This window comes from Pholis gunnellus (genome assembly GCF_910591455.1).
Source record: "Pholis gunnellus genome assembly, chromosome: 23".
Lineage (NCBI taxonomy): Eukaryota > Metazoa > Chordata > Actinopteri > Perciformes > Pholidae > Pholis > Pholis gunnellus.
The window spans coordinates 8,091,083-8,163,171 of record NC_136550.1 but is presented as its reverse complement, the minus strand read 5'-3'; positions in this window follow the sequence as shown (position 1 = coordinate 8,163,171).

The window sequence follows — 72,089 nt, the reverse complement described above, 5'->3', positions numbered from 1 at the left end:
TCCTGCCTGGAAAAAAATGATATATTTTTTGCAACACAGCCCAAAATCATAATTCTATATTTTACATCAACCTGTAGTTAATTAATTATGATAACATGAAGCATGAAAAAAACAAATATGTCTCCTGTTTAACAATTTCCAAAAGCTTCCACTCCTCTAAATGAAGGGCTACGCAGTAAACTAACTCACTTGGGTGAGAGAACGCAGCAATACATATTCTAGATGATTAGTTTGATTAATAGGAAGATGCCAGACAAGCGAGCGTCATCAGAGCGACATATGCCACAGAGGTTGGCCACCACAGCAAGAGGCTCTCTTATTAATCGCCTGTCAGATGTGGTTCTTAGGTGTGCCCACGGCAGATGGCCTACAAGGCGTCCTGATGTGGCTCTTTGCCTCACTGTGTGGCACCTTTCAGTAACATGGAGATAATTGTGCATTTAAGTAGTGCATCTGGATGCACTACTATGACTTCCTTTTATACACAGTATTTCCTGGCAATGTGTTGATGGGGAATGACATAAAATCCTGTGAAAGACTTGCGCAATGTGCTGATGAGGCCTGTTGGAGGGAACAGATCAATTCAAAGGAAAGACAGTGAAACACAATACATAATTGAATCTGTAAATCAATAAAAATGTGCAGTTTTAAGACTAAATAATTCAAGAGCTCTTCCACAAATATGTTAAAAAATATAGTATGGATTCCAGGAATCTTTCCAGTGTCTTTCTAATCGTTGATTTGAGGTGTAAACATGAGAAGTTGGGGTTGCAGTCAATCAGTGATGACTGATTGATTTAGATTTTTATCAAAATGCAGCATCAAAAAAGCACGTGAGCATTTGCAAGTTTGTCCTCCTTTCCTTCATTTTCATATGTACAGAGTTAACTGCATAGATATAGAATGTTATGATTCCAAAAATACATACATAATACACACATATGCACATACACCAGATTGTGCATGTGTATATATATATATATTCATATTCACCCACCGTACAGTTGTCTGAACTGGGATATAAGCTTTAGAGACCAAGACTGTTTTATGTACCAGGCTGTAAACATGTTGATTACTGCTGTAAAGGTGGTCATTTTAACATGGGGGTCTATGGGGATTGACTCGCTTTTAGAGCCTTTCGTGGCCGTTCGAGGGTCTGCAGTTCTTGGCACTTCATTTTTCAGCACTGGAGGTTGCTGCTTGAGTGCCAAGCGAGTGAGTGTGTGTGTGTGTAAGCTCTGCCCTCAGTTATCAGAGAGGAAAGAATGAGGAGAGAAACAAGGGGGACAGACGGTAAATGACAGCAGAATGCCTCTGACTGAAATGAAAGTAAACTCCTGATTCATATTATTATTCAAATGATGAAGATTACCTGAAAAATGAAAAGATGAGCTCATCACAAACTGGTGCAAGTATCAAAATTAAGATGTAAGGTGTTCAACATTTGCATTGATTAGATAAGTGAAATCAATTTCACGGTAGTGTCGTCATTTCAAAAATGGATTTTGGCCATCAACGGGGAATGCTCCTGTATTAGGTCATTTAATTGTTCGACGTAGATTCACACCGGTTAGTCTCTCGCTCAAAGGCAGTGTGAGGGTTTACTTTAATAATACAAGCTCATTTTATTTTTCATAGAAGTCATGATAGAGAACCCAGGGTTTGTTTTGGATAAACTGCCCGCAAGCAAGGGTAACCAACGGCTTGTGAAGATGGCTGAAATCCAGTCTGTGAAGGGATCTGGTCTTCTGTTTTTGGTTTGATGTGTTGACGGTTCAAATGTATTGAAATCACATTGTCATTTCTGAAAGCCAACCATGCAGTATGTACTTGTCACGAAACAGGTCGTCTGGTGATTCTGGGCAAATGGACCAACCCAAGGACAATTTAAAGGCCATTTTAAGGGCCATTTAGTCATTTATGTTTAGTTGACAACCAAGAAATTGTAGCAACATGAACATTAATTTGAGAAATCTCACGATGGCGGTGATCATACTGAGGATGGCATGAGAAAGGTAGGGAATTTCAAATTGATATTTGAGGTGAAAAAGTCCTAGATTGTTAAGTAAAATGCAAAAATTGCTTTTCCATTTGCATGTTTGCTTGAAGACAAAATATCTCGTCATGTTGGTTTCTCATTCTTAGCACCATCCACCGTTACTGAGATATGCACAGTAAAAACATTTAGGACGACTAATTTCCTTGATTTTAGTGGATTTAAATTACCTTACATTGGTTTTATAGTGTATAATTAAAAACAAGAAAGCATTTGTCATTTGGTATTTTAGTTCCTGATTTATAGGAACGCTTCACCCCCAGCGCATCTCTCTGTGTTCCCTCCTTTGTCTTGAATCAGAGCATGACGGGAGAAAAAATCCATCTGTCTCACGCATGACGAGAGTGAAAAAGATCCTCTCATGCTCCCCGTCAAAATAACCAGAGACGTTTGAAATGATACGAGACAGATATTACCAGGATGAAGGGTATTACTCAGTGATATTCCAGGACTGTTGCATCATCTGTAGGCAAAGCCATGTAATGAATTGAATACGAACCTTGTTCATGACAGAAGTATTGCATTGGGTCACACTGTCAATGCAGGGGTGAGTCAGTCCTTTGGAAACCAATCTCTACAAGTTTACACATGTCTGTCCTTGATTTCTCAAAATTGACTACTCAAGAATATCGTTTATAATCTGACATTTGCCATGAAAACGTAACCTCTATTTACTTGTGTCAGGCAATGAAGCACCTGCTAGTGTACTAAACCCTACAAAAGCACAACACAACCCTGCTGTAAGGAATGAAAAGGGAGAGTGTTTGTGTGAATCTGGTTAATATGCCTCGCGCCCCGAGCCATTTTGATATATTTTCTTTTTTCTGTCAACATCCGAGGTAATAGATCTTGTGTTTTCCTGCCTTTGTTCATTCTCCCTCTACCGCTCTTCAAAGGGAGTGATTTTTCCCCATGTTTAATATCTGATGATATTGGTCTGAGTGTTGGTGAAAAACTCTTGAGCAATATCTTTTCCAGCCCGCCCTCCACCCCCGCCAAAAATCCAATAACATCCCACTAAGTTGGATCTTTGAAGTGACTATATCAACTGACAGAGGCTTGAGGAAGAAAGTTGGATGATGTGTAAGCGCTCATACGGTTTCCTCTATAAGCAATTATATTAGAGAAATGTGTCAAAAATCATGTCAGAAGATCAAGCCTTGAACTCTCATCTAGGCTCCGTGACATCACAAACTGTTGATGTTAAGAGTTTTCTCTTGCTTGTTAAGAGTTTTGTTTTGTTTTTATTTTCAACCAACTTGCCTTTTTTTTTATTTGAATCGCAAAATGAATATATCGTTACGCATATATACTTCATTATTCAAGGTTGTGTTTTGTTCCGGAGACTTTACTGTGCCAAGAGCAGTGTGATCGGCTGAGGCATAGGAAATTAAATCTCCCTTTTTTTTTGTCCTCTCCACTCTCTCCCTTACTTGTTCTCTCCGCCTGTGTGTGTGTGTGTGTGTGTGTATGTGTGTGTGTGTGTGTTTCTCTTTCTCTCGCCAAACATTTACTCTGCTGGGCACACTTTCTGAAGTGTGAACTAAATTATAGATTTGTAATTTCATCTAAACTTGGGGCCAGTAGGCCTTTGGTGAATAGCATGGATATTTTATCACAAATGGAAAAAGTAAATAAAACTACAATAACCTGAGGGCCAAATGGAAAAAACATACTTTTTGAGAGAATAAATTAAGGGAATTTTGACCGTAACAAAGTTTCAGTCATTTCCACTGGGTTCAGTCCAAAATAATAACAAGCAGGAAGCTGGCACACTTGGCTTTATTGTACAAACATCAGGTCGTAACTTAGGCCTGTTCCCAAAGCCCCATTTCTTGCCAAACTACAAACTTAAACCACAGCGCAAAAGGGAAATGTTGCTTAATTTGTTGCCCAACCAGAGACCAAGTCTGGCCAGGGAGGTGCTGATGCATGACTGAATAACTTACCTGTTATCCCATTCGGTGGTCATCTTACGGTCATTCAGTGGCAGCCAATCAGACAGGTCTTTGTTTTTTTACAAGCTTGTGTTCTAAAGGGAAAAGGTAAGAACATTTCCACTCTGAACAGTGTTTATGGATTATTTTACAAATGTCTTTGCCTACTGAGGAAACTCTATGGGTTGTTCGCTAGCCGATGTCACACTACCAGCCTTAATTAGAGCAGAATACGAAAGCAGGCATTAGCATAAAAAATATTTGTAGATGATATGGTTGAGTGTGCATAATGATGATTCCAAGGGGCTTTGGAAAGATGCAGATAAATAGCAGAGAGAAGGGCGGGCGGGGGGTAAAGAGAGAAGAAAAAGATGAGGAAGTGACAAATAGGGGTAAAGTTAGAGTGAGAAAGCATCCAGTAAGGGATGCAGGTGTGTGTTCAACCTAATAATAGAGCAATCTGCAATCAAGTTCTGATCATCTGTTAACATTTGAATCTATTAATAGTTGTGATTAAAGCATTGTTGACAAATTGAAATTGTAAAGGAGCTGCATGAAATATTCTGAACATTAATATAGCAGCAAATAACTTTTTTTTCAATGTAAAGATATAGTGTGATGTCTACCTGAGCAGAGAATAAAGTTGCTCTCCCTCCGTTAGTGTTATCTGAACTTCTCCTTGCTTTATTGACATCTGTGGGCTGGCCGTGTGTGCTTTCACTGCATGCGAGTGTGCCCCGTGGCTAGCTCGTGGCCGCTGCTCTGCACCGCTCTCATTTGGCGCTTACAGCTGAATACACCGTCCCGACCGACACCATCGTGGTGGAAGACGTGATTAGTTCACTATTAAATATGATCAGTTTGTATTGTTTGAGTGCATAGCAGGAGTTACTTTGTAATAACATTGTAATTAACATCTTGGTAGAGCCACTCTTTCTGAAACCATTCCAAGTTGTGATCCAAGCATCTTCGATCTTTACACGCTTGCATGTAAATCCTGTGGTCCAGATTTGTCCAATATGGATACTGTGGCTGTATACACGTGGAGAATGCAATTGTATTTCCAGTGAAGAATGATGGGGGGGATGTGCTTTTCTGTGCCCAGTTGATCTAAGTACAAAGAGGCACATCACAGAAGGCAATAAATTCCATGTGCTACAAACGGTTAAAGACACAGGCTGCGACTGAATTGCTTTACAACAGTCATTATCAGTGAAAAAAAAATGTAACTCTGCCTTTTGTTTATTAGGTAGGATTGTTGGATGGTGATGCAAACTGATGAATCTCTCTTTGATTCTGAAACGCTAACACAAAACTTGACTATTTTTAGATGTTTTTAAATTTGTGGTTGTGATATCAGAAATATAGAGTTTAGAAATTCTCCTAAATTTAAAGATGCTGAATTCCAAAATCAGAGAATATCTGTGATTGATGAAGTATTTATTAGGAGTCCAAATGTAAGTTGTTTATTTCAAACAAATATTGAAAGTTTAATTTCAGATATACTGGCTGTACTTCACTAAAGTCCATGGCAGTATTAGTCATTTCATTACATTAGTTATAAAAGATCCACGTTGATATAATAGAAATGTAAATAGGCACATCTCCTGGTCACACTTCATAGACAAGATATTCACAAGGAGCTATAAATCTCAGACCATTTACAGACGGTTTGTACAAGTCTATTTAACAGCATCCTTACATGCTTTTATTGCCCTGTATACACAATACAATCTGTATCAATCCTGCTCTCACCTACCCCCTCGTAATGTTTTATTCCTCCGTTTTCATCCAAGCTCCGTTTTGAACAACTCCCAGATCGAGGCCCTTTTGTCCACTTGCCAATGAAATCTAATTGCACAGCAAAATATGAGCCCTAGCCCGAGTACTTTCTTGCGTTAGACATCATTTTATCATCCGTATCGCTTTCTTTTTAAGTCAAGCTGCTGTTTAACATCCCTTTTGGGTTTTCGGGGACTGGATCATCTTGCACAGGAACGAGGTCAGCAGAATAGGTGCAGTTAGATGTTAGCCTTGGTGAAGAGAGTTCAGTGGTGCAGTAATGCAGCAAAGTTGCATTATAATTAGCGGAGTTCCTCTTTCACTCCCTGTAGAATTAAAGAATAGTATCATTTGCGTGACAAGAAAAAAAAATGACTCCAGAGTCATTGTGCCCTCAGAGGCCATACAGTCAGACGGAAATAACAGCAGATGAGAACTGCAACAATAACGGGTTCTTTCAAAAATCTTTAACGTCTTTCTAGCATTTTTTTAGAGGTGAACAGGAATTTGAGTGATGCATTAAATGCTTGTTTTTAGAGGTGACTTGCGCAAATACCTGAGCTCAGTGTGCAACAATTACCCTGAAAAATGTGTCCACCCACCATTTGCCGTGATCAATACCTCAGGGAATCGTGCAAGCCAGACGGCTCCCCGCCCCTGTTCTATATCAACCTATGAATGCATCTATTTTAATGCTTCCCCATATTATTGATTAACTAATCCACTCGGAAGCTTGGCTCTCCTTTTCCCTGGCTCACTGAGTACCATAACTTAATAGATCCCTTTGGGAATAGTATCCACTGAACTGTGAGACAAAATGTCAGGCTGCGATTGGCCCTGTGAAGGCCTGCGTAAATGAGAGGAGCCTCGGCACTTGGGTGTATATCCCTGTGTGTTTGAGAAAGTGGGAGGTAGAAAGGCAGCGGAGACAGGAGAGAAGAGAGAGGACGATTAGGAAGGGGAGAGTAAGAGACAAAGTAAGTGAGCGAGGAATAGATTCTAGAGGTTGAAGGGAGATTTTGTCTCTTTTTTTTTCACTGACTGTCCACTGCGACCATCTGAAGGTCTTTTGAAGGGTCATGACCACATGTTGCAATAGAGGGTGTAATTAAAAAGTCCAACCAATACAGTAATCACGGATGTTTCAACAATCCCACCTTTCTGTCCATACTGTCCAATACTCCCAAATCCTCTCCAAAACTCTTCTCCCAATGGTTGATTGATTCCTCTCTGTCCTATTTGGTGCCCCAACTACCTGTTTCAACAGGAATTACATCACATAAAGGCAGTATTGATTGTAGGGGACCAGTACACAAACAGGGGCAGATATTTTTGTCTTCTCCGAGTCAGCGTGGCTGTGGCTACAGGGCGAACAGAGCAGCCCATATGTCCTTTCGACTTGCAACCTTCTCCAGCTGTCGTAGGTCTACAACAGGGTGACCTTCCATAGAGTCACATCTGGATCACCTACAAACAGGAAAGGGGACAAGAAGGAATCCTTACTCGGTGGCAGAAGGCTCTCAATAAGCTCTTCTTAATGTACAGAAAGATGGCAAAACCCATGATGTGTTACTTTAACACATAAGGTGAGACCAGCTCACCTATTGAGAAACCTCACCTTGTATACGTGATCTCAATATTTTGGTCAGTACTCAAGCTTCTCACCTTAGGTGAGAAGTTTGACGGCTCAATCAAGAGCTTTACTTTATAGTGCAGCTGTTCCCACTACAATCTGATACAAAGTGTGCAGTGATGCAAGGCAAGCCCCTACGCGTCTGCCAGGCTTACGATCGCTTTTACCTTTACTTGTGAATAAGCTCCCTAGATACCCAAACTCATCCACTTTGAGATATTCACTTTTCATCTGGATTGGGAAATAAGCTCCAATTTACATCTTGATTCACAGATGCAAACTGCTCTGTTGCACATGAGGTCAAAGTCCAATGAAGTTTGCCAATCCAAGAGCACTGTTCTTGAACACAATGCAGCTTTAACAGAGACTTGTCAACCATGAAAGCTCAACAGTATCCAAAGCCTGCAGTAGTTTCGGAAGAATCTCCTTCAATTCTGCTGCCTTTACCCAGCGAAGCTTACTTATTACCCCAGTGACCTGAACCATTGGGATGGACTGAAAAGCCTCAATCTTCAATTTCTGCTTCTTTTTTAGTAGGAGCGTCTGTTGGAGATGCTTAAAGGCCACATTCTACAGTTGTTGTTTTCACCATTGATGACACCAATTGTGAGCTCTTACTGAAAAGCATGTGTGTGTGATGTGTCCCCTCCACAAGCCTCTAAATGGTTCAACAGAACCTCTTTGAGGCCACACAAGAGTCCTCTTCTGCAGCATTTCCAAATCACACCAAAGAATGAAAGCCACCACAAATGATGAATACTAAAAGCTCTATACCATCAGAATCTACAGGCATTTTTCATAATATACATTTTGACGTGAAAGCACAGGCATTACTTATAACACTAACATGACACTGTTCTATTCAAGCTGTGGCAGTTACATGGAATTCAGCCATCAATGTTATTAATTAACATCCATTCTTTTCCTACAGTGACATATCAAAGAGGCCTTTTGTTTTGGGCTCTTGTTTTTATGAATAAATCTTCTGATTATTGTTGTTTGGTCCATAAAATGCCAGACAATGTTCTTAAACCTAAGATAATGTCTTCGAATAGCTTTTTTTTTAGTCCAAGGATACTTAGTTTATAGACATGTATAACGGAGACAAACAGCAAATCCTCACATTTGAGAAACAGCAATCAGCAAATGATTTTTCCAAGACACAAGGCCTGAGATTATTGATTACCAAAAGGATTGGCAAATCATTTTCTGTTGATCCACTTGAATTATTTGTTCCTACTATTGTTTGCCAAAGGCTATGGACCAGACAGAACTAAAACCACAAATGCAGATCAATCATCAAAGCACAACTGTTCAAAATCAGCAAAGTACTACATTTAGACTGTTTAGTGAACTAAGTACTGGGAACTTACGATTTCCCAGTATTTCTTTTCTGTTTATCAGTAGGAACTGAATACAAATACATTCAAATTCTCAAATGCAGGGATATGTTCACTGCATGTGTTCCACTTTTAAGATCGCTCGACCTTAAACCTTTAATAATTTCCTTTAAAAATAAGGTCTGAAAGTGCCTCGCGGCTCCAGTTGACTTGGCAACAAAATGGTCCTTAACTGCGACTCCACTCAGTAAATGTGTCTCGACTCTAGAGGTGAAAGACAGAGAGTCATGGATCTTTCAGACTGCTGTGCTAATTAAAGGTATCAGTCATGAGAGACGCATGTCAGTTTATAAGGCGAAGATGCAGACAGGGGCCCTCATTTGTCACTGCTCAGATTTATATCCAATAAGAATTCAATTGCTTTGGCATAAATGCACAGTTTGATGTATGGTTTTTGTGTGTGTGCGTGCTTGCGTGTGTGTGTATATGTATATATATATATATGTGTGTGTGTGTGTGTAAGTGAAGGGGGAGCAGAGGAGTCTCTAAAAGAGAGAAAAGCACAGCAGAGTGGTAATACATGGCTATGGGTGTTTTTCAAAGTCAAGGATGCTTCTTTGGCAAGACAGGTCCTTTTAAGTCTGGTCCTGCAGAGGCTGGGCAAGAGTCCTTCCTGGCATTCAGAGAGCACACATTGGAACAGCCTCGCAAGTGTGACAGTGTGCAGAACAAATCAATGTGTAGTTATATTAAACTTCATTTAGAATAATTCAGTACATTAGCATTTTTTCATAGGAATGTTAATTGCATTCCTCTTTTTTTTTTTTTTTATTATGATTTCTAAACGTACAGAAAATACAATTAATATACTCTTCTCAAAGCCACCGGACTCCATTTTAAAAAACAGTTTTAGCTCGTTGATTGTAAGACCCACTTCATTCAAACTCGACAGAAAATAAAACTCATCAAAACTGTCTTGGTAAGCTCTTTCCACTGTTCCACCAACTCTGGTTTGGTTGAAATAAAGCCCTAATTTACGTAGGAATGTGAAAATATTCTGTCTTTACTCAGCTGTCTCTCTCTGCCGTTGATGGCTGTAACTCACTGAACGAGTACTCAGTGCGTACGAAGGTCAGAACACTTGAAAATAGGCCTTGTAGTTCTAATATGAGGGAACACTCAGCAACTGGATTGAACATTTCTTGCTTCAAATTTCTTCAGAAACACATTTTGGTGGATAATTTGGCAATAACTGAAGCCTTCTTTGGCCTGCTACGTTACTCAAACAATACCAACTTCCCCTCAGGTTGTTATGCCTCACCTATTTCCCCCTGGGTCCTAAGTCCCTAAAGATAAGGCTTCTTATTGTCGTCAATCAAGCATACTATGAGCATCAACATACATTTATAACAAATACCACATTTATTAGCATGTTTCCAAACCGAGGGTCAGGGTATGCATCATGCGCGTAGGATTTTTGAGGGATTGTGTTTTAGGAGCGTGGAGCACATAGGATACACACATGCATCCTTGAAAATCTGAAGGAGGAACTCAGTCCTCAATAGAATTCGAGGAATCCTCGACGTTGGAAAAGTGATTTGGCAGCATTCGATGATGTGGCATCCTTGATGTTCAGCTGTTGAAGGATCCTTCCTTGACTTTGAGAAACAGCCAGCATCTCCTTACCCACCTCTCTCCCATTCTCACACACACACCAGGTGCGTCATACTGTGTACATAGTTCCAGCACACTTTGAGAAGACCACTTGACCTCAATATCAGGTTACATGAGGAAGAGTTGGAGAAGACTGGACCATGGAAACCGGTGACCATTACTGGATTCATAAGTAAAGCAGAAGGATCAGTGTCTCTTTCCACTGCTGATGTGCAGACGGCAGAGATTACACATAGCACTATACAGTATGTATGCAGATTGTAGTTGTACCTTAACCAGTGAGAATTGGTTGTGCTAGTAAGCCAATTGTTCAGATACTACTTCTTGGGTTGTCCATACTTGTTGTTACCCTGGACACAAAACCAAACAAAGTTTTGTGTCTGTATCAATGCAATCTTTTCAAGTGGAGCAGTGAAAGAATCATTTTTGCCCTCTTCTGTGTCATCGGGATGAAGTACCTGACAGCTTAGGAAAACAGTTATTTTCTGTGTCTGAGAGCATCACATGGGTATCTCTGCTTAATAGCCATCTGTAGAGGCGATGCCAGTGTATACTGTGTGGGTTGTGTTGCTGGGTTAATGTTGCTCACCATGTCTCAGTCAAGGCTTTTGGTGGTTGTTTCAGGGTTTGACATTAAAGCTTGCCCACTTGCCTTGGGCAAGCAAACTCTGTGTGCGGGCAAGTAGAATGCCTCGCGCTGTTGTATTATTGGGCAAGTGAAAAATAAATGTGATCTTTATTACGGGCCGATGTTCAGTAATATGCAATTGGGAGATCAGCATTAATGCTCGCTTGGTCCTTGTGCAATTGATGCAATCATGAGTAAATTGTGGGGAAATCCTACCCAATGGTTATGGCTTTCAGCAGCTGATTCAAATGATAACGACAGTAGGTGCTGCTTTCCCCATGGCTTTGGCAGTTTGGTTGAAGTATAGGTTCCATTTGTCAAGTCTATTTTAAATCAATATTCAAATATATTACTGGTTGATATCTTTCCTGCTGCTTTGCGTGTGAAAAGATCCTCTCCTAGCTGGACACACTAGGACTAGAAATTGCTCCATGCAAAAAATGCACTCCAAAGTCCATGTTACGCCTTGGCTGCTCTTTTCCACGTTCTCAGTTTGTGGTAAACGGGGCTATCTGTTGTAAGACACTGTTGTGACAGTTGTTGGTGCTCACTAAACTGAGGTCAGACTTTGACACGTCGGAATGTGTTTCGGAGGTTGAGAAAATGTCTTACAAGTGCCCCAAGGACAAAACTATCTCTTGCATGATTGGGTGTCATCATTATAACTGGGAGAGAAGTCAAATAAATCCCAGACACATTGTCGGACTAATTTGACTCAAACTTCTTGCAGTAGCATGGCGATTTCTGCTTTTAATCTTAAACTGGCAGATTGGCACCTCAAATTGGTGGTTCTCCCCCTCGCTTTGCTGCCCTAACGACTTGGTCTTTTCCTCTCATCCAATTGTCTCTATAGCACAAATGCAAAAGTACTCTCATGTGCATAGAAGCTAACAACCATGCCACCCCGGGTAGAGATGGACTGTTTCTGGGATTCCCCTCTCTTTCTTCTTTTTGGTTTTCATTCTGTGTGACAGTTTCAGACATTAAGTGCATCAAAGTGAGGAGAATGATCTTGCTATTTCATGACAAATCATAATTTAATAACTTGCATGCTTGCAGCATAAAGATTTCCTCAGAAATCTTTGCCAAACTGAGCAGCACTAACCTCAGAATGCAGCCAGACACAGCAGGTGCACTACACAAAGCCAAACACATACAGCTACACTGCACCACCACCAGTGCAGGTTGATCTGTCTTTACAGAGGTACTGTATGTTGTTCCGTGGTGCATGCCGTGGTGTGGTTTTGGTGTGAAGTAGGTAGGAGGAAACTTATGTGTTCAGCTTGCAGCTATTTTTAACAGCAGCTCCCTGCCAGCATAAAGTTAAATAGAAACATGCACACTCCCTCTACCCTAGCTTCTAGAATATCTTGCAGGCACTTGTATTATATACAAGTGAAGAGTGTGAGGGGGAATGACATGCAACAAAGGTCCCGGATTGCTGCAAACCAGGAAGTTGTTTCTTTTGACCCTTAACCCCTAGGCCACGAGGGTCCCTGAAAATCTTGGCTTTTAATGCCTTCAGAAAAGGGAAGCGCCTTAAACTTGCATTCTTGCAAATGGACTCCTCAGGGTTTTCGATCGTAAAGAAGTATATGAGTAAATGGCCCTACTTCTCACTTGATTCTTTTTTTTAACCTCAGGCAACATTATAAACATGAGTTTAAGGTCTCAATTGCTAGTTACAAGTCTTTTTGAAGACATCATGATGTTCATTTAGTAAACGATGGTCCCATTTAGAGTAAAATAGAACAGAAAGCAGGGTACGCTTCAGGGCGCTGACACCTTGTGATTGACAGGCCGCAACTACAGCATTGTCCATTCTGAGAGTTGTCTGTTTTTCTCCTGTCAACCTTTATGCTTTCAAGTGTTTTCGGTTCATAAAAGTTAATTGCTTTTTTGGTCGCCTAAAAATTTCTGTTTTAAAAAAAATTGAGGCTTCAAAAAGGTAGTCCAGAAACCAATGGGTGATGTCAGGATGAATACATCCATCTTCATTTCTACAGCCTATGTTGAAGACCACATTTTTCATTTAACTCGTGCAGACTATAGTGTTAAAGCAGCAATAAGATAATTGTATATATTCATGATGTTGTAATGTGCTTGGCCCAGATATATTTCCATCCAAACATCTATATTTATCCACTTATCCGGGGCTGGTTCGCGGGTGCGGCAGAATAAGGAAGGTATACCAGAGGTCCCTCTCCCCAGCAACTTTCCCCAGCTGTCTCTTGGGAACCCTGAGGCTTTCACAGGCCAGATGAGAATCATCCCAGTGCATGCTGAAGGTCACGGTCGGATTAAGCCAACAGAACCACATCATCTGCAAAGAGCAGAGATAAAATTTGGAGTTTCCCAAACCGGACATCCTTCTCCTCCCTTGCTCTACCTTAAGATCCTGTCCATGAAAATCCCAAACAAAATCGGTGACATGGGTTCTTAGGTTGCCGCCACAAGAGGCACCAAATGACCTTCTGACCATAACTCTTAACAGCTGCCAGATCTGTTTCTGTCCCATGCAATACACGTGACCCAAAAGTGGGAGAATAGGTACAGCCCAGTGGTGCATGAGATGCGTAGTACAGGGTGAAGTATTTTCCATTTTTTTTAAAGTCCTGCACGATGTCTTTTGACCCACAACTACAACATTTTATTGAAGTCTATGATCTATTGAGCACTTACTATTTTCATATGACTGCTGTTGCCACCACAGAGTTAAGCATTGACAGTTCTGAAGGTTTTGTGATGAAGAAATTTGTGTCATGAAATACAGTTGATTTGAGTGAGTTGGAAGGTATTGATGCTGTGTGATAAATCTTTTATCACACAGCATCTGATCCCTGGGTGAACATTCAAGCTCTCTAGCTGTCTATGGATGTGAAATTGAGTTGCAATGTGACCTCTTTTCCTGGCTCCTCTTGACCTTAAGCTCCCAACAGTTAGCGCTGTACATCTTACAGGCAACCTACACTGCAAGATATATGCTGTCGGTATATCGGTGTCAGGAAAATGGATTATGGCATGTATTAAATTATTGTTTTTACGAACACTTCATTGGGTGTCATATTCACGATCACTTCGGAGGCTGTGCTTTCTGTTGCTGTTGAATCGTATTGTGTTCTACTGAGAGATGTTTCTGATATGTTGTCCATCCCAGTATAGCAATGATCCCTTCCTTAATATAAGGTTCCTGCACATCTGTGTAGAATTGTGCAGAAAACATTTAAAAACTCATATGCGTGCACCTCTCCAGCTCCTCTGTGCTGCTGCATATTTAACGCCCTCTGAGTCAAACACACTCCAGAAAAAAAAAGAATAAAAAATGTTTTTGCTTCCCTCTGAAGTAAGCAATAACTAAATATTTATCATATTTGCTTAGCAATACACAAAGCGTGGACATGCTTTTAAGTGAAGATCTTCAAATGACATGCATAATGAAAGGGAGATTTTTTTTTAATGAAAAATTACAAAAACATGATACAGGTTCAATATATGGCAGTAGAATAGAATAGAACAAACTAGAAGAGCAAATGGAAGACTTGGAAAAATGCTTTTTATTATTCTCGCTAAAAAACATTTTTCAAGAATGTAGAAGGGCATAAAATGTATTTGTGAGGGGTGAGATGGTGGTGATGAGTGAATAATTGATCATGGATCATGTAACAGAGGCACAAAACCAAACCTCTTTGAACTTCAGTCAATCAACGCAGCAATCAGCAGCAGTGAGATTGAGAGCTTTAAGAATAGGAATGTAGCTGATTCCCACTCAAAGTCTACAGATTTGCTCCAATTTCTTTTGAAATGAAGTCACTAATGGGTCTATAAAAGTGACCATCTAATGACAGTCATTAAGTCGTCAGCAGAAAGACTGGTTGAAGTGCACAAACTATTATTGGTCCCTCCAATTTCAAGTCCTTCGTAAATCCTTTTGATTTCTTGTTTTCTTGACCGTTGTGAAAAAAAAAATCACTAATAATACCAAAGTGGAACTAAATACATCTTCATAAAAAAAGAAAAAGTAAATGACTTGTTTGTTCTTTGCTGAATCGGGTTTGTCTCAAAGCACAGTACAACGGGATAGTGAAGAGGGGTCCGTCCCTTCATTCTTTCATACTTCCTCCTCCTGGGGTTTGGAGAGGTATTATGAAAACAAGGCCTAACGACCTCAGCCTGGTAAGCTTGTGAATTATTCACAGGTCTATGGGCATGTAATATTGTGTTCTCCCATAGTGTGTCTCACACACACACACACACACACACACACACCTACACACATACACACATACACACAATTAACAACTTGGATTTTACTTTTTGTTTTGTTTTAAAGCATCACTGTTGTGACTTGGCTTGTTATGACATCACACTTTCAGCCCTCTCCCAAATGCATTTCCTTTGCGTAACAGAATTTTAGGTTGGGTGATTTTAAAGATTCATCAGTGTGTGTCTGCAGCCTCACCCTTTCTCCTCATTTAGTTTAGTTAGTGTCTTCTATCTATATCAGGATAGGGATGATATAGAAGTGTTGATAAAGGATGAATTAGTATCCAGGGGTTCCCGGTAAATTCAACACAATCTTTATATTTTCTTCCCCCAGAAAACATATCCTTTACTTTTCACGATGGCTATTAGCGTGAGATATTCTAGGTTTCCAATTACCATATACATCAGGTCTTAATCAGCACATGTTTACCCTCCACTGTGTCCAGGCATTGCAAGGACAAACCATGATTTAAATGGATTCCAGATTGGAAACTGCTATTACTCGCAAATTGGTTGAACAGTCCTGTATGATGTAATGCACCGATCAACCAACTATATACTAATGATTTCTTCAGGCTGTCTCGTTTTTTTGTATACCAGCAATGTTTTGTCAGCAAAGTATAATTTGTGTTATGGTTAGTTTTGGACACACAACATAACAATTTTCCTTCTGTACCACAAACTCATGAATTATGGATTTAAATAAATATGCATGAAACCCACTGAGGCCCATTACAGGTTGAATCCTGGATGAAATGGAATAATTGTTACACAAAGTTAGCTGTGTTGCAGCTTTTTGGTGTTTTGAGGAGAAATTGCATATGCAGTAATTTAGTGGTCCATGCCTGGCCTTTCTATGGATTTTTGAGTCAAAAATCAATTTGTTGCGTTATGCCCCATTCAGTTGATTTGGGAATCATCTGAAATGGCTTTGGAGCCCTCACTGCACTAGGGTTGAACACAGTTTGGTCATTTCTTGACTTTGGTAAATTTGGGATTATGGGGGGAAATGTTTTAGCAGTAATGAAAGTTGCACACATAACCTGTGACAACTGATTTACACAGATTATCAAAGCAGATATAATCTATATATTCAGTAGCATATCAAAGTCATATGTCGCTTGAATTCAACGCCTATAAAAGTATTGTCCTGATACCACCTTCTGTGGTTAAATTGTTAAATACAGCAAACTGTATCATCTATAAGTGACAACACTTTCCAGTATGAGCATGTTTAAGTGCACTAACAACAGTTAGATGTCTGATTTATAATCAGATGGATACATATTCTAAGAAAATCAAGCAACAAAACACTTAAATGCAATATTACATATTTTCTTGTGTCATTATGGATGCAGTGCAACCTTTTTTTACAAGTTTGTTTTGCTTCATCTTGAACAGCATCGCCTTCTGTCTGCTCATTTGTAACGCTGACCTCAGTTGACGGCAGGTTTAGCGTTTTCCACGAGGCGTCAGCACGGTGGCTTTGCTGAAATAAAGATAGGGCGTCTCGCTGGAAGTCGAACACAATCATTTCACTGAGGTGCTGGTGTAGCATTATGAAAAGCTACACATCCTGAAGGGGAATATGTCCCACAGATAGTCTGGTTACCTTGCAAAAGTGGTTGTCACGACACTCACCCGTGAAAACGCCCTCTTCCCTCCATGTGTCAATACACCCGGCGGTGACAGGTGAAATGAGTTGCGATAGCTGCACCTTGTCAAGTCTGCTGTGATAACTGGGACGTCTGACTTAAATTCAAACGGTTAGCAGAAGACGACTCCTTTCCCTGGATGAATGATTTTTTTTTCTTCAATAGCCACTATGCCTTCCATCAAAAGGCCTATTATTTGCAGGAGCATCTTGGGTAAAACTGACAATTGATCGCCTTAAGGGAACATGCAGAAGAGGAGCAGTGATAGTGTGGAAAGGGGGACAGCAATTATGCATGTGTTTCCATTAATGCCCATGTTGAAAAGGGAAAGACTCTAGAGAATGTGAGTGGGGAGAAAGAGTGCGGTGTATTCTATTTCAAAATCAGCATAATGTTGTTTCAGAACAAATAGATTTTCACCAGCTGGAATATAATCACGTTTGTATGATTTTAAATTGATTGTTTGTGCTTATGCTTTGTCTATCTAGAAAGATCCCAGGTCCATTGATGTAGGGATGAATGTTACTTCCCTAGACAGAACTTTATTTCATTATAAGTCAGACTCTTGAATCAAGTTTTAGGACGGAATTAGAGAAGGCAACTTCAACAGTAGTGTAGATATCTCATCAAGGGCAAACGATCTGTGCTTCAATGTGAATCAACACTAACTTTGCAAAGAACAAAACGGCAGTGCAGCTGGCTGAGGTTAGAGTCCTAATCCTGCCAAAACAAGCAGTCATCCAATAATCAAACGGTGGCTGGATCGAAGGAGGCGGAGATCAACGTGTCAACAACAAGCCTGTCCGACACCAACCAATAGTTTTAACATCGAAATTGACCAATGCTGCCCTTAGGTTGTCATGATCGAGTGGTGAAAGTGGGCGCGAGATAAACAAGCAGCTGTTTGAGGACTGATGTAACCTAAAACAATGCCACGTAAGCACTATCAGAAAGTGTAAACACCGCTATGGAAGAACACCAATTTGTCCTCACTTTTGCTCTTCAGGGCGATGCCGTTTGCCTGCTTTCCACAAACTAGAGGCCATAAGCATTTATTCGGACCTTTCTCTTATAGCTGTTCCAGATGACATCAAAAACAGTATAATTCGTGGCTCTCGTTATACTAAATGTTCACGAGTGAGCGGCAACTTCTCAACGGAGCATCTTCCTCCTCTTGTGATCCTCTTTTATTGATTTAACCACCTTGCGGCAGCTTCAGGTGTGACACGGTAGTTGTGAGACAGCCCGCGTTCTCATAAACAGATATCACAGCCCGGCAGTGTTTTTTCAGAAGCATGCTATTTTTGTCCCATCGGGCTGAAGTGATCGCCAGACAGTCCAGGACCAAATAATCACTTTCAGCATGCAGCTCAGAAAACCGGCCCCTTCCTATGTCACCGATCCAAAGATGTGTGGGAGCGCTCGGGGTCATTATATCCCACTGGAAAGTTAATCTCGCATCAATTAGTTCCAGCCCAGGAGGTACCACCGGGCGCTGTGCTACGAAATAGTGGTATCCTTTGGGACCCCCCCACACACACACACACACACACTCTCCCACCTTTTTTCTTTCCACAGATCGACTTCTACACAATGAAGCGCAGCCTTGCTTTCACACACACACTATCTCTCCCTCTAAGGTTTACTGTATTGATCCAGCCATCATTCTATTTTAGCTCTGCAATTACGTCTGGTGATATTACCGGGGGTGTTACATGACTCTTCTAATTGCCGTGTCAATACGATGTCCGAGTTTTAGCTTCTCTGTGGTTTGAGCTACGAGTTAAGTGCATCTGATGTAGGTTTTACATTTTTCAAACAATAATTTCTTCCTGGTCTTGTCGGTGAAGTATGCCGTCATCCTTTTACAAAATGACCATCATACGTAGCTTAATATGGATAACTGCGTTCTTTGACGCCGTTTTTTCAGAGTACTCCACATCCTTGAGTGCATTTTATTTCATTTATTGTCCTGTGGGGACAAGTTCCAACAAACTGTGGATTAGGGGATGTCTACCGAATTGGAATATGGCGCTGTCTGCTTTGAAACATTGTTGTCGTGATGTTGGACTCAGTGTTCGATGACCACTGTTGGCCCAACCTTATTCCGAATTAGAAATGATTTGTGCATGATAAATAACTGACAATCTGGAAATTGTTAAAGTACACGTCAAAAAAATGAAAATAATTCCTCTATATTGCACTCTAAATTACCAGTTGCAGTATGCTTTAAATTGGAAATCCTCTTGCACAGCTATCAAGGCTCCTTGTCAAGTGATTTTCTTTCCCTGCTTCTCATTTTGTCTCCACCCTGCTTTCACTTTTCTCCTTTATTTTGCACCCTAGTTTATCCCACTTCCTGTCATTTCTTCATTGCTTGATTTCTCACTCCGAGCCCCTGTTACCTCCCTCTCCCACTCCACTTTAAGCTCAACAACTGCTTTTCACAAGTCTGTGTGCCATGGCCGGGGGGCCTGTAAACAGAGAAGATGACATTCAGATGAATGTGTGACATGGAGTTGTTAAGTATAGACTGCTATCTTACACATACATGCATGCTGAGCATTGATCTCATTGTGGAAGTGAGTTCTTTACTTGAGGATGAAATACTTTAGTATTGAATGTTTCCATATAAAAATCGTTAATAAAGTTTTCTCGTTAAACGGTCTTGCCAATTTCTGTGTTGATTTAAATAAATATGAGTAACGGGAAAGGTGAGCCACAATATCCATTCTAGAGTTGCCTCTTGTAATGTACGTCTGTTTTTATGTGAATGAATCTCCATTAGTAGGGCTTGATCATACCAGACTATGTTATTGTCTGAAAGTGTCCTGAACATGTGATCTTGCCCTCAATGTATCACCTGACAGTTTATCAGAAGCCAGGTCAGCAGTGTGTCTCCAGGGATTGCAATGTTAGTCATTTGGTAAGTCAAACTGTTGGATGGATCGACATGAAATTTTGAACAGACATTCATAATCCTCAGAGGATGGCTATCCCCATACCAACACCAACAGGTTGGTGTTTTTGGTTCAATTTTTCAATGACAATGAGGATGAATCCTAATGCTTTGTTGAGCCCCTGACTTTCACTGTCCATCATCAGGTCGACATGTGACATTCATGTCCCCCTCTGAATTGTAACTGAAGCGATTTTGACTTTTTATCTAGCACCCTTATCGGTTTTGGTAAATTATGAAATACCTGGAAAACGAATGATTTTAGCATGGCTTTAGATTCTTGGTCTTTTTTTTTTATTTTAAACCCATTCATATCAGTTGTATAGTGACCCCCACATTGAGCCAAATTGCTTTTTTAATGAGCAGAAAGTCTTTAAATGCAAATAGCCTCTATAATACCATGCTGTTTCATTGCGTTCACAATTACCAAATACGTGTGAGCTACCAATGATGCTTATATTAGAAATGTGCAGGCAAAGCACTTGAAAATACAGCACAATTATAATCACTAGCCAATTACCATTCTTACTATGTTTATATCTTACAATAGCCTTGGTAATACTATTGACCACTGAACCATTAAAAAACTGAATTCATCATTTTTAACTTAATTTTCTCTGTGGAGGCTAAATAACTACTACAAATGCAACAGTAAGTCCCTACAGTAGTAGTGCTAAAATATATGGACATAGAAGTAAAGACTGCATTTATTTTCCAGCCCAACTCTTTGCAAGATTTTTTCTCAGTCTTCTCCATTTCTATCTGATCCTTCAGCCTAATTTTTGGGCCATGGCTGCTGGCTGCTTTAGCTGTGAGGATATTGGACTTCAGTTTGGGCCCCCTCCAGACACAGAGATGTGCTTATGTTGAGAATTGCTCATGCTCCACTGGAGAATTTGGCTGTCTTTGCCAGCCAAGCCTCCTCATGGCAGATTTGTCTCCTCACTTATTGTGTCTAATTGCTTTTGCTAGCAAAGGAACTGCCTGACCCCCATTGAGACCCCCTAAAGAGCCAGACTTAGCAGGTTTTCCCCCAAGACTTGGATGATGGTATTGTCATGTAAGGAGGATACTGAGAGGGAGAGAGGCACTTTCAGCAGTGACCCTCTTGGTTGTTTTTTTTATCGTGTTATATCATTGCCAGATAGAAGTGAGGTAACATGTCTGACGCAAACAAGATACTTCAAATTTCACTGTCAAAAGCTGTCTTGTGCTACATCACCAATGGCATCATACATTCATAAATATGCCATTAGCAGCCGTTCCATTTTGTAGCAACTGCAGGGACTGTTAAGAGTGTAGCCCTAATATACTGCAGTGTAGGACAAACCAGGCGAGTAGCGGTATACTGCTACTACTTTTTAAATATTCAGCTTCTTGTCATACAGGACAGCTCTAATGCTGGCAGACTGGTACAAGCAAATAGGGATGAGTCAGACATTTAAAAATAACAGCTTCTCACTAATGATTCCCTCCTCCTGCTAACTCTCACACATTATCAGTCACAATTTGTTCTTTTGCATCGCAATAACACTTAAAAATCATATATGGAGATTTTTTTCATTAAGTTAACTCTGAAAGAACTCGCTATCTAAAAGCAAACGGGTGCTATTTCTATTATAAATTGAATCGAATAAAAGGTTTTGGAAAATGTAGTTGATAAATTAGACCAATTACCAATCACGACACTTGAAGCGGGAACTATACTATAGAAGTGATTTTGGTTTTTATTTCTGTCTGTCTGTGGACAGACTTTGTCTACACAATAGTGTCACAACTGTGAAAGATTCAGTCACGAGACTTAACAGGTGTGTAGTTGAGATCAAAATGAAGGGGAAGCGAGGTCCGAGTAAGGGCGCCGGAAGTATTGGGGTCGGAAGTGGGGAAGGGGCCATTGGCCTCCAAACTATACCAACCTGGCTCAAAATGGCTTTGTGGCTGGTGTGGTCCCATCGCAAGATGGTCTCTAGTTACTTTTTCTTTTACAATAAACATTGGCAATAAAATGAATAGAAGTATGTTAAATATGCAAGTTGGGATGTAGTGATTGTAACCCATCCAACACAAACACCACCCATAACAAATTAATCGATTAAAATCTGTTTTCCGTCATTTCTAAGACGTGTTATTTTGTAATGTAAGTGAAGGCTGTGTATCTCTGGATGTGACCTCTATCTCAACCTCATCCTTGGAGAGTTCTCTTGTAATCGAAATGGGGACAGTGTCCCTGAGACCGGCACCATCACCTCATCCTCTATATACAAATGCATTGTTAAATGGACAGCCAGCAAATGTTTGAGTTGATTTTTGCCACCCGCAATCTGTCTCAGTGAGCATTCGTCAGTGCACGTATTGATTTTGCAATATGGCTGAGATTGGCTGGGAGTTAGGAAGCTGAACATCAAACCACAAATCAAGAGTTCAGAGAACACTCAGGGTACAGGTAGTGCTGGACTAAATCATCTGTACCCAAACTGCAGGTGCATTGGGCAAAAGATGCTGTGTGAATTAAAATGTCAGGGCAAACAGTCAGCAAAATTGTAGTAAGTTGACATTTCTACTAATGCCATGTTAGTGAGAGCACGGCTGCATTTGTGGTGTCAAGGCAAACTAAAAGACTTGGTTTGCACAAGCTAAACATAGAGAATCGATTCATGACAAGTTTTTTTTTATTCGGTTTACAAATGCGTTTGGTAGTTTTGAGCACAGACCAACTACGGATGACGGACCATACGATCGATTCAGATCCGTTGGCGAACCAGTCGACTTGTCGACGACGCACAGCCTGTATAGTAGAATTGTACAAGTCGTCTTGTTGTTTGTCAGTCGAGCAGTTCAAGAGCAATATGCCTTTGTATTATGATTCAGCGACTGCATCTACTTGTACTCATGGGTTCTAAATGAGAATACCACTTTCTGATCCTAATTGGGTCGAATCGCCTTTGAACCTGTCACTGTGCTGCAGGCAGCATCTTCTTTGGATATATTCAAATTAAAGTGCACCTACAAAAAGAGCAGGCGTACACACCTACGCAGTGAGCAAAACTCATACACAAGCACGCTCGCACACAGAGTATACACACACACACACACACACTCATAGGTTTGCACACACCGCGATCACTCATCTGAGGAGTTTGACTTTAGCAGATTGTCAGCGTTTGCAGACAGAGACTCGTCAACATCACAGGACTCTCCCCCCCCCCCCCCCCCCCCCACACACACCCCCCTCCCCCCCATGACAGGCGTCTCAATGGCACCCCTCAGATCACTGTGGCGCCACCGCGGCAGCTCCTTACATTTCAATCTCCCCTCTCTTCTTCCCCCACCGCTCGAGCACCGGGGTCTAGAAATATGTTTCAGAACAGAAGCAGGGCTTTGCCCACACACATACACACGCGAACCTCCACAGTGCTCGCTTACAAACTTTTAGAGAAAGGGAACATCATCGTTCTGCATCCATGCAGTATTAAAGTGGGACACAGTCAGAATAGGGGTACATGTCACATCAATGTGAGTGTCATACATTACCTCATACTGGGTCACTCCAGCGCATCCTGCTGACAGGAACTTCACTGTCTTTTTTCCTTTCTTTGTGCAGTGAGGGGCAATATGCTCCGTTAAATGACATATATATATATATATATATATATATATATTGATGTATTTCTTTATCTGTATTTTATCTGGAATAAAAGTGTCAAGATGCTATTCGAGGAATGATGTTTTTTTCCACCTCAAAATACTGGATGCTTGTTGCGTCTCACAGTCTTAAAGGTATTTATACTAGTTGGATTGGATCCCCAAAATGGCCCGCAGGTATGAATAAGTGTGAGGGATGAGTCTAATCCAAATGTCCACCTTTACAGACTCAGACACTTTGATGCTCCTTTCCGATAACTCCACAAGGGCTCAGAGCTGTCCAACTGTGGAATCGGCAAGTGTGTGAAGTCTCTTCAGGAAGACTTTTCATTTCCTTTTCTACACTTTCAGGAAATTGTAAGAATTCACGGAAGGAGTTAGCCAAAAAAAGAAACGGACATGTAAATAGTGCACTAGCCGGCGCTGTGTGCATGTTCGTCCTGGCATGGAATGTTGAGATTTTCTGATTTAGATTTTTTTAGGTCCGACTACGCTCTGCATCCTTGGGGTTAGGACCAAACTTCTGCACCCGAGGATCTCTACTCCAAGCATAGTATGGACACTGTGATGGGACCATTGCCTGCATGTGTTACAGGCTAGTAGGTTGACATGAATGCCACAATGAGATGTTGGAGATGTTGTCACTGGTGGTGACCGACTCAAACCGGCAGAGCGTTCTGCAGGATTCAAGTAGAGCAGAATCATAAAAAAATTGCGTGTAAGCTCACATGAAAAATTGAACGCATTCCATGTAGAAGTTACTGGAGTAGCTGAAGGGGGCTCATTACTGCGGTAATGCAATGTCTGGCACCATGACCTATTATGTTATTCCTCATGAATATTCTGCATTGTAATTAAGCAAATGAATATGTGATGTATAGACATTTTCTATCAATTACTAAACGGAAAGAAAAACTGTGAAGTAACTTTTGAACTGCAGCCGATGCTAACAGCATACATTTTGGAAGTAAAATATAAGCAAGTGTAACCATCGGCATTTCTATGTACTTATGACTATTTTAAGCCTTCCTGACCCTGTTTTTTACATAAGAAATAACACCTTAAATACTGACAAATGAACACATATAGATCGAAAAGGCGGCCCAAACAATACATGATGGATTTTGTTTTCGTTGCAGTGAGGTAAACATGTAGCACCACCCTCAGACAAGTTATTGATTTTACTGTTGCCGTTCCATGTGGCCTTGCGGTGGCAGATTTCTGAGGGCACTGGTGAGTGAAGGCCATCGACATGGCCTCCTGTGTTGCTGGGAAATGAACCCAGCAAAGAAGCTGGAGGACACCAGTTTGAAATCCTCAAGAGGATCTCGGTTCACATGTGTTTTGACCTTGAACAGGCCATTGAATTCATCTTTCTTTGTGTCATCATTCAGTTTCAAAGAGGTTTGTAGAGAGTTCAGGTGCTTGTTCGGTACAGTGTAGCACAAACTAGATGACGCGTAGCTTTTATAAATAAAAAAGCAAGCATTTAATGTACTTGCTGTCCATGTTTTTGTCCACTCAGCTCATACAGCGACTGTGTTCACTGTTTGCAAATGTAAACTCCTCCCAAACATCTGTACAGTCGTGCATGTGCGCACACTTTCAACCGGGAGATGACTTAATTGTAAAAAAGCAGGAGAACACAATCTTTGTACACCTTATTCACTGACTTTTAATCATTCCTGGCTGTGGAAAGCACTGATCTTTCTTTCCTTGCATTTAGTTTCTATAAATCAAAAGTTGTATTGGTACATTCAAACATTATTCCAGCAGTAACACAGGTGAATATGCTGTATTTTGTACCCATTTTATCTCCCTACCAATCTGATGTCTAGTGCCTTCTTCAAATCCTGAGCACAAACTATTTATTTATTTATTTTATTTATTGTCTGACAAGACCTGTATGAATTTAGATTCTTGCAACAGTATCTGTTGTCACTCAAAATGTGAGGCATGCTGTTAAATATGTATTATCTAGTGTGCTCAGGAGTGACTGTGCAGGATGCATCGTCATCCTCTTAGCTCAGTTAGTCCTGAATCCGTGTGTGTGTGTGTGTGTGTGTGTGTGTGTGTGTGTGTGTGTGTGTGTGTGTGTGTGTGTGTGTGTGTGTGTGTGTGTGTGTGTGTGTGTGTGTGTGTGTGTGTGTGTGTGTGTGTGTGTGTGTGTGTGTGTGTGTGTGTGTTTACACAGCTTATAATGCCACTGAACTGTCCCTCAGAGTAATTAAGGGCTTACCCCATGATCCACTCGGGCAACACAGGGGATTGGCTCCACTCGATACATCCAGAATTCCATCACCAGACTAGCAAACAATGAGCTAAAAGATTGTGTGGTGCGCAATAGACAATCAATTTCTCACATTTACAATAGTCTGTTATGAATGGGACTGATGACAGGCAGTGGAGGGCCGTTGAATCAGCTGAATGATGTGAATATTCATTCTACTGCACTCATTTTTTTCATTCTCTGTGGAGACCAGATGAGAATTTAGGCTGCGCTGGTCGTCGGTATCAGATGAGGGGTGATGTGTTCTGTGTCGCAAGCTTCACATCTCCCCTCGATCTGTTTTCACAGAGGGGGATTAGGATTGGGCCTCACTTAGTCTCTTACCGGATGTCGGCTGTGGGTATAAGTCTATACCATTGCCCACGTATTTCATGCGGTATTCTCCCGTTCCACTATCTATTTTGCAATGGCACCATTGCTCCATCCTGTGCCCAGTGTCGCCGAAGAAAATTGTCATCGGTTTAAAGAAATACAAATAAGCCAAAGCATTTTTAGACTTGTCCCCCTATAGCAGAATGATAAAGTGTGGAACCAGACCTTTCTGACCTAGTCTGGCTACGCGAGATGCCCCAATGATTACGTGCATCCCTTATGTGTCCGTATGATATACGCAGATGTGTGGTCAGCCTCTCCAGGTCTTTTTCCATTTTGAAGGCAGTCAGAGGTTAGGTTTTTGGGTTGGACCACTTGTGGTATTACATGACGGAAGAGTACTAGTGTAACAGTCCAATCTTTTAACCCACAGTAGTCGGGCAGTTTAGGGCTAAAATCATTTGACTTTGCCTCTTTAAGCCTGTGAAATGAATTGGAGGATGAAGCTGCTAAGACAACTACATATGGTTACAATGCACGGGTCATGTTTCAAAGCAACCCCTCTACCAATATATAGCTTTGAGTATAAGACACGCTCTGTATACATGAAATTTGGCTTTAAAGAGGTTTCAAAGCCAAATTTCAGCTCGGTCTGTAGTCGGCTTAGATTCATGGCAGATTGCAATACATTCCAGTGAAGTCTCAGTTTCAATGTAAAAAAAAAACCCCGTCCTTGTCATAGCGAGAGGCCCTTACAAAGCACATATCTAAATCAATGGAGTCTCAAATCAAAGCCTGTGGGTTGTTGGTTAATAACGACTATCATGAAGATGGATGGATCTTGAATTTGCCCAGTTGTGACTTCTTTTGTCAAGACAACAGCTCTTATTATTAGGAGCCAAGCATGAACACCCTCATGGCTATGGACAGATTTGTGTGTCTATTTATTGGTACACATACACACACATACATCCAAACGCACCAATTTGAAACGAGCAAGGTTATTCATAAAGAGATAGATGTTGCTTTTTGTTTCTGCTGTCATTTGACAATCCATCTTAATGCATGATAATACTTGGCTGTTGGGTTTTTCCCAGTGCCAGGCTCCACACGAGTGCATCCAGCTTGTCTGTTACAGAAGGCTGATGATAAAGACAAATTACTGTTCACAGGTGGCTCACTGTACTTCTCAGTGGCCAGAGAGGTGAAAAAGAGGCCGTCATTTTATACACCGAGAACGTAGCAGGTGCTATATGTGAGGTTATTAGAGGAACGCAAACTTGAGGTTAAAGGATTTGACATGTTTGGTACTTGCTGGTACAAACTCTGAATCCTCTAAGCAGACGTAATAGAGGTGCAAGATTAATTTAGGCAAATAGCCCAGTTTTATCGTGACTTAAAACGAAACCTAATAGGCCACATATATAACAGTGGGAGTAATTCTGTTACACCATTGATTGCACCACATATCTGCTATTTGCAGACTAAAGTAAGAGGATTTATGAGGACCACGTTAATGGAAAGTTTATTGCTATTCCATTCTGCGCCAAGGCTCGTCTTCCTTCACCATTTAGCGGCGACAATATATTTACAAGACGCTAATGGAAAAGGCAAGTGTGGCATGTTAAATATCTTTCACCTTATCAGCATGTGGTGTGACTGGTATATGGTGAGGCGTTACAATGTCTCCCCCTCGATACCAAATCAATACCTCGACATGTGTAACCCAACATGCTTTGACCGTAATGTCCTCTTAATTAAACGTGATGCAGTGTCTGCAGAAATTGCAGTTGTGCTCGGCTCTCAGCAGCTTTACTCAGCCAATGATAATATTGACAGTCTATCTATTTAAACCATCTCAGAGTACACAGGACATCTCTGTGCGGTGTGTGTGACTTTCATCGGGCGTGTTGACAAGGACAAATGATTTAAGAGGGAGTCTCTGTATACTTTCTGTCTTCGTTACAATTGCACATAAAGTAGATGTATCAGAAAAGGTGCGATTGCTTACTATTTCACGACAGAAAGTGTGAAAATTGCCTGCGTAGTCCAAGCTTCTGGTCGAGAAACAGACACTTGTGCTGATGCCCGACATAAAGTTGGGTATTTTTTCCAGCTGTCCTGCTAATGAGTGACACGTTAGTGGAGGCTTGTGAACCTGTATTGTCATAATATGCAGACATGTCCTTGTTACTGTATGTATCGCCGGGCACAGAATGTGCTTGTTGCCTGGGGATAGGAGGACTTTTGGGTATTATTCACTCTGGCTGTCATGTTCACTGCTGCAGAAACGCAGAATTAAGCATGCTCAAATGGAGCTAATTCAATAATTGACTGCCCCCCCCCCCCCCCCCCCCCCCAAAAGCGAAATTACAAAGCAGTGACGTACGTGGATAATTGTTTGACATGACTAATTGTTAAGCCAATATTACTCTGCGTGAACACTTGAGGCTTTTCATTATAATCGTGCACACTGCTCAGCATGACTCTAATAACATGTTCCAACAACCCCAAATATGTTTTAGAGCAGTATAAAGAATGTGGCTATTTTAGCTTTAATGGATTTTGTGGATATCTACATAAACCGTAATGAGTGTTTTCACCTTTTTTGTTGTTGTTGTTTGCCTTTGCTTACCTCATGTGTGCCCTCAAAGGCTGTGCCGCTAACCCTTGACTGAGTGGGGCCATCATCCACCCTCCATCCTGATCTCATTTGTCTTTTACAATCAGCACTCGTACATGTCAGTATGTTTGTCCTCCCCGCTATTGTTAGGCTGAAAGCAGTCCAACAGCCCTTTTGTGGTGCCGGATAATGCAATCCCATTTGGGAGTAAATGGAGATTAGAGGACAGTCGTTGCTGTAAACTGCTAACTGTTTAAGCAGATATGGGTTTATTATACGAGTTACCAATCTTAAGAAAAGTTTGGACTCGCTGATAAACTGTAATCCCAGGGGCTGCTTGTGTGATTTGATGACATGATCGCACTAGAAAACCTTTCATGAAAGAGAAACTGTGTGAATGATGCAACACTTTGTGTCGTGTGATTCAGTTAATCCTTCATGCAACACTGCTTTGTGATGTCAGGTTAATGTTCATCTTTCTTGCCCTCCTTGTGTTGTGTAGCCACTCTTTAAAAATACATTGCACTTGTAAAAAAATATGAAGCAGAGCTTTCAGTTTGGCCAAGGACAGCAACTTTTATTGTGAAATACAGCAAAAAAAATGTAGGTGTGATCATGCTTAAGTTGTCATAATTATAAATAGAAAACATAAATGTGTATTGCTGCATACAAAACAAGCAGTGCTGTTAAAGTGGCTTAGAATTATCGCACTGTTTTGAGGCATTGTGTCGTCTTTTACGACTGCATCCCATGGTTCTTCAACCAAATCCCACCACAGACCAGTTAAGACGAACCGTACCTCTACCATTTGATATAACCATAGCTGTGAGAGAAGGTTGGAGTCATTAACCCCTTAGGGTATTGGCCAATGTGATGGTCACTGGAGAGTTGTCAGAGCTACAAGGAAAAAGACTTACTTCAGCGAGGGTAAAGCCTATATACTGTACATACCATTCTCAAATGAACAGCAGCTATTTGATCCTCTTTTGTATTGAAAAGCCTTTTGGGGGATATAGACAGAAGTGGCCTTTGACTGATGCATCTTCATACTAAAGCGGTAGAGCCAGACAAACTGGATTTATGTGAACCAAAAAGATGTTGATATTTGAAGAAAAGTGGAAAAACAGTACACTCACTCCCTAGTTTATTGGTTGCACCAATAAACTACGGCAGACTAAATATGTAACGTTACCTAGCCCACCCTCTCTTATATAATGGGGTGGACCACATTATAAAAACACCTGTAATTATGACACTACAATGACGCTGCAATTCAACAGCACCACAAATGACAATCTCCAAAATGACCACACTCCTCTAACCTTCATGAAGGTGGAATCTATTGCAGGACTGGTGATTGGGATGCATTAGTATTAGCCAGGTCTACGTAATATACTGGCAACTGAATGTATGTCGGCCAGTATTCATTTTGTAACATAAAAAGGACAAGACAAACAAGTAATTTTGAAAAGAATCTTTTAAAAGTGGTCATTAAAGGACTGTGACCAAGAGCAAGACATTTTATATTTCATGGACTGTAATTTAGTTTTACTAACTGAACGACATTTACGTTGTCTGATATTACCTGATCATAGATGTATATCAATAATAGGATGTATTAACGCTGCCATTGTTGCCCTGCAGCTTTTGATATTGAGCATTAAAAGCTTACAAGTGGAATAAATCTACAAAACTACCATTTGCAAATGAACTCTCTTCAAATGTGCCATTATTTTTGTAAAATCTTGAAACAAGTGTTTTCCCCAAAATGTAAATCGGCCACATCATCTCATCCTGTTGACTTAAGTGATTGTTTTTAATAGAATAGCTTCATTCATACGACTGTATGTTACATGACCTATGAATATACTGATTATGTGTGAAGGAGGCCACATACTATTCAAAACTCTACATTTCAGCGGTGCCCCTTTTTTATAACAGCCCTATTGTGTAATGAGATGAAAGGATTGCACAAGAGAGGCTTTTTAAAACTTGGTTACACTGACAGTTCCCTCTGTGAACTGAAAATTTAATCTGTTTATATTTAGCTGCTTCATGATTGAATAATGCACCCCTTTTACATGCAAAAACAACTGCAGGGTGTCAGCGATAATGAAAAATAGATGCATTCAATTTAGTTCCACAAAAAAGTTCTCTTCTGCATTTCTCTTTTGCAAACTCCGGCAAACCAAATCCATCATGAACAACGTTAAATCCATAAGACATCAACCAACCTGAGGAGGAATGAAGGGAAAAGCCAACAGAATAGCTTGCGATTAATTCCATCACTAGCTAAAGCCCTTTGTAAAGATTTATAGATTTGTAATTAGCATAAACATGAAGGAGCTCAATAACAATGACATTATCTCTTGCTGAACTAATCGGTTTATTCATACATCAAAACAAGGCAAGAGTAAATCTTTTGTTTGAAGATGCATTATGTCACTGCATTTGGATGTTTAGATGCTTTGAAAAACAAAAGTGCGACAATGGTAAGAGCCCACACAGATTTGGGATGCTTGCATCCTGGCATTAGGGTAATCTCATGTAGAATCAGGACACTGGGTGACTTCAATCTACTGTCAAATGGAATTGGAAATAAAGGACAAAGATTCATAGTGGTTCAGTGTGAAAATGCATGTTAAAGCATATCATCCGCAGCTATTTTGCACGTCTCTTTTGGGGAAACTTCCTCCGAGCAAACCCTCCGAACAGACCAAACCGATCTGCAATTATTGTGCCACATGCACGCGTCCTGAGAAAAGTGAGGAATTGCTGTGCCATCTTGTGGATTCCGCCACTGAACTTTTCGAGAAAATCACTGCACCGTCTGTTTTTGACATGATGTCATCTCCTTGTCAAGCACAGGAACGGAGCTCAAGGGTCGGATTCCCTGACGGCTCGGAGCCTGCGGAGAAATGCCAGGGAGCCTGAAGGCACTTGTGTTTTTAATAGAAACCGGTCAAAAAAAAGATGCCATTTCCTCATCCACTATATGGGTTACTTCTGGAGGCCATTAAGAGCAACCTTTCCCTCCCTTAGCATGCTACCACTAAACTATCTCAGGCATCCACTGACAGGAGTCAGTGCACCTGCTTTAAGGGAGAGAGCTCCATTTTCAGATAGTTATTAATTTTAAGGAGTGACTTGCAAATGTTATGCAAGAGCATCTGCTTGCATTTACATATCACAAGTGTGAATGTATGTAGATGCATGTAGCACGCAGACTGTTCAAGGGACCAGATAAATTGTCGGTAGACTGCTGATTAATGAGCTTGCCGTGCTGCAGTTTTTTCACCTTTTCTTAAATTTGTGTAAAGTATATGATGAGGAACATGAGGGAAAAAGGCAGCATCTGTGTGTGGGTGTGTATATGTGTGTGTGTGTGTGTGTGTAGGCATGAGGTTGTCAGAGACAGACAACGTGAGTGGAAGAAGTACAGTTAAGTGGGTGAGTGAATAATAGAAAATGAGACCCTTGATCATGAAGTACAGTATATGCAGGTACAGCGTTTCATCCTCAAGTGAGAGCCACTCTATCTCTTCCTCTGCTACAAAAGTCTATTTCACCACATAATGTGTGCAATTAGGTCTTATCCATGAATAATGTTTAACTTATCACGGCAGCTGTCGCTGTTTGAAGAAGAAATGCGTCAGTTAGGGAATTTGAGTAGAGAGCTGATGTAAAGGGAAGGCTGTGTCTTGAATGGAGGTTTTATTTTTGGAGGATTATTGTTGTGTTCTGCAATTAGACCGACAGGAAATGTGCTGGTGTAGTACAGTGTGTGTGACACGAGGCAGTGTGTGTGTCTGTTTAATGAGATGGAGTTGCAGGTGTTTGTGCTGACCAGCTGTAACGGCTGCACACATGGAATAAAAACTAGGGATGGGTATCGTTAGGATTTTTTCAGTACTACTACTCTTATTTAAACTCCTTATCGGTTCTTTTTTTATTGTTAAATAATTGCTTTTTAAAGCAATAAATTCATATATATATTTCAAATATAACTGAATTTTGTTTCTAGAGCATCAGCAGTCATGTTTAAAACTGCATCAGGTCATTAAATAAACTCAATATTATCTGGAAACAAATCTAAAATGTCAATAAATGATATTTGGGAAGTTTATAAAAAATACAGAACACATGCTTCATTCCTCCTCCCTCTGCTAAGCTGAATCTCCAGCTTATCTTTTGGTGGCGTTGTTTCATGATGGGTAATGTAGGCACCAGGTTTTGACACAGAATAATACGTGAAATAAAAGACTATCTCTGCTTCTGCTGCATTGACTTTATAACTCTTTGAACTGTTTATCGTTGGATCTGACAATGTTATCGGAGATCTCGTGTCTACTGTAGCCTTTATGGACTAGCTGCAGTAAACTAACACCTCTCAAGTGACCCAGATCATATAGCTAGAGCATGCATGCTATCTTCAAAAAATGTCTAATTGGATAAAGTGATGACATTTTGGATGTAAATTGCATTATGACTGGTTGGTGGAGGCATATAACTGCGCGGCGGTTCTAGTTTGTGTTCTAGTCTAATACAGGAAAAATGTTGTTTTATCTGCTAGAAAATAACTGCAGGCTATTTATTCTCATTTCATTTGTGTCCTACAATTTAACCTGGTGGTTGCAGCGTTACTGAAAATGTTTATTTTTGTTGAATAGCAACAAAAGGGAATCCGAGCACCTTGATTTGAAGTAATGGCATGACTTGTTATTCAAGTGTCTTGTTTAATCATGTTTATTTACTTTATTGCTCAAATTCTCCATTTGTTTTGATGTTGCGGTGATTATGGGCTACCAGTTGTTTTTAAAAATGCTGTTATTATGGAAAAATCTGCCCTTTTGTTGCATAATTGATTAATCAAGCATTAACACATCAAAAACTGCTTTGATTTGGCAGGTCTAGTTGTTACCTAACGCTGTGACAAGTATTTGTCAAAATTCTGTTCTAACCTCGAAGCTGCTTGTATTTTAATTACAGTGAAATGGCTGATATCTTTACAGAAGTGTCTTTGCAAACTGAAGAGCACACAGATTTCCTTCTCAACTTTCCGGAGCCTGCAGTTGGATAATCCTCCCTGTCAATTTGCAGCACACGCTCCTGCAAGCGTGTGCAAAAATTCTTTCAAACAAAGTGAAATCCATCTTTGGTTCAGCTATCTCCCTTCCATGATGATTCTTCCTCGACTTGTTGGAGAGGAACACTGACACGGGAGATAGAAAGCCGTGGCGGCCGGCCATGAACTTGGCTGTGTTTGCTGACTCAGAGGAGGACATTAGCATACAGCTGCCATTAGCCAGGCTGCAGCTGCTGCGGATGCCTTCCTTAGTTTGCTGAAAGGAAGAGCTAGTATGCCGGACTAACTTGTGTGGGTGTGACAGAGAGGGTTCATAAGGCGTGCACTCGCAGTCCTCGGGGGCCTTTGCTGACGCCGCCTCCCTGTCCTGATGACTGATATTATGGTTATGAAACACTGTCTGCAAACCTTGAGAGTGGTCTGTCGTATGAATGCCATGATTACTGCACAAAGAATTCCTGAATCCTGTTATGTTAACAAGGAAACACCAGCTGGCCGGCAGGCAAAAAAAAAGCAACATGCATTTACAGATTTTTAGGAAATAAGGTCTCAGCAAATAGCTTCCTTTAACAGTGCGTTTTGAATTGATTTCTGCTTGTTCCCAATCTACTTGGAGAGAGCCATCCTTTCATGTCTAGTTGAAGCTGAATCACATTCTGTCAGGGTTGAGGTGATGTTGCAGGCAGATTGCTTATCCGTCAGGATCACGGCGGACACAAACAGGTTGCTGATGCTGCTGCTTAAACCTCTCTCAGTCAGGCCTCGATCATCAAATCTGTCCCTGTCTCCCATGATATATTGACAGCATTGCGTTTGTCTCCCCCCCTTTCCCCTCCAAGCTGAATTCCTGTACAATCCCGTGCCTGGTTATCGGGCCATCATAAAGAATGTATGACAGGACCTTAGATTGGTGAGGGATGGCTTCAGTGAAGATGGAATAACGCAGGTGCGGCGGCACATGCCGGCTTGACTTACAGCCTTGATTCCTTTCACAGCCACCTTGAAAACAGTTGACACCGTTTGAGAAGTTGTTGAAATGAAAATGAAAACAGAAAGACATTTTGTGATCTGGTGGTTCTGAAAGTTAAAGCAGGAGGGCCAAGCAAGTTCAATGTAACACCCCCACAATTTGCATGCAAGTTTTGCCTTTTAAAAGTAGTCAGCTGAATCCTGGTCTTTAATATGACTACTTTGGGAACACTGTTGCGATCACCAGAGACACAGATGGGTTACATACAGCTTACCCGTTTACCAGTGAGGTAGAATCCCCGAGAAATGTTGATTGGTCACGGTCTGAAAAGCTCAAACTGCAAGTTCTCTACAGAAATTGTGATCTCGAGAGATAAAGCTCTGACCTGGATCAATCGGCAGGATAGTGACGTCAAAACTAATTAAGATTGCCTGTGTAGCACAATAGTACCAATCTGTGATGGGTGGGCCCAGTGTCAGCATGGGCTACCGCAAGGTTATTTTTCTTCCATTGTTTGAGGCTTAGAGACACCTCCAGAGGGATCCCTGCAGCCAAGACACTATTATCTGGCTAAGGTTTGGGACAATCACACTGTCCCTCTCTCATTTCTTGTAAAGGTCCCTCTTCAATTAATCTCGGAGCCAAATCTTTTTATGCTCTCCTGTACAGACCCCATGAAAGAGACTTTTTCAAAGAGGCTTGTGAACAGGTTTGCTTTCCGTGTTGAAAGGGGACAAAGAGGGATTATGTCATATAGAATAAACTGGGAAAGGGAGGATGTAGCTGGGTGACTCTGATTATGTCCAGATAATGTATTGTTGTGAGGTCTGAGAGAAACATTCAAAGGCTGATCTTTGAATTTCAGTTTAACCGTATTTGGGAATCAATTCAACACATTGGACATAAATGTCGTTCGGATGTGCAGATTACGTGAACGATACAATCAATAGCAGGAAATTGTTGGAGGCAAAAACTTCAAATATTTTATTGATTCCCAAAGGAAAATTCAATTTTTCCTCTACAAAATCCACACATTGAATCTTTTGCCTCCCAACCCTCCATCTCCCCACAATAGAATTAGAAGACATGTTGTTTGTACAGTAAAACAATGTTGCATTGAGGACAGGGTGGTAAATATTCATACAGCAAAGGATATGTCCAGTTCAGTACAACATGGGTTTTGATTTTGTTGGTTTATCTACCTAGTTATAATATCGAGATCTGGAAAACTGGTTAATGAGTTAGTAGTTCAGAGAGGCAATAAGATAATTAACAAAATGCTCAGTTGTAAACATCATCATCAATTATAGACCAACTTCCTGGTTCAAATTTGACCTACCAGACTTTGCGTAGTTGTGTACCACTTTCCTATACAATATGGGAGTATCATTGACATATCCGATGTGCCTAGCTTTCAGATTCACCTCCAAGAAAGGTGTTATATAATATGTTAACTGGACCCGGGTAGAAATAAAGCAGTAATATCCTTTTAAGTTAAAAGCTACCCTTTGCCGTGGGCTCGGACCCGACACCCCTCCCACCCCTTTTTGATACGCCATTGATTTTGGTAAAACTGTCCATATTTGAAATCTACACTTCTGATTTCTTGCCCCAAAAATTCTGAGAAGTGAATTTAATGATGAAATAGCATGACAAAAAAAAACACTTTGCATTGTTATGACCGAGTGGCCTGATTTTGGACTACAGGAAAAAAAAGCTCTTCCTGCGCCTGTCTAGTTCGTAGCGTTGGTTAGCATCATAGCTAGGCTAACGTTAATGTTTAGCAAAGGCCTGGAGAGGTACAGCCAATCAAACGCAGAGTAGGGGCAGGTTGTTAGGGTGCCCAGCGAGTCAGGTAAGTCTCTCCCACATACAGCCAATCATAATGTCATCTGTAAAGGCGGGACCAAACCCAGGGCCGCTCTGGCACACCAAGCACATCTGGCGTGGCACTTTTCCGAGGCTGCAGATGTATCAACATATGTGTCCTGCTGCCTTCAGATGCTGCAGGGATTTAATGAACTGATGGAGAAGTTTTTCATTAATTATAAAGCAATAGTGGACAGCAGATACTGTCGAAGTCAACCACATTCATTCATAGATCAATGCAGCCTGGTTTACTGACTTTCCTGCTTATTAAAAGCCTTTTTTAACAGCTTAATTGCTTTTCATACCAAGTAGTATGTGAAGTAATGTTCATTTTAAAATAAGTAAAAAGTAAGTTATTACACTTTGTGAGTAACTTGCTGATCACAGGAAGAAAATAGTTAGTGTGTCCAGCATGGAATATTGTCACATAAATAAAATCATTGTATAGAAACATACAGTATTATACCTTGTGTTCACAAGTTATTTGCGTTTTATAAATGTAGTTCCTTTCTCAATATGTGCTGTAAGAATGGCCCTGCTGCCGTGCTGCATTAACTGGTAAAATAATTTGTACTGATAAGATTGCAATTTGTTGACTGTAAATGTTTTTGTTTTTTTCTAAAGTCAGGCAGATAAAGAACGACATTTACAATTCAGTAACCGGCAGTACCGTGGAGATGAGACAAATTGAAACTAAATTGGAATCTTAACCGACTGTGTTACAAACTTAAAAATTCACCTTAAAATGCCCCAGTTCCAGCACTTGAACAAACAAAAGCAACAAAACAGCCTGTGTTAATTTGTTTTACCAATAACAAATATTCTCGTCTTAACCAACCTTGCTTACATGTAATTGGTTCGAAATAACCTTGAAAGATGCAAACAAGGCAATTGTGTTGGGGTGATTAATTCATTGCTGGATTGCTGTGCCTGACTGCATGTCGAACACAGTAAGATTAATTTTGTGAATTTATGTATTTCACAAAAGTGCATTTCAAATGTGCAAAGATTAATGTTTATTTGGATAAAGCTGCTAAGATATGATGTTACTCTGTGGCCCTAGCAGTGTATGGTTCACACACACACACACACACACACACACACACACACAGTCAAAGTTGTTTTAAAGTCAAATGGATTGTAACAGGAACCTGAGATGCACTCTGTTCTTTACTCTGAGGATTAGGTAATGTGTAGAACAAAAGACATATGAATAATTTATTTGGCCACTGCATGCATTGCGGTCATGCACATACACGTGTTGGTTTCCGAATTGGTGTGTGAAACTTTAAACATGTTCATTAGTGACTCAGAAAGGACCCTTTTAGAGTTTGTCAGATCAGATAATTCTATGTTCATGCACACCTTCCTCTTGTTTACCTTCATTGAAACATACTCTCTGTCTGTAAAACTCTCCTGCTGATTTTATTGCAACGTGCAGTACTTTTATCAACAGCCGAGTTAAATGAATATTCTTTGAATATTTGTCTTTAAAACCATTTTTCACCCTAAAAGTATATAAGTCCCAAAATGTTTAGATGCTATTCTTACAGTCACTACATCATTGATAATTACACAAATATTTTAATGACATTCTTCATCAACAAACCGTAGGATACATGCAACTGTCCACACTTGCAACAACTCAGAGTTGCTGAGCAACGAAGAAATTCAGGTGTTTCAATTTTTCAGTTGATTTGACAAAACACTTTTGCTGTGTGGAGAAAAGCTCCATTATGATATGACTGTATCTCCCTGGGCCACATAGAGACTTTTTTTTTTTTTTTTGCCTTGAAGAAGCACTCTAATGGGGACTTCATCTTTTTTCTTTTGGGGCTATTCTATAAAAAGGTGCCGGTGTCTGAGGTCCCAGTGGTACCTATTACAGCAGCCTAGTAGTCATTAATCACAAACGAGTAAGCATTTCAACGCAGCGTCCGCCCAGAGTTTCCAATAGCCATTCATTAACAGTTTCCACCGCCATCTCTTTTCTTAGCATCTGCCCCCTCCTCTCCATCGCTCCCACCTGGACTCTACGGAGTTGGTCCTTTTCTTGCTGACATACCTGCTTTTTATTTCCTGTGTTATGTAGAAAGTGTAGACGCGGGTCTCTGCTCACTGTTCAGGGCTTAAAGATCTTCAGCCAACCTTTGCAAAAGTTCTCCATGGTCTCTTTTAAAGTTGTTGTTTGTCAGTTACATGCAGGTGTTTATGTGAAAAACACTGTGTGGTGGAAACTGACATTTGTCTTTACGTTGTCTTTAATTGCATCCATCTATTTTGGATTGAAACCAGGTGTACACACAGCAGTAGGGCAGACGTTGTAGAAAGAGTTATTTCTAAAATAAACTCAGATTCTTTGAAGCTGTCACATAGAATGAGCAAGATTATAACCCAAATTGTCATTCTTTAACAACTTGCATTGACTTGTTTCTTCCCTTGTGTAAAAACATTGCTGTTCATGCTGCTGTTGTTTTGTTTCATTTAACATGGGAAAATAATCTGTCAAATGGCATGCAATAGAGTAGCCAGTGGGACAATTGTACCCATTATTAATGGTCTCTAACATCTCCCAGGGGCTTTCCATTATAATTATTGACTTTTCCCCCTCCTTGTCTCATAGTGTTTTTTACATTAAAGTAAAGCAGGGTCAGCATCTGGTAAAGTAGCAGTAAAACAGAAAACCAAAGCAGTGTTAATTAAACTGTACACGTTTCCAGGACCTTCAAACGGCCTACTTTGATTACAAATGCTCTTGTTTGTTCTTATAAAAAAACAAAACGGGCCCATTGAAATAAATGTAGGAAAAGTCTTATCTAGATTTAGAGCAGTTTGCTTTGAGACAAAGAGCAGCCAGCAGTTTTTAACTGACCTATTTGATTCCCCTAGAGGATGATTGTGGTTTCTCTTCTCATTACGTAGACCAATGTACCACCAATTACAGCAGGTGGTGGGACAAAATTATGGCTGTAAAACAATGTGACCTCGGAACTTGTTTTGTATTGACTTTCTCCACGATTTTGAGTCAAAATCATGAGCTCTACTTCATTGAAGAATTTCAGTTCAATAGCTACGTTAAATAGAAAAATATGTATTGTCAAATTGACTTACACGGCACCAGCAGAACACTATTTTCTGCTTTCCCGTCCCTAGAAATGGGATATCAAGCATTTTGAGAAGGGTGTCTTTGTTGGCCAAAAACCTGACAGCACAAACTTGAGCGATTTGGCTTTCTGCACTGATTGATTGGGTGGAGCTCTCGGCTCGCTCATTGATATGCATCAGAGAAAGGAGCAACTTTCCTGACAAAATAATTTGCCTACAATTACAGTGAACCTCTCACCTCGGCAGCGCCTTACTTAATATCAATCACCAGAAGAGGGATAACCCAAAGTGCTGATCAGCAGATAAGCAGGGAGATCCCTCCTCCTCGGCTTATCTCGTGTCAAAAAGGACATTAACCCGGAGAGTTAGATTTCCCTCGGCAGCAGCATAAACAAAATGATTGCTAATCATTTGTCGTCTGCTCCGGCAAGACTGTGGGTGTAAGTCTGCATTGATTAAATGGCGAGAGAGAGAGACAGAGAGAGAGAGAGAGAGAGAGAGAGAGAGAGAGAGAGAGAGAGAGAGAGAGAGAGAGAGACAGAGAGAGAAAGAGAGAGAGAGGATGAGAGGGAGCCGCCGTCTTCGCATGACTAATGCAGATGACGGGGGAACGTGTGACGGACAGCAGAAATCTGCTAATATAAGGTCATCTGAGGATAAGGCTTTATAATATACATTCATAGCTCATGGGCCGAATTTGTGCGTTGAGGGAAGACAAATGCCTCCTGACACCATCAGTCTTCATGACAATTAAATTCCAAATGAAACGCCACTTAACTTGGATTGCTTTATTAACTGAAATTGTGTATTCATGCTTTTTCAATGCTACTGTTAATATTAATGGTAAGGCAAAGTTAGCACAGACTTGCATTATTTGAACTTTGGGAGTTTCTACCTGATCAACAAATCAAAGGTAAATGCCCCGCTGGGCGCAAAGAGTGGCAGAGCTATTACTCATTTTCTGGAACAAAATTAACAGGCCAAAGTCTACCATACTGTGTGTGCATGAGTAATGCAGGGTCTTGGCTGCTGGTACATTTCAGAACAGAAGCTAGCATTAGTTGCCAATTCCACGATAAATATCAAATAGTCTGGCAGCACATTTTGAAAATTCAGATCCATGATGGAGTGGAAATTGCCATCAGGCTGATTCATTGTTAAAGACAAGCGGGAACAGCTGGTGGCCTTCTCCAAGATAATCCAACGCTTGATGTTTTTGGACTTTTTGCTTATGGCAAGAGTCTGTTCCCTCCACTACTCCTACCAACAATAAACCTCCCCTCCTTGGTCGGTGACTGAAAATGCATCTTCTTTTACACACTTGCTTACCATGCACAATGCAAAGCCTGAGACAATTTGGACACAGAGTCTAGGAGTCTGCATATATGCAGAATCTTAACTACTGCTCCATTAACTCACAGTAATGATGCATGCCATCCATCTGTTTGCCTGTTGGTGATTTGGAGATGGCACACTGTTGCATGCCGTATGCCCTCTCTCGTTGCGGCCAGAATTCGAAGCCTTCCAATCGAGGGGAGAAAGAGCAAAAAATATTAAAGGTGCATCTGAGCTGGAGCGAACAAAATGGTCTGCGCTGTTCGGGCTCACAGGTTATGAATCAGAGAAAGGCAGAGAAAATAGTTGTGTGAAAGCCCAATGTGGTGTTTTTTTATATATTTTTTTTTTCCCCCTATTGTGAAGTATATTTGTCTGCAGCCCCTTTGGAAGGCTCACAAAGCAGCTTGACAACTGAAGACATGTTTTCTTTATGTGAGAATCAGCCTCTGTGATACGCAGGGAAAAATGCTATTTTTTACCCCCAGCTGTTGTTTATGGGAAGCAAGTGTCAAAAACTACTTCAGTCTCCAAAGTGAAATTGATAAAAGTAACACTATGAAGAGTGCATGCTCTTATTGTCGATCATTCGGTGCTGCATGAGAATTCAAAAATTTGCTTGTGTGATTCCAGAAGTCAACTTTCCACTTTGAAGTGTGAATGTGGAAAATGTACGCAACACTCGACACAAGAGAGCGGATGGATTTCTCAGCTGAATTGGTCTATTGTTGTATTCCACCTGCACACTGAGTCGCAAGGTGTACGGCCTAATTACTATTCTTTTGACAAATGCTGGAGTTATTCTAGACTCTGCGGGAAGACGTTGAGAATAAATGTGACTCAACTCTGAATGCATGAAAATGCATACTGCGTGCCCAGATTTGTGGGACTCTGTTAAGTATATTCCTTCAATTATGACATTTGAAATCATGGCATTTAGTTCATAGCAGTCCCCAAGAGAGGAATTATTCTAAGGGAAATATTCAAGTAATACCCTCTTTTGAAAATGTAATTCTGGTAGTACCATGTCACATTTTCAATACCATTATCCTATGAAATGAATGTCCCCTGAGAGTCTGATCAGTGTGACTAACCTCCTTGTACTGCCTCAGAACCTCATCAGATACAGTCTCTGCGATATGGTTTTGTGCTTTAGTGCATGTGGACCAATTTGCTCTATCTACTGAGCAAGTGCTCCAAATACAGTTTTCCTTGTTAAGATAAGGGCTGGATAATACGTTTGCTTTGTCAGTTCCTGGAATTACTTGACTCTCCTATCTGTCTGCGACTGTGGCTCTGGATGCTTTTCTGGACGGTGCTCGGTATCTCTCACTCTGTAATTAATCACCAATTGTGGCGTATCAAACCTTGCCCACACCTATCTGGATATTTAGCCTAATGTAGACAAAGGTATTACCTTTTGGCCGAATGATGCCAAGCAGTTTAAGTACGTACATGAGCGATGTAGACGAGGACTATTTCCTAATTTTACTCTTTAGCGTACCTTGACTTTTCTTGCACATCGGCACTTCTTACAAGCTGCTGGTCCTCCTCTCTGCCCTCTCCATATCAGGTTTTCTGGGCAATTAATAACGCAGCAGCGCAAGTGTTTTTGTGCAGTAGTGCCTCATAATGTAAGAACATTACAACACAGAATGTGGTTTTATTTTACAAATTAAACACTCAGACAAAGGCTGTGATATGTGCAAATAATTAATATTAATTAATAGCAAATTTTGGCTTTTTGGGCGTTATCTAATGACAATAGTAAATTACGTAAATGATATTTCGCCAATTATGTATGATTGAATCATTTTTATGTCAAATTTCAAATTTTCTTGCTTGAGAAGCCCCAAACCCAATATCTTCTTGCATATTTAATTCACTGGGGAAATTGAGAATGCATCTCTTTTATCCTGCTGCATAATATGTACAAGCCTCCTGACTTTAACGCTGCTCCTAAAACCTGAATAAATAGCTCACATAGTCTGCATGCATACCTGCCTGTCTGACTGGCTGTTGATTCCAGATTGTAGGCATCATAAAATATGTTATAGAATGATCACAACCAATAACACCTTAGAGCACTTTAAGTATTAACAATATGGGTAAATATACAAACGCACCACCTTAACCCAATAATGTTTCAGGTGGAAGAATGCTGGAGTATTATAGGTCTATCATAGAATATACATATAATAATTTAACAATAAAATCACGACTGATTATGACCGACACAGTATAAACTGCTTAAAGGAATAATAGATATAATAAGAAGGAAGATATGGCTGATGCCATTCGATACACACGTCAATATATTTCTTTCCACTTCGAGCACCGTTATATAATCACAGTGCTCTCGAGGATTTTCTTGCCATGTCGAGGTAGCAGGATAACAAGAGCATCAGCGAGGAGATCGGGTATTTCTATATAGAAATTCTTCATGCTTGTGCACTGGGTCGCATTTCACGTGAAATCATGCAACATCATGCAGGTTCACCAGAAAACAGCTCAGACTCCAGCAGCAACCTGCCTGCTGCAGGCAGATACAGATCCGGCTTCAGCTCCTCCTCTGGCCAGGAGCAGAGCTTCGCCTCCTTGCAACGGAGAACCAGAATCAAGAAAAAGCGGGTTGGTCAGTCAGACCCTGCTGTAGTAAAATGAGAGGTTTTCTAAAGGCAATCTGGTGCTCTGAAACACCGCCAAAATCAACACAAAATTCAAGTTCCTCGTAGTAAGTTTAATCAAAATAGCATTAAATCAAATGAGTACATCTGTGAACCGACTCTGCAGCTCCACACAACTTTTCAGCCAAACAAATCCTCCCAACAAAACGCCAAAATGAATGTAGGTTTGTTAATGTATCCCAAAATGACCGTTGAGGGGCTGATCCCACCAAGATGCATCGTTACAGGACAGTCACTGTTTGCAGTCAAAATAAATTAAATTTGTGGCATTTATCGAGTTTAGCAAGACATGCTGGTGATTTTCTGGCAAGGACAGTTTCCTTTAAACACTTCTAGTTCATTTTGGGGGTTTTATAGCCCACAAAATCATTTGTGGCAGCTCTAAAAGAAAATATATTGATACACTTAAATGCATCATCAACAAACAGCAAATTCTTTGCCCAAGGAATGTTAAACCAACTGACTGTATTTTATGACTTCATCCTGTTTGCATTGCCAGTAGTATAACTTAAGAACTTACCAATATGCTACTGGGAGCCAAACAATATGAAACATTTCTGAGCAGTAATTATTCAGGCCAGTTCTGCCAAGTGAAGCCAATGCGGAAGTGTCTTAAAATGTGCATTATTTCTTCCGACCAGCAGGAGGCGACTCCTCTGGTTGCAAAAAGAGGTCCGGTTGTAAAGGAAGTCTATGAAAAAAATGAGCCTACTTCTCACTTGATTTATTCCCTCAGTAAACATTGTAAACATGACGTCATCGTCTTCTTCAATACAGCATGGTGCTCATTTAGTAAATCAAGGTCCCAATAGACCATGAAGCAAAGTATGCTTTAGGGCGGGCTTACTGTGACGTACTGGTCGCTGCCGCTACGTATACGGCGTCTCTACGTCACACCTCCACATTCCAACTATGTTCACTTCTGTTCACTGGTTCCAAAACGTCAAGATAGAAACGGCCATATTCCAAGATGGCGTCGGTCAAATCGCCAGTCCACAAACCAATGGGTGACGTCACGATGGCTACGTTTTATATAAAGTCTATGATTCTTCCATGTCAAGATTAGGAAACATTTTAGTCAAGTTACTCATCAGGCATGGCATGAATATGAATATCTAAGTCTTTTATTCTGTTTTTGCAAGCTATTTTCAAGTATTGGCAGTTAACCTCCCGTTATCTTCAAATACATTATTCACAAACTAATGTGTATTCAGACAAATCAACCCACCCCCTGAACTAACTTTCTGGAAATCCGCTTCCACTGCCACTGTGAGTAACCTGGGGCAACACTCGTCACAAAATGTTGTAACATTATTGGAACATCCTGAAGCCTGTCAGAGCTGCTTTCTAATGACTGCTTCGCCTGCTGCGTTTGATGAGTAACTTGTCACTCCACCGTCTACAGTTTAAACTAGAAATTTGAATGTTTTCATACATTTGAGACAGAAAACAGGAAGAGTACTTGAAAAAGCTTCTCATGCATCACATTAAAACCCTGGTAGCTTTTGGGGGGGAAAAGATTCAGCAGCAAACCGCCTCCATATCGGAGCCGAGAATAACGGGCACCGGGAGGCAAGAGAGACGCTGCATCGGGGACCAATTTACATCATGACACTGTCGAGATGGAGCCTCAGAGGTGTTACATCTGGAGGTGACTTGCACTGAACATTCTAAAATTATGTGCACATATATTTGAATATTATCATCAAGTTCACTCTGTACTGATCTCCAAATGCAGGAAAATCCTGGGAACATACAAATCACTCCACAAAAACGGTCATTTACTGTGACGATAACTTCCTTGAAATAACAGTATTTCAAAAGAGCACTAAAGCTCACTGCAGTGGTATTATGTTTAGATATCTTGACAACATTGCGCTCAAAGGGCATACTAATGCATCGCACGGCTAAATGTGTATTTGATTATTTAAAACTTGGCTAACAAGCAGTACTTATGTTCATTTTCACATTAGGCAATCTGCTTTTGAATGTCAAATCACTCCATACTGTATGATGAAATTATCATTATGCTGTTCCCATCATACCTTTTTTTTCTTTTCTTAAGAACATCAAGCCTCCTTGTGAGGCTTTCCTGCTCTGTTCTCGATTCAACAGCCGATTTAACATTCGACCCAGTTTCAGCGAGGTTCTCTACTGGGACACAACCCAGAAGTGTCATGCAGCAGAACCAGAATAATAAATCCCTCCACTTTGGATATGAGCGCAAACGATACCCTGTTTACGCTCTGTAGATTAACATACAAGCACAACTTCTTTCTGTGTGGGTGATTTGCTTATTTACGAAGCACACCCGGTCGGTCGCCAGCTTGCATTATTGCAATCAGTGTGGATGAACATAGAGGCGCAGAGACACAGACAGGATAAGTACAGTGTGATTCAATACGCACGCGTCTCAATTTGAAAGCTAATTATCTACACCCTGCCCCTTGGATGTTAGTTTGGTATGGAGATGACAGCAAACAATTTTATGCGACTTTTAGGAACGTAATTAGTATTATAATATAATGTAATTAGTCTTCCCATGCCTTCTAAACGCACAAGGCTCGGGATAGCAATAGTTAATGTGCAAACTGGATCACAAACAACCTGATTTAAATCTTCTTACTTAGTTTCAAAGAGCAAGTATCAGTCTGCCAGCATGTCTCACTGGGACTTTAATGTTTTTACTGAAGTTAGCAAAGTACATATTGTCTCTGAGGTGAACTCCGGCTGGCACAATTACAACTAGTCTAATTATAGGAACGCGCATATTGACAATGTGGTCCTCGACATGTGTTTAACCTAAAGGAGTCGAGAAATCTAAATATTGAGGGCAGCGTTGTACTGTTATGCCCTTGCGGCTCAAATAGCGCCGAATCATATTCACGAATGGTTTGACAAGCTCTGAATTTAGTGTTGTGATGGCTACCACAGACAGACGCTGTACTGTAGAGCCGTGATTCCCAAACTTTATGGTCGAATGTTCCTCCGTAGCCCTGTGAGATAAATGTATACTGCCCATCGTGTTCCAAATGGCATCATCTAAACTGATTTTAACCAGATGTTATTTAACTCAATTGAGACTATAAAGCAGTTATATTGCACTGTGTGTTTTGGTTTGCTCAAGTTTACATTTGTACGACTACTTGGAGTGCCAGGAGCTGCATGTTTCACTCATTTATCCAACACCTTTTATTTAACAATTTTTAGGTAGTTCAACTATTTATCAATTACTTTTCAACTCTTTCTGTTAATTTAACAAAGTATTTCCGCGAAGGTTGCCAACTTTTAATACCAAATAAGGGACAAAAGGCGGCATGCCACGGTGGCTTTATAAGTAGTGTTCATATTCTTATTCAATCGGAAAGGAAAAAGTGTATATTTCCATTTAGCATAAAGCTTTATTGTCATTTAGCATAATTATTTAAGTTTATGTGAACAAACCTTTAAATAAATTATCCAAAAATAACAATTTGGACCTTTACTGCAAACATTTCAAACACAAAGGGAGGAAAAGTCAGGCATTATGACTCACCAAATCTAGTCTTCTTTTCATCCACATTTTTTGTTGCGTTTGACAGACTTAAGAAGTCCTTTGTCCTCTTACATGTTTGCACCTTTAGCTAGAGTGGCCTTGCACTCCTGTGGAAGCATGCTACGTCATTCTTCCCTCCATGGCCAATTCAGAATTCCTGACAGCATTACGGACAGAAGGCTTTCATCGAGTCTGAACCCAAGTCTTTCTTACTTCCCATTGTTTTCTGTAGCTGCACAGCCGTTTCTTTTTTAGATTTAGTCTGAGTCTAAGCCTTTCGTAGAGAAATTTTAGTCACATTATAGTCATTTATATCCTTTATACTTTTAGTCTAGTTTTAGTTGATGACGTCTCAAAAAGTTTTCGTCCAGAATCGTTAGTCATTACATTTTAGTTAACTTTTAGTCATTACTTCAATAAGTGCTCTTTCTTCATTTTGTCAGCAATTTTCATCTTATTATCTGATGAAAAACACAGGTTGATGATTAAGAATTAAGATTAAGAATGTAACGTTGTAGAAATTTGTCAAAACTTAAACAGGAATTTAAAATTCCAGTATATAATGTATAGGCTATAGCATATTAATATAACATTGTATTTAATAGGCCCCCTCACTGATGTACAATCCAGCCTTTTGAGTCAGCTTCGGCAGATATCCAATAATAGTTTGGTGCATCCCCAGAATTTACGCTACAAAACTGTTGCGCATAAAGGCGGCCTGTGATCGGATGACAGGTGATCTCATCCGCTGTGGTATCAGATCTAGGATCTGCAAGACTGCCGTTTGGGGTTCAGAGAGGACTAGCAGTCAATACTGGACAAGAAGGATGACATATGGGACAAACTGATGTAGCCCAATATACCGGACGTCCTGGCTAATAGGGGACAGATGGCTACCTGTAATTTCTACCGTTTAACGGATAGCTATTAGAACTATTTGTTGAGCTCTTTCTACCATTCATTGATTACTTTTAGTTAACTGTTTAGAGGCCACTGCTAGCTTGTCAACGCGTTTCCCATGCCTTTGCAATCAAAATACATACTGTGCAGGTGTTAAAGCTGAATCAATATGCAGGTATTGTTTTCTTATGAAAGCATAATTTCGAAGGTGAGCTCCTACACAATCTCTCCTGTTAGCCTATGGAAACTGCAGAAGTACCCCTGGGATACAATTACCCCTGGTTCAGTCACTGCCGTAGAGCGTAGTACTAAAAGACAGCTGTTTTAATGTCTCATTTACTGTATTTATTGTAATATAGACACATTTTTCTCTTACTCAAGAACTTGATAGGATCATTTCCCAGTGAGTTCTTTGTTATTACTCATCCTTGATCTGCATACAGCATATTGAAGCAAATCATTCCACTTGTTGTGATGTTTTAATCATATCTCGAGGGCTCTCATGTCACTGATTTAACTACTGTGAGTCAAAAAAAGTTATTTTCTCACCGTCAAAATGACAGAATTGTGACTGATATATGCACGAGAGGCGTCACGTTTGTCCTGTAAAGCATTTAGAATGCAGCGAAGAGTAACTGGGTGCAAATGAAATGGTGTATATAAGATCCATACACAAGCACAAACAAGCTTCTGTTATCTAGGGCAGCTTGCTGTAAATTACACTGCCTCAGTAGTTGTTTCGAGTGTCTTTGAGAGAGCGTTTCTCTCTCCAAGCATGTTTCCGCTATCCAGTCTCCAAAGTGTTACAGCCATAATTAGCCTAGATTAATGAGGAGGCCACTTCATAATGAAACATATGAATAATAAAGGTGTTGTTATACAAACACTGTTTCATCTTTCATTGTAATCTTACGAGGAACTCGCATGGGATAGTAAAAAGGAATGTTATCAAATTTATTAAGGCCACGCTGACAATTTGTGTCTGTGAATATTGATGAAAGGGAATAAAACCCTTTTTTGCCTTGTCATATATATATATATGAAAGACTATTTCTAAATGACATTTTAAAAGCCTCATAAATCAATCAAGTTGAATTTGGTCTCGGAAAGGAATAGGCGATCTTTAATACACATACCTACCATGAAGCATTGCTCCTTTATCTCTGTCTCATTGACAGTATGAATCGCACTGATGCTGGTCACAATGCATACAAACTGTCCCTTTTTCTACCCTTCTCAACACTGACAGATAATTAAACCCATGGGGAAACATCGTGAGTCCACTGAGAGATCAGAATGGCTAAGTGGAATAAAGCCGTGTAGCTCTATGAGATGATTATAATGCAAACACTGGCTTCTCTTCACTGGCAGTGAAACGACGCTCTTCATATAAACTAAGTTGTTGAACAACAGTCTGAGAGACTACTCACCTCCTAAAGGAAATTTCACTACCAGAATCAAGAAGTGACGAATACCAAAATAGAGCAGATAATTGGTCTGTTAAGGTCTTACTTGGGATGTTCGGTTCGTGCCAATTTGTATTGATCACAAACACGTTTGTGTGGAGTTGCTACTAATGGGAAACCTACACCAACTGGGATGAACAAGTAGAACAACAACAACAACAAGCAACATATTCCCCTCATTTCTACATTTTCAGATGGCGTCCTTGATGGACCAATGTTACAGAAATCCCTTGTTAGAATCGCTGCTGGAAAAGAGAATTAAATATGTCTATTTTTGTTTTCTCTCTGTAACGGTTTCCTAAAATGAGAAATGGCGCCATTCGCGCCCCCCCCCCCCCCCCCCTCAAAAAACAAAAGTTCCTTTGTTCTCTGTTAAATTTAGCATGACAGGAATTAAATAATGATTTCCACATTAAACAAATGTGCTGATCTCTGATATTGGAGCAACAAACACAAAGTACTGTGAGACCAGTGAAAAAGTGGAGAGAAAGTGGAACAAACTTTTCCTCAGAATCCAGGCCAATGCTTTACCCCTCTGCCAAATGCTGCTTTATTCACAATGCCAGTGATGCTCTATGATTAGGGCTTTGTTTGAACTGAGTAGAAGCCCACACACAAATACTTTTCTCCTAATTGGGGTTTTTAAAGGATGAGAGTGGGAAGGAAGAAGACGGAAAGCTTCAAAACTGAGGGAGGAAGCCTGAATTTGATCTCCGGCGCAAAGGAGGAGCGTGATTTCAAGCTTCTCACAATCTTACTTGCAGATCAAGTTTAGCTTTTTTTTCTAACTTGTAACTTTGCCCAGTATGTGATGCTTTTCGATGTGGCGTGTCCTCGAGGAGTAAAACCCCTTCAGAGGTTATTGATAGTTGACCAGCAGGCATTAACAAAGACAGTTCATGTGTTTGGCAGCATGGACCCTCAGGGCCTTGGCAATTCAGGACCGGGCTTGTTTGATCTATAGAGAACACACCGTAGATGTCAGCACTGGGAATGGTTATTTCCCAGGGGATGCAGCCAGTGGGGGCGGCAGAATCCAAGAGGCTAAAAATATATTTGCGAGAGGCGATTACAGGTATAAAGTCGGATGTGAAAAGTGGAAAGGCTTTGAAATGCTAAATTAGTGTCCACTCCACACCTGTCACAGATGCTGCACTTGGAAAGGGATGATTGTCATCTTTTGCGATTTTCTCCATTTCAGCATATAAACCATATAGATTTGCGCTACTTGATGTGTCTATTACATGACTAGATGTTATTATCTCCAGTATAGCAGCAAGAAGATTGTGGTCAGGATTGACAATGTAGTTCATGGACTACAGTACCATAAAAAGCAATGAGACTGCTATCAAAGAAAGATGCTATCAATTTCACCACAAACTGGAATCCAAGCGAAGAGATAATTTCACTGAATAGCTTTGGTATTGTCCGCAGTGCACGGAATACATCTGCATTAATGCGCTGTACCCTTTTTTTCGGCTCTTCCTGTGGCCAAATTGCCTTTTGGTCTGTAACCCTGCATGTAAGGAAAAAATGTTAAACATGTGCTTTCCTTATCAGCCGCCCCTCTAAATTCTTTCTATGTTCCACTTGATTAAGAGTAGCCCCAGACACAATCGAGCAAACACACTTATCAGACAAGGATCAGGGAAGAAAAATAACCCTTCGCCGTGAAGGCACCTCTCCTCCCCCTTTTCTGTGACTTCGCCAGCCAAACGGAGGGAGGGGACAAGCGGTCGAGGAGGACACTTATGTGCGGGGATGAGGAACAACTTGTCAAGATGGTGGATGATAAACAGAAAGCGCCATGTGGGTGGAAGAACGAAGTGATGCAGCTTGCCCCTTGGGTGGTTTTACTCGCTTTGTAACAAATGCGACTTGTGTCTCATTGGCATTCATCATTCAGACCTTTTTGGCAGCGATATACCTTCCATAAGTCAGTTTGTGCAGGATGTGGTCTGCAAGGGCACCACCATATAAGCTTCAATAACTGTTGTCAGAATGCCAAAGTGCATTCAATAATTATGTCGGCGAACTCGATGCGAGTTCCTCCGTACTTATTTGCAGCAAAATAGTTCTTTGTGAAACTGAGCACAAGTAAGCTGCTCAGAAATCCCACGGGGACTTTAACAGTCCTGGCAAGAAGACAGTGCCTTCCTGTATTATTCGCAGTCTCTCAGTAAACTTTAAAGGGTGAGGTAGCATAAATGACACTGGCAAGATGCAATGTGATTTCACAGATCTAAGAATAAACCAAACTGTTGCCTCACCACGCTCGCAAGCAGAGTTGTACTTGGAATTCTGCTAATGAAGTGTTGAGGACAGAAATCCTGGTGTATGTCACCACATATCGTCTATCTCCTTCCTTTTTGTTTGTCCACTCCGCTAAATTTGTCCACAAGCGAATTCATTTGTGTACTGAATGACGACCGTTTAGTAAAAATACATATGATGCTAGTTTTGTGAGATTATTTGTGTCCTTCCATTTTCCACATCTTTGTGGTTTTTAGCATCAAGGTGCAAAATCAAATTTCTTTTCTTCTTTTTGTTGAATAATGCAGTAATTATTTCTCATGGTGATTAAACTAAATGGAATGCAGCATTACTTAACTACGTCTCACTCTGGACACCAAAGCACTTAGTGTATTAAATACAGGTTTGGACAATGGCTTACACAACCCGGGCCCACATAATAAAGAATTGATGAACTATTTGCCAGGGTGATGCATATTAAGCTGTGTTTAACAGTCTGTCAGGCGACGTTTCGACAGCCACTTGGTCGGGATGATAGATTTCAAAGCAGGATGAGACATCAATCACTGTCCTGTGGTGATTGGGTGTTTGTGTGTGCGGCGGTGGCCCTCCATCTCACAAGGCGAAGGTTGGCTGATTGCTCCCTCTGCCTCTCTACATTGATTGTGGCTACCTGACACCATGTTATACACCCAGTGCTGAGCGCGGAAATGCTTATTTACACTTCGCTGGGCCAAGCCTCCCCAATGCGCAATATCATTTGGGTGTTTCGATGCTGAATTGGCTGGTGTGCCGCTTTGAGCGGAGCAGGTTTAGCAGTCTGGTTATTGCTTCCTCGCTGCTTTTGTCCATTTATTCCAAGATAGGTTAGATGGAGGAGTGTTGGTTGTTTGTTTTGTTGGCCTGCCTGTCTTCTGGCCCTGCTGCTACGATAGCTGACTGACAAGTGGTTAAGATGTCTCTTTGTGCTTATCAAAAAGTTGGCACACAAGGGTGAAAAGCTTTGCTCTCTATCTGCTTTGAAGCTGCAAGAGAATTCAGGTTTTGAAACCCCAACAGCAGCTGAAAGCACGCATGAAATGGCAGTGTACAGTGGGTAAAAATATCCCAATTTTTTTTTTTATCATAACCTCTAATATTGAGAACCAACAGATTTATACTTGTGAATTTAGCTTGGCATAATGTTCAGTATTCCTTCACCCTTTCATTGTACCTGCCAAGCATCATAACATTACCGCTGCATTGTTATTCACCATTCTGCTTTTCCCCTGGCTTTTTCTTTGTCTCATTGTTATCATCATAACTTGCGTTGTGCATAGTGGTCAGGAGTCTTTTTTTATATTGTTTTCAGGTGAATGCTTTTGCACTAGTTACCCAAATGTGGGAAAAAAGGGTCCTCGAATCGTATTATCGCTTGGTATTATTTGAATTTGAGGTACATCTAATATGTAAAAGCCTGGTATGCATGGTTTAGCGTGCAATGTTAATTCTGCTACAGAGGAGAAGTGGCAAATCTTCAAAGCCGCTGAACAGGAAGGAGAAGCATGTTTACTGACTCTGTTTATTCGCCAAATGAGAAGAAAATGTTGTCATATCACAGCGCTCTATATTTTTTTCCTTGACAGAAATGGAGCGAAAATAGACGACGGAGGAGACTACAGATTGAGGCAGCAGACTTATTTTAATATTCCCTTTTTGCATGCCTCCATGTAGGCTTTCTGTCCCATGGTGCAAGTGTCATTAATTGTTAAACGAATTTGAGTATAGCTGAGAAGAATTCAACACTATATCACCATGTTTGACTTAATACTATACTACAAATGAGTGTTCATTGACTAAAAATATATGGAACTTATTTGTAGGAACATTTCCACGGTTTAGGAAATAGGCTTCACTTTCTTTTTGAGACTTGATGAGAATACTGATGTTGCGCTCATGTCTGTATGGTAAACATGTGTTGTAGCCAGAAGCCGCTGAGCTAGCATAAAGTCAGAAAACGGAGGGAAAAAGCATGGCTCCATCTGAAGACGTCCTAATCTACCGACCAACGCTTCAGCTTACTTTAACACATTTCATATGATGATTCATTGAAACCTCTAGTAATTGAGCCTGTGAGGCGTCTCTCCCAGTCACTCCGTGAAGCTATAGCATGAGCTAAAGCAGCTTTTTAACAGCCACGACAAGGCTGTCAACAGTAGCATTAGGTGTCATCAGTCAGAGATGTTAAAACCACGATCACATTGTCTCATCAAATAACAGTGTTTCACTGTCAGTTCACAATGCTGAATTTCTCATTTGTGATTTCCAGGAGTGACTGTATTTCATATAGCAATGCTATGATCACTTGGCCTGCACAGTGATTTACACACAATTGTAAAAATAGCACTGCTATTACTGTGCATCAATAGAATGGGGAGCGCCAAACAGAAGGAGGTGAAAGATGAAGTCGGCCGAGGAATCCCAAACATTCTTGTCCAGCTGTGTTCTCTCCTGGTAATATCGATGCGCGTCCTCTTTGTCCTTCATTTGGTGGATAGCTCTCTGAACCCCTGCATTTGTGCCAAATACCTTACAAGTTTGCATCAAGAGTTGAAGTTTTCTTTAAATAATTGTGTGCTGGAAAAGGAAATGGTGAGAAAATGTGCAGGGAATAAATAGACTGAAATGTACAAAGTTCAGAGAAAAAGCTTAAAAGCCTGTCAGTACACACAAGTGCTGTGGTGTTTTTGTTTGGAACATAGTTTCCCTGATGATCCCATGTGCCAGATCTCATTCTTTTGACACATTTTTCCCGTCTTTTTCATTGCATCTTTAATGCCATTATTTGAATAATCGTATCATTGTGATAGAGATGCAATGGACACCATTAAGCTAAATTAGTAGCCAATCATCTTGCCTGACCTATAGGAGTCATCTGTCATCTCTGCTTATACAAAGATGATGAATGATAACATTACAGATGCCATCACTGCCCGTTTTGTGATCTAATCTAAAACATGTAACAGTCAATAGAACACATATAATTTTAGCAATATACCACATGAAAAAGGTAATAATAGCAATGAAGTAAATGTCTTTTAGTCTTTTTACTAGACAACCTTGTGCATTGGATGAGATTGGTATAGTCTGTTGTTGTTGGTATAGTCTTAGCTGTAATGCCTCCTCCAGATGGCCTTCCTCAATTGAGCTATTCTTTTCCAACAAGCTGGAGAAAGCACTGTGGATGCTCAGACTCTTGACAGTAATGTATTTTTTGAGTTTTTGTGCTGCGCCCTTCACAGAATTAGTCATAAGGGTGTGAGCAATATTAGAGTCAAATTAGAACCCCGCAGTGTTTGAAACCACATGAATAATTGAGTAATTTCATTGTTCACAAGTTAACCACTGAATGACCTCTTCTTCAGCTAGAAGACGTAATGTGAGAAGGACCATAGACATATCTGTCGATGTGCTTTTTGTTGCTTTGTTGTCTTCATTATTTTCATCATAAAATCACTTCTGTTCGTTATGATCAACTTCATTCCAAGAATGATAATAGACAAATAATGATCATTTTTAAACACTATGTTCCGAGAGGAAACGGCAAACGGCAGACAAGACATCCGTTTTTTGAATTTTGACTGAATTATGTGGAGGACTTATGTGGCGATCGATAGCTAACGAGACAGTTTCCCGATCCTTTCGGCATTTCTGACATATGACTGACAGATTGATGGTGCTTAACAGAACACGTGCATGTCCGATCATACCTCAACAACCCAGCCAAAGAGGGTTAAGTGAAAATGAAGCGCTAATGTCCCCCCCCCCGGGGGGGCGAGCTGTCTTGCTGTGCTCAGCGTGACTGACGATATGATCAATAGATTAATTTCAGTTTTTCTATAGTTCACAGTATTGATGAAACACTGGAATTAAATCACTGTGTGGTGCCTGCATGATTGCGATGCCCTTTCTTTCTTACAGGGGTCAATGATAATAACTAGATATGTTGATTGCTGTCTGGGTCATACTGTATGACTCAAATTCAAGAGGTTCTCTGATTATGTTTTTTAATTCATCTCTGTCTTTAATGCGTTCATGTGATACACCGACTTGATTATGGACCCCCAAAGTATTCAATATTGAATAAATGAACAAGATAAATACACACAGGAATACATTGTTTAATGTTTGCCAATGAACTAACTGGGGAAATAATTCATTTATTCTTTCAACTCGGCTCATTTTATGAATATATTAATATCATTTCAAATCATTCAACAGTGTTTCATGTATTCTTACTGTTTTATCAAGACTATTATATTTGATCAGAGTTTAAATTCTTAATTCATATGACCATTTCCAAAAAGTGTTTTTATTTAACACTAACCCCCCCCCCCCCCCAATTAGTGAGCCGGCTGGGCTTTTAGGGGCATGTCATATGCTGAGAGGATATACGCTAATAACATAAAAAGTAAAATGCATTAAAAGAAAACTGAATGTAATAAATAGGACATATATGAAATAAAATGGGACATGAAATAATAATAATAATGAGTGTTGAAATAGTTTTGTCAATTACATTTTGAAATCTATAATGAATTAAAAATGAACTTAAAATTATGAAAATATCAATAGTGCAATGCGTTTGAGTTTTGCTAGTTTCACAATGTATTGATTCATAAATGTATTTGATACAATTCACTCTAGTTTGTTTCCTATTGTTTATTTAATATTGGACACTTTGGGCCTCCGTACTGAACAGTTTAGTTGGCATTGTTGAGAATATAGCCTGCGTGGGAGTTGTAAACTGATGCCTACAATGGAGCACTCAGCAAATGTTAATGACTTTGCACTAATACAATTTAGCTCATCATGCATTTCATTTCATTTAATAGGTGCTGAAAGTTTTTTTTTACATACAGGATATTCCATATCAGATAACGTACATAGGTATTACGCAACGTATTGAATGTGAGCAGAGACCAAGTGCAAATTATACAATTCATTATAATTTCAAGTACGATCACAATGGAAGCATGTGATGGTTGGATTTCACAACAGTACACATCTCTTTGACATAACCAAAGCAGCCAATACTTTCATCTTCTGAACTATCACCTTTCAGGTTGCCTCATTACACGCCTTGATCTTTTATGCAGTCGGATAAAAACAGAAGTCTGGCAATGCTTTGATCTCTGGCGTAAAAGCTACCCAAGAACTGACAGTGTTTCAAGCTGGAAATGGCGTTAGAGAGATCACGTTAGACTAAAATATTGTTTGATATGTTGATGCATTATTGACCATAAAACAAAGAGCTAAATATTGACCCCATGAAATATTGAAGGGGATATGATAAAGTGTGTCGAGCAGCAAGGCCGCCCAAAATGCTTTCCCTTTGTATGTCTGAGAAGACATTTTATTGAAGTCAGGGCCACTGGAAAAGTGCATTCCTCTTGCAGGTGGTGTTGCAACTGGATTGCCACCATTTTAAAAGACATCGTCACTGTGCCAGTTATGTTAAACAATATAGGGGTTTAAGAATGAATAAGAAAGGCTTTAATAGCTGTAGGAGGATTCCTTTTTATTTGCGGTTTGCTGATATTTGCTTCATCTTAGATGTTCAGACTTATGTTTGAACAGTTAAAACATCAACTCAAACAGTCCTCCATTTGGGAATTACCAACTCCTAAGTGACTTCAAATGCGCTGCCGTCATTTGTACCAACAAAGAACAGAATGTGATGATTCATTCACTTCTCTCATTTTTTTTTTTTCTTCTCTTTTTGGACACATTTTAGGTGATAAGCCGAACCCCCCTCTCTATCTGCCCATATGGCCATCGACACATGCTGGGGAACAGGATACTTTACAGACATGCATATTTATAGAAACTAACCAAGTAAATATTGCAAGCGGCTGGTTCAACATTTTCCTCTCCACCTGTGACACAGTTGTACTTGTATTAGCTTGTATTATATATGTCGCTTGCTGACTTCGTATACGTCACACAGGTGTTGATAATTAAGGCAGGTATTAAATATGCAGAGTTTAATTAACATGTTGATTTTTTTTTTTGTTGTTGCGGGGGCTTTCATCTGGGATCCTACTGAGATTAGGAATAACTCGTAATGTCAGGGAAATCAAGTCTGGCAAATTGAGGAGTGTGTTCAAATCACTGCAGCTGCATATTTTAGCAATACAGATAATGCTACAGTGGTAATGATGAATATAAGCACAAGTCTACTGAGGGCATCAGAGGATTTCTGTAGCAAATTATTAAATATAAATTTGCTCATCCGATTGCTCCGTGGTGATGACATTATCTAATTAATTTGCTCTCCAAGGCAACAAATTAAGTCATCTATTGAACTTTGAATAACAAAAAACTTTTGCACCCCACTTGTGACCTCCCAGACAGTGAAGCTAATGACCTGCAGCCAGGAGCGGCAGTTTGTCATGACATAATCAGCTTAGCCTCACTTTAATTTAGAAAAATATTGAAAGCAATGAGAAAGTAATACAAGATGAAGCACTTGTGCTGACTCCGCCAAGAAATAAAAGGTTCATTAATTCTGACGTAATTGTGATTGTTCATCCTTTAACTTAATGTTAGCTGTATCCTGAAGGGGGGGAAGGACAAAGAATTATTTAAGGATGCTTGGCGCAATGTGAATCCCAGCATGGGCTCATCTCTATTTTGCATTTTGTATGTGACTGTAGTGTACTACACAAGAATATCATATGGCATAACATTAATTCCCCTCTACCAACAGTGTAGTGCTCCAGATTCAGATTCCGTGTCTCTTTAATTGTTTACCCTTTTTCTTCCCCATTCTGTTTGAATATGCATGCAGAGGAAAAGCACTTGTAATCCCAAGGATATATACTGTGAGAGAGTTTGACTCAAAACAGAACTGGCTTAAACTGGATGACGCTCAAAGAGGAGTTAACCTCGTTTTCTGCCTTGATCTGATTCAAAGTGTTTTGAAAGAAGGTGAAGATTTTGAAACTTTTACTTACAGTAAATCGGCTTTAATGTGATTCAAGTTCCACCCCTTGGCATGTTTAGTTTTTGGAAATGATCAGCTTTCCACGAGGCGTTTTTGAAAATAGGGTTATTCCTTTAAAATTCAAAGCTGTCCTCCCAGCAAGGGTCAGAATCTCCTAATGTCTAAATTGAGTCCTATAGCCTCTTCAATGTCTATCAAATATAATCGGCAACATGTATTTCCATGTCTTTTCAACAATAGCTATTGTACATTTTCAAAGTATGCCACACAGACACGTTGAACTTGTGCGTAAAACAAATGCCTATCTTTATAATAACTTACGGCCTGCATATCAGGTAAAAGAAAACAAGACGAAACATTTGTATGCCTCCACCCCCGCGACAGCCTTATTTTTCGGGTTGTCTGTCGGTCCGTCTTGTCTTTCTGTACGTCCGCAAATCCGATTGTCTGTCCGTTCGTCCCATTCTTGTGAACGTGATACCTTGTCTGGCTGACTAAGGCACACAACCCGAGGCAGTTATTTTAGTTCTACTTCCTTTCCTCGAGATAAAATGGGCCTGTGACTGCCCTGCCAGTTTGAAACCTAGCTTGAACAGAGAAAGCTGACTCACCACTATCAGTAGACCAAAACCTGGTCCAGGTGTGGAGTGCTACTTTGGTTAAACCAGGGAAATACAGCCTCAGGCATCGTCTGTAGCCACCGAGTAGCAGGTTCATGGACTCCATGCTGTCATCTCTCTACGCTGTCTATGCATGGTAAACAAACCATGTGATTGGTTCAATTGAGGGAAGCTGTTGAAATATTAACTGGACTCTGTGAAAATGATTTATTCTTATTAATTTATCAGAAAATGGTCATAAGTCCTGATGGAACACCTCACTCGGTCCAGGGTTCATTTGATGATGCCCGGTATAGACCTATGTAGTGAGTGGGGGAAGCGATCATGAGAGGCAGTAGTGATTGATCTTTACTTTCTATGCCACAAAGGGGGATATTTTTCCCCTATCTGTACATTTAAAAAGAACAAACTCATAAGCTGCCTCTGTTGTAGGCTAAAGGTAATGTGGTATGACATCAACAGTGCATTTAGGGGATAGACCTGTTTTTGGCAAAGCACCGTAAATGTTGAAGTCTACGACGTTGATTTGGTTTCAGCATCTCTTTCTCCGAATGACTCGCATGATTTGCTGGCATGGCTCTTCAAATTCTTCTTTCTTCAATGTGGTTTTCATTTAAAAAGCAACATTTTAATAGCATTGTTGTATTACATTGTGAATCAAATGGAATATCCACCCCAGAACAGAATTTGCATATTATTGTCTTGTTTAAGCTTGAACATGAATACAAATACAGATTTCCACCTTCTGCTATAGGAGACGACTGAGGCAAATCTTGCAGGTGTTCTATTGACAATAACGAAAAAAAATCATGGCTTTGTGAAGACAAAAACATTAGCCAGTATTTTTATGTGGAGGTGCGTTTGTGACAATAACACAGATTAGTTTGTTTGACCTAAATTCGTTTTATGTTATATCGATTGATTGAGCAGATTTAATTCTATTTTAGGCTGGATCTTCTGTGTGAAGCAGAATCCTTTGAACTACTAGTCCATTTCATAAAAAAAAACGATCAGATAATTATTGCTGCTCTGATCACTGCCCGTTTGCATAGGGCATCTACCACCCAAGGTATCAGATGACATTTAGTTCAGTGAGCAATTTATGAACCGAGACAGACAATAGTAGAAAGGAAAGACGGAAGGAGTTGAACTAAATCTGGAACTAATTTGCAAAGATATATGACCAGTTTGCACCACAGTTGGCTGAAACCGTCATTTGATGACTGGATTAAACAGTTTAAGCGGTTTCTATACCTCTGGATGGAGGGAATCCATGCACCTCAAAAGTAAAAACACTATCGAGCGAAATACTCAACTCCCAAACTGCATAAGAGCACTGTAGTTGAATCAGGCACCTCCTAAGTGCAAATGTGTGTAGCTGCGTGACCCTGTGATGCTGAAACAATGCTCTCCAGGCTTCCCTGATTGGATGCATCTTTTAAAAAAGAAGTTGCTACATGACTCAGATTTTCAGTGTAGATCAGGATACTTTATAACTATTTCATGTTTAGGAGAGAATTCTTGATTTCAGTTGAGGACAAAATCCACCAAGTGATTCCATTTTGGGTGGCCTCATTGTGCAGGTACAAAAGCATGACGAATTAAAATGCGAAAACAGTTTGTTTGTTGAGAGCTGCTTTGTCTTATTTGCCTCACAAGCTTCTCCTCATTTCATGACTTGCATGTCAGACGGGTTGACTAGACACTCGCCTTAAACACACAGGTCATCTTAAGCGTTTGAACAAACAAACCAAAGTTGTCGTCATATTTCTGGTGTGGACCATTTCTCTTTGTTTGCTTCTTAGTGAGTACATGCTGTGGTAGACCCCTTATCCTCCAGTGACCCTGAGAAGAATTCACTGGTAAAAGCAATAAATAAATGATTAGTTATGTCATAGAGTAGCCAAACTACTGCAGTCAAACAACACTCATTGGTGTTTATGTCAAGAATCCAGACCGTCTCTGATTGGTTTCAGCATAGACGAGCATTAAAGGCTCTCTGTCCTTGCTTGACAGAGCCTTAATATTAATGTTACTCTTGCTCGCCCCAAATACTATCATTTTCTTTTTAATCCTGTCTGGCTTTTTGAAGATAACTGCACCTTTTAAGGGACTGAGCGTATCTCTCAATTCACATCAAAGGCGGATGTCCGAGACATTTGAACACCTTGTCTGTCAATAACAGACATTTCTGATCATCATTATCGGCTGTGTCTTTGTTCTGTGGGGCAAATGTGTCCGGAATTCTTCAAAGGCATGTTAATCAAGCCCCGTGTGAAGATGCCAGGAGACCAATTACACTTGTGAGCTGCACTTCAGCGTTCTCATTTCCCCTGAATCCTGCTGCTCAAACATGGTTATACCACAGATTTCTCCTCCACACCGATGAAATAGTTGACCTTGACAAATAGCTGAATGCAGAGAGGAATTGGTAACATGGAAACAGCATGGGAGTATTTCAACTTCCCCGCAGTTTTTGTGGAAAGCAGCAGTATCTGCTGTGCGTGAGCTCCATTTGTCTGTATTTAAATGAACCAAAGATAGAGCTGCTTTGTTGCTTGAGGTATGTATGAATGTGACTGTAGATTGAATTGGTGAAATATTCTAAAGGCCGTTGGAAACTCCTGCTTCAATTTTTAATGATTTAACCTGGATGTGATACTATTCAATGGCTTTACTTTAAGGGCCAGCCACATGATTCGGCCTCCTTTTTGTTTCAGGAAGCCCTTTCATAACTGCTCAAGGTCATTTTAATCATCAAGCGCCATAACTCTACCATAGAAGACATTGAGGCAGAAAGCCAGTCTTCCTTCAGAACTGGAGTTTGCAGAGAGCAGATGTAGGTTGAACAATGAGCTCTCCATCCCTCCAGCTGTTTCTCATCGCGCTGTAGGGGGGACTGGAGAACAGAGGAATCCGTCAGCAGTGGAGGCTGCGTCCCAAATGGCCTCACGAAGTCACAGCCTTGTCCTAATCATCGGCCGTCCATCAATCTACCACGTGATTGATACGCCTCCGGATGTCGTGGAAAGGCCCGTGCATGCCCCTCGAGGCCGCCGACCAGCTAGGGTCTGTCTCTGCTTGGCTGGCATTGGGTTCTGATCACACCAGGACAAACCTGATTTGGCCAGAGGGAGTCTCTTGTGATTGATGATTCCACCACGTGTCTTCAGCCCCAGCAATCTGGCCTGGCTCTACTGCTGTGCAAATGTTTGTGTGTGGGTGTGCATGTGTGTGTGTGTCTGAATGTGAAAGGGAATTCTTGTTCACATTGCAAGGAAGGATATTTAGGACGGAGAGAGTTGGAATGTGTGTGCAGGTGTGCGGAAGCATCCACAACATTTCCCAAGCATGTGACAAGCTGCGAGCTCACTCTGTCCAGGCTTTGTTAGAGAAAGTTCAAAATGCCAACGGGTTCCCTTTCAGTTTCCTCGGCTGTGGCAGTAATCAGCGCTGAAAAGTGCCATCCACGCCTCGGCGCCCAAGCCAGAAGCTTTCCACGCTGCTTCTTGTTCTACAACTTCCTCTTTTTTTTTTTTTTTTTCTTAAATGTCATCTCACATTGTGCTCATGTCCCATGGTGCTCCTCAGGCTAACAAACATCGAAGTACCAGTGCGCTGTCACTATTGCAGTACAGTGTGGATCAATTCCTGCTCTTCAAGGCTAGGGTTTAGGATTTCAAATTGATAATAGATGGATGCACTGTGTCTGAACAAAATTCTGTAAACGTCTCATGGAAAACAATTATTCTAGCTCAGAACTAACTTATAATTAAATACAGAGTGAGAAAGACAATTAACAACTTTGTTAACCTACAAAGATTATGTAAACTGCACAGTGATAAAGTATGTGGGCTTTCAATGCAACATAAGTCCAAATTAACTCTCCCAAAACTGCTGGTGCATCAGTAAGAAAGGTAAAATTATATAATGTGTCATGACGATACATGCACCAAACACAGACAAGCTGCATCAACAACGAGGGACAGCGGTCAAAGTTGAAACTAACTAACCCAAAGGGATCTGATGGACAAATATAGTATAAATTGAGGTTGACAAATACATTTAATTTACGTGCAACCTGGCATGACTCACATGTGTTGCAGTGCTTGCTATGATCTTTTGAAAGTATCATTTTTCATGGCAGTCTTTTGCTATTTTGTGCGCCCCTTGTGTCTCTCACTGTGTGGAAACCTAAAGCAGAGCGCGCACACACAATGAGGCACACAAAACACACGGCAACCTTAATGACATAAATGGCATGTAATGGTGATGACACAGAGCTGGAGGGGGAAAATAAATCACTGATGTAATGTTTCCTGGGAAAGCGTGGTTCGGTTCGGCAGATGAAGCCAATGCAAGGGGCTCCATCTACTGTTTGGTCACGTGAACTTCATACAATGTGTTCTGACAATGCTCCAGCTGACTCACTTCAGCTGCCTGCCCGTTAATGAAAAGGGACAGCCGGGCTCGGCAGTGACGCTGAGGCAGTATAATTTATGCCTTTTGAATTATGGATATACCAAGCAAGTGAAGGCCAATATATGTTTTATACCACGCTCCCCTCCATTCATTTTGGCTGGGGTTATGACTTGATAGGCGACGCTTCCATTGATGATGGGCTTCCTGATTTATCCGTTCACGTCGGGCAGGACCATCAATTAAGACGCTTTGCCAGGACAGACATGCCGAATGTACTGTCACCTGTTGTTTATGACCGACTGTGCCCTCAAGAGTTAGCTTCCTGCAGAACGGGGCAGTTCGCCACTCGTTCTGCTCACCATTGTGATTACCATCGGACAAGAGGCAGTAAAACAATGTGCAATTTGTGCAGTCGCTAAACTGGCGGTGTTTTTTTCCCCAGCTTCATTAGAAAATGGACTTCTTTTCATCTGACGATCGGAATTACAATGACTGTAAACTGTGAGGCAACCTTATACATAGCATGGCTTTATGATCTCATTTTATAACCTCATATAAGTCGGGGCAACATATAATTTCTCACAGATAGACTGAGATGTATATGCTATCCATTCCCCTGGAAGCCATCGACAGCAATTTCCTGCCTCTTTCATCATTCTAAATGCACCTAAATGGTTTGGGTGGGGGTGGGGGGGGTTGGGCAGCAATAACCGCAACTTTGTGTCAGGAGGGGGAATTTGGAATCTTTGATGCTTTCCCTGGCATGAAATGTATTTACAAATACCTTAGTGGGAGCCAATAAAAGGTTTAATATTTAATTAGGCCTAAGGGCATCTCACAATAACGGGCACATTTCTGATCAATGGTATGATAAAGGAGTCTTCCCTCGCTGTCAGTCTGTGTGAGGAGAAAGCCTGGCTTCCTCCTTTTAAATGTTTCTCTAGTTACTTACACGCAGACTGCACTTTGGGGAGAACAGTTAATCATAGAGCACCTCCTGGAATGCTGAGCAGCCAGTGAGAGCCACTGGATTCATGTTTGTATTATAAGGCTTCTGACTTCACATGATTACCATGAATGATGAATGCCGACCAATGATGAAAAATGCATTTAGGCTCTCTTTGTGCCAACGCTGATGAAACTTGTAGGCTCCCTGTGGGGAAACCAGCATTGTCATAGTGCACTGTGAGAGAGGATTGTATAATCAATAGTCTAAAATTGTAGCCGAGGGGTGTTTTATGAATGACCCTCCTTTGGTTTGCCATTTTTTTTGAGTGTGTGGTAACAAATACCACAGAGGTCAGACATGCAGGCCTGCTTGTTGACTTAAAATTAGGAGCCTAAATGTCTCACTTTGAAATTTGATGGCTGTCTCTGGTAAGAAGAAATCTCCAGGAAGAAATGCCACGCTGGTTAGAATAGTTATCAATGAATTAATTATGTATAATAATGTATAATTTGGAACGGGGAAGTGCAAGCCATGTTCTCTGATACATCGCAAAAAACAATAATGCATCTGCCGACAGGCTATCAAACCCTCCTGTGTCAGTAACCTCTGAACTGTGACCCCGTGTCCACCTAAAATCAATTCAAACACCATGACACAGTCTTATCCAATCCCCATAAAAATCTGGAGGGCATTCTACAACAGCTGAAATCCTCCTCCTGCTGCCTTGATGTTCTACCAACAAGCTAAAGTGTTTCAAATTGCTTGGCCTCAGATCATTTACAAATTGTAAACATGTCTCTGCTGTCAGTTGTCCTCCCACAGGCCCTGAAAGCTGTAGTGATCAAGTCACTCTTAAAAAATATCAATCTAGACACATCACTAATGAACAATTAAAGGCCCTTATCAAACCTCTCATTTTTAAGTAAAATCATTACAAAAGGCTGCTTTTCAACCACAGATGTGTTTTTTGTCTGTTTTGATGTCTTCCAATCAGGTTCTTCGATCCGTTTCCACACCGAAGCACTGAGACTGCTTTTGTTCTTGATCTTGACTGCTGTCTTGTCTTCAATGGCGTTCACTTAAACGCAAACAGTGACAGAATTTCAGTCTTAGTATTATCAGATCGCAGTGCTGCATTCGACACGGTTGACCACAACACTTTACTAGACCGACTGGAAAACTGGGTGGACTTCCTGGTACAGTACTAAACTGGTGTTTAATCCGAATTAAAGGACATGGTCTATTACACATCGGAGCGAATGAATATGACATGCTTTGTTCCCCAAGGCTCCATTCTGGGGCCTCTTCTATTTAACATCTACATACTTCCAGTGGCTCAGATTATGAAAAAATAAAAGATCAATTACCATAATGCTGAAGATGACACACACATTCACACAACCATATCACCAGAGGACTATAGTCGAGTACTAGCACTGACTAAATGCATTTAACAAATCAACAATTGGATGTGCCAGAATTTTCTTCAATAAAAATCAGTTGTTTTTGGAGCCAAGGATGGACAATTAAAATTCAGCGTTCAACTTCAATCAGCAGTGATAAAAACCACGAACCAAGCCAGAAACCTTGGTGTAGTCATGGACGCAGACCTGAATTTCAACAGCCACATTAAAGCCATAACAAATTCGTCCTCTCACCTTAAGCAGGATTTGGAAAAACTTCTCCTGTAACGTCCTAAAAAAAATCAATGCACTGAATGGTCGAAATAGTCAAAACTAAATATGGTGAAGTAGCTTTCAGTTTTTATGCCCCATATATCTGAAGCAAATACCTAAAAAACTGCAGCTCTCACTTCTTTTAAATCAAGGCTCGTCTGTCTGGTTTTGGATGTATTCAATAAAGTGCTTTGAATTGCTTTGTTGCTGTAATGTGCCACATAAATACACTTGCCTTGCCTAAACTTGCCATTGCAAACATTTTCAATACATCCTTTGAGTCTGTTTTTAATTGGTTTTGAGCAAACTTTGGTCTCTGAAGTGGTCTCTCTTTGAGTCCCCCGTGACATTTTGCCCTAGTATGTCTTTTCATACAGGCAGTCTCAATGTCAGAGCTACAGCACATGTCTACTTTTTTTTCGAGGCCATATAAAAGAAACATTTACATTTCATAATCAAAATGTTGTTAAAACTAGGGAGCTGTTTAGCTATTACCTCTCTTTGTTACTCCTTTTAATATTATGTAGAAAATATATTTTAATTAAAATACATAATGGAGCATTCTTTGCTGTAATTAAGGGTACTGTTGACAATATCTCACTGCATACATTAAATAAGGATGCAGCATTGAATGAGTCTTTGCCAGTGTTTTTGAAAAAGTTCTCCTTTGCTCAACATTTTGAGAAACGTCAACTAATTTGCTGGCACCGTGATGGCAAAGCACAGCAGCCAGCATCAGGGGAGCATTATTGACTGAACCTCAGTGTTGCGTAAATTAGCGCACCTGCTCTGTGGCGCTAAAGCCTTCAATGTAGCGCTATCAAAATACGCAAAGCTTAACAGCAGCTGTCAAAGCTTCGTGACAGCTGTCACGAAGTCAACACACATAAGTCTGCTTCCTCTGCTGCAAGATTTCTCTGCGAAACTTTTCTCTGACTGCTGGGGGAAAAAGAGCAGCCTGTCACACTTTCAGTCCCTATGACAGGATGAAACCTCTTCTACTTTTAGTTTTAATCGGAGAGATCCAGCCTGTACTCTTGAGCCACATAGCACTGAACTCGCGTCATAGAGCGCAGATACCTCAGAGACGAGGCACAAAACGTATAAATGCCCAATTATAGTTGCTTCAAAGAGGGATACATTTAAAAATTAATAATGGGGTGCATTACATAATTCACGACGGTTGTTATATAAGCGGCCCGAATATGCAGAACAGACAGGGTATTGTCGCTTACTGAAATGGCAGTGGGTGTGCCTGCAAGTCTGTTTTTGTGTCACCACTTGCGTCTGTTGACACGTACTGACTTTCCTCTGTGTGCACCATTTATTTAAAATTGTACATACTTTGTATGTGCCGGAAACATTTCTCTAAAAGGAACATGTAGAATGAGGACAAGACATTGTTGAAGGCAGTGAACAGTCTCTTTTAAGAAGTTGCTCCGGTGTCAGGGTCGGTTTAGTCTGCCGCCCTCCCAGAAGATCTCCTTGTTGCTTCAATTCAGCATCAAGTGCCTGAGTGACTGAGGCAGGCTACAGTATTTCCCTTAGAACCATTATGTATATAAATAGAGGATCCCGACGCTCGTCAAATGAATGCCCCTACCCTAGTTGTGTGTCTCGTACACAGGCTTGGATACCAGCCTCCTGAGTTGTCTTTACATTTCCTCTTCAAGTTTGATATTGTCATTATCAGTCAAAATATAATGTGAAATATGTTTTTCTCATCAAGACAATACAGGAATTGTTTTCCTTTTATGGATGTGGGATATTATTAACACTGCAGCCTGCAGTTCTTGTGAGACAGGAATGACCTGCTGTTGAGATCATTTTTCTCTGTGCAGAAAATAAAAACTGAATTGTTCAGTTCAGTGGGCAGTGTTCTCCAACTAGACCTTGAGTGCTCGGTCAAGTCTCTGGTTCAGTTTGATACTCTTGCAAATAATTTCATTAATCAAGAGCACAAGCTCTTGAGAATTTCGCAAATCACAATGAACAATGTCTAATAAGATGAGGACTTTTGGGGTTAGTTGGGTTTTCAGGATTTAATGTGGGTTCATGCACCTACTTCCTATTCAGAACCTCCAATACCAATGCCGGTCATCTCCATATTCATACCCAAGATTCCAAGCAGCTTGTTCTTAACCAAAGCAATGAGTCCTGACAATTAGCGGAAGCATTTGGGGAACTTAGGATGCACCGTACGTTGACTGGTAGCAGCAGATACTTCCATAGCAAAGATTAAAAAACAATCTGAATCTGTAAGTTTCCCTGAACACATTAAGTCCACATCTTTGCTTAAGCTTCTTGCTTTGTTCGCACTATCGTGTGTGTTAAGAAGAAATCTACAAAGGAAACAATGACAAATGTATGTGCTATGTAGGTCCTTAATTAGTTGTAGGAATCCCAGCTGTTACGTTGTAAGAGTGTTTTTTGCAACGGTCTGCATTTCTTTGTTTGTATTCCTGTTACCGCTCTCTTGTTTCATTAATATTTGGTTCAGTTTCTTCCGAGGAGACTCTCTCTGTCTCTTCGTCTCTTTGTCTTTCTCTGTGTCTCTCTCTCTGTCTGTCAGGTGTGTGTGTGTGTGTGTGTGTGTGTGTGTGTGTGTGTGTGTGTGTGTGTGTGTGTGTGTGTGTGTGTGTGTGTGTGTGTGTGTGTGTGTGTGTGTGTGTGTGTGTGTGTGCTCTTGGTTCTTCAGTCACTTTTAAAAGAGCCCTTAATTCCCACAGAAACCTGCATTTAACTTGTGAACACTGTTGCTTTGACCAACTAAAAAGAGAAAAAACATGACCAGACTTTGCAGACAGCTCAGGTCTAGCCCAAATCCATCCAGTGACAGTACTTAAGCTCTCGTCTACGGAGAAAGGTGAGAAAGTAGCTTGATCTTTTGACTAAGGATTACAGAATGGATGAAAAGAAAAAGACAGAAGGATCGTGCTCTACTTATTTTTCCCTGTGAATTGCTTGAATGTTCTCTGTGGTGTGATACAACTGCTATTCAATGAACACGAAAAAATGATCAGAAGACTGCTTTTGAGGATGATTCTGGATTATCACAAGTTGAATGTTTTCAAAGGTTTGGCCATGATTCCTATCTGGAAAAATATCTTTGTACTCAGCAAAGCTTGCTTGAATCTCAGAACGCTGCAAAATAAAGGATTTGATTTGATAGAAAAGATGAAAGCGAAAACGGTCAAATTATGAACCAATGTGTACGAGGGTGCCCCATCTGACCTAATTTTAGCAATGCTCCCTGATCTCAGCAATTACTTTGTTGACTGCAACACTGAAAAAAATAATGCCCACACCTATACAAATAACAACATCATAATAAAAGAATATTTCCATAATGTTAGGGGACTTGGAAAGAGAGCGACGGGGTCAAAATGTATGCATGCAGTACAGGCCTAACATTTAGTCCCTGGAGTGAATCAAGCTCCAAAAAATGCTGGATCCTACATTTCCCAGAAGGCAACTCAATAGTTAATATGAAATCATATGAAACCTCACATCTGTAGTTTGTAACAAAGCCTTTCTGCTACATTTTCAAAGTCAAGCGGAGTATTACACCTCAGGTTGAATTAGTCTGCAGAGTAGCCACTTAATAGATCATTCATTTACCTTTTTTATTTTGTAATGCAGATCTGTTTTCGGTCTTAATCCCCACTTACAAACTTGGATATTATAGCCGTAATATAATACAAGTTTAAGTGGCACCATGTCGAACTGATGAAGGCCTGTTTTCCAAAACACATAAAAACTGACAAAAAGAGAAATGCGGTAAACTGAAGCCCCCTGTGGTGCAACATCTTTTTGTTTTGTAGTGCTGCTGTTTGAATTGATTATCTGATGTAACTGGAGGACGACGCACCCAGTCGAATGAAAGAAGCACACCTGCCTTGAATTTTAAAGTGTAATGGCTTGTTGCTGTTACTTGTGTTTTGCTCATGCTGTGCCAGCATATTAAGTAATGCAGTATCTATTTATGTTACTGCCCGTTGGTTATGCATGAGTTCAGCTAAACACTCTATGTTGTTGTAGTTGGCGATTGTCTTGATGTATTGGTAGTATCCCCGCTGCTGGAGTGTAAGTGGACTTGCCTTCCGTTGTCCTTCACTCTGCCACAGCTGTACTGTAAGTCCTTCATGTCACATGCTTGCAGAAATGAGATATTCTCTTTCTCTCATCGTGTTCCAGCATTGCCATTGTGTGCGTGTTTTTTTTGTTTCTCTCCCCCCCCCCCCCCCCCCTCCCCAAGCTCAATCAGACCGTCCCCGGTGCAAACCTCAGCAAATCCCTGCTGGTTCCCTGAAACATCCCAGAAACCCCTTCCTCCTCCAGAGGCTGGCTGCGATTCCAATTATGAAGAAATATGTACAGGAGATGGCCGACTGTCACAGGTCCCATGGAAATTTTCATTTTAATTAATCTTGGGCAGAAATTGGCAGCTCGGGCGTCACGATACTCATCGCGGCTCCCTGAAGTAGATCCAATTTTCTTTCTCAATAGGCATTAAATTAGCAAGAACATTTCCACCTTTGTCACCCCGGCACGCATAACAAATGAAATACATTTGGCTACACGGCATAATGGAGTGCTAATAAATGACTCGTCACCCGAGTGAGGTACAGGGAGGCTGTGTGCAGGTGAATCGCGTTTGCCAAGCACCTCATCACATCTGGGAGTGTTAGAGAAAGAAGAAATGTGCAGCAAGGCAGATATGTGATTTATTTCCTGCTTTATTTTTAAGGTATCCAACTGTTTCACTGAGCTTTCTGTTGTTGTTATTGTGGCCGATTCCACAAGTGACCAAACTATACCAAGCTTGATCTGCAATGTTTTGCCCTCGTCTTGCATTGGCTCTATACATTCATGCCTGTGTTTTTCTGTGTCTCATTAGGAGGAAGTCTTTGCTAACTAATCTACGTCACCTTTGAGAGTTTGTTCAGAAATTTAATGAGTGTTATGTGTTCAGGAAAAAAATGGCCCACTCCACCGTGACATCATTAACGCAGGGAAGCTTTGCATTTCTTTTGTGTTTGGAGGTTGGATTGTTATCAAAGTTTCTACCAAACCAAAGGCGGTGCAGCAGCAGATCAATGCAGGGTCTATATTAAAGACGTTCTGCTGAATTAATTTCTTTCAGGAAAACTCCAGCACATACCGATGAGAGGAAGCTTGTTCACATACTTTTGGGCACAAATTAACATGTTGCCAATCTATTCTGGGTCTGTGGAAAGCTGGCATCAGTCACGAAACTTTTATCGCCCAAAACGTGACACGGCACAAAGGGAGCGTGACATTTTTATAGAGATGAACAGTCCTCGACTCTGACTATAATCACCAGGAGAGAGGAGCTCATTTCTGATTTATTATATTGTTCCTGCATGCCTCACCCTGAAAGGGAATGTGCTTCCATCTCTGTGAGACTTGC